The sequence below is a fragment of the Neoarius graeffei genome, chromosome 20, assembly GCF_027579695.1.
Source record: "Neoarius graeffei isolate fNeoGra1 chromosome 20, fNeoGra1.pri, whole genome shotgun sequence".
Lineage (NCBI taxonomy): Eukaryota > Metazoa > Chordata > Actinopteri > Siluriformes > Ariidae > Neoarius > Neoarius graeffei.
Genome location: NC_083588.1, coordinates 15,511,456 through 15,583,544, shown reverse-complemented (window position 1 = coordinate 15,583,544; position 72,089 = coordinate 15,511,456). Strand labels below are relative to the sequence as shown.

The window sequence follows — 72,089 nt, the reverse complement described above, 5'->3', positions numbered from 1 at the left end:
TAACTTTCAGCTTTCATTTTAAAAAACAAAATCACAGATTTATAACTAAATTTGTATATGGCGTAGTGATTTTAAGTTGCTACTTTTGGTGAGGTAGTGACCTTGACCCTGAGGCTTTCCGTTTAGATCAAAACCCACGATCGTATTGGTTTTGGGTGTGCGGAAAATGGAGTTACAACGGTGATCAAATATTTTGCATGATGTTTTATTACGGTTATGATTATTCTCTGAGCGCACCAATCCTTAGGTGTATAAAGTTACAACTTAAAATACAATTAGTGATAACTGTAGACTTTTCAGTGGACTACAACCTTTTTAAGGGAATGCGATGTAGTCGACCATTTATCATGTCCCGGATCAAGCCGCCATTTTTCCACAAATTGGCAGAATTTTTGCCAAATTCTGAATAGAGTATTCACATCAAAGATTTAGTTTTATCTGTATTATTTCTTTCATCATTTTATTTCAAATTAAAACCAACATCACCATTCAAAACCGTATAGTTTATTGACTGTGAGTATATTTAATGGGGTACCCCCACAGTACCCAGTTTCTGAGACACCCATAAGTCTAATGCGCTCCACTTGTGACATAGAAAGAGGAGCTGAATCTGAACGGTTTGTAACATGTTTTCTAAAATTGGTAGCGCAAAAGAAACTGACTGCCTTGCTTTATTTCAGTTTGGAGGCACTCCAGATACCCAAAAGTATGTGCCCAAGCACTGAAAAAGTATCCTATCGTCATATGTCCCCTTTAAAACAAATAAAATGTCAGCATGTGTACTTATTAATGGTAGGAGACGTTCCTTAAAATGATTTACGCTGTAAAAACTGTTTAAAACAACAAAACAAAAAACACCTATGTATATACAGTACTGTACGTTTTTGCAAAACACAGACCGAGAGGAGAAATCCATGAGTCTCCGAGTGCCACGCCTGCAAAGTTACACTTGATGGAACCTTTCTGAATGGCCTGGGGAGACAGACAGAAAGAAACAATGATGTTCTAATGCCTCTGAGCACACATTAACACACGCACACTTAGTTTTACAGGACGTAGACGAACCATATGAATTCGAACACTTGAAAGCATCAGATCAGTGCATGACTCAATATCAAAAACGTATGCAATGCATGTGAACAGCAAGAAATATGTCTGTGAAGATTCTCAGTCATCCAGGTCATAGTAACTGTGGGTGGTAAAAGAGAGCAACTGGACTTGCTTGAAGATTCTTGAAGACGTTTCACCTCTCATCCGAAAGGCTTCTTCAGTTCTGTCTGACTACTGTAGTAGGGAGTATCAGGTATTTATCCTCTCATGGATGAAAAGCTCATCTAAGGTGTCGTTGAGTCATCCTGTTGGTGTGGGTCACTGGGGGCTGGATGTGAACGGCCTCAAGAGTCGTTAGGGTGATCAGTGGATTGCCCGTTAAGGTGATCAATGGAATGCTGATTCTCTCTGTCCTCTTGTGAGTCACTGAAAACAGCTGGGTTTTGGTGTGCATTCAGTTGTCTGGGAAGTGTGCCAAGGACTGCATTGTAGGTGGCTGATAAATGATGTCTGAGGCTACGTTTACATTAGACCGTATCTGTCTCGTTTTCTTCGCGGATGCACTGTCCGTTTACATTAAAACGCCTGGAAACGCCGGGAAACGGGAATCCGCCAGCGTCCACGTATTCAATCCAGATCGTGTCAGCTCCGGTGCTGTGTAAACATTCAGAATACGCGGATACGCTGTGCTGAGCTCTAGCTGGCGTCTCATTGGACAACGTCACTGTGACATCCACCTTCCTGATTCGCTGGCGTTGGTCATGTGACGCGACTGCTGAAAAACAGCGCGGACTTCCGCCTTGTATCACCTTTCATTAAAGAGTATAAAAGTCTGAAAATACTGCAAATACTGATGCAAATACTGCCCATTGTGTAGTTATGATTGTCTTTAGGCTTGCCATCCTTCCACTTGCAAGTGGTAAGTGATATGCGCTGGGATCTCACACACAGCAGCTCAGTCCCGAATCACAGCTTGTTCACTTCACTCGCGCGCTCTGTGAGCTGCGCAAGGCCGGAGTGCGCACCCTCCAGAGGGCACTCGCTGTTCAGGGCGGAGTGATTTGGAGCGCAGGATGCCTGCAGAGCCGAGCGTATCCGTGTATTGGTGTTGTTGTGTGCACGCAAATCGTGTATTGGTGTTGCTGTGTGCACACTAATCGTTTTAAAAACGTTAATCTGATGATCCGCTGATACGGTCTAATGTAAACATGGGCTTAGACCCCCACCTCTGTTCAGTGATGGCCGTTCCAGGTTGACAAAAATGGCTTCTTTAACTCCTCGCTCATACCAACGATCCTCTCTGGCTAAAATGCGTACGTTGCAATCCTGAAATGAGTGTCCTTTGTTGTTAAGATGAAGGTAGACAGCAGAGTCCTGGCCTGAGGAACTGGCTCGCCTGTGCTGAGCCATACGCCTGTGGAGCGGTTGTTTAGTTTCTCCTATAGATAGTTTTCACTGACGTCACGGCATTCCGGGGAACGCCCCCCAGCCGCCATCTTGGAGGGCAAACAAAACGGACCATCGCCATTACCGGCTACGTTATCTCGGGCGAATTTATGAAGTTATACAGTCAGTGTTCTAAAATAAAGATCAATGTCGGCAAAATCAAGCAAACAGAAGTATATAGATACACATCTCACGGTATGCAGCCAAACTGGCCTTGATTGGGGGAATTGACCCCTACGAAGTGGACAAAGATGCATTTTCAAGTGACTATGCAGGGCTGCCGAAGCCTGAAACTGCCAAAGCCTGCTCCAAAGCCTGAAACTGACTTCATCAAACTTTAAAGGCTGTCTGATGTATACAACTTTTATATATTCACAGCGCGCCTTTTGGCGGATGCCGCCTGAATCGTGCAGATCCGATTTTTTTTTTTAGGGGGGGCGTTGGAGTGTCTGATTATAATTTCAAAGTAAATTCTGTATTAAAATTACTAAATAAGCAAATCCGTTACAGTCCATGAAACAGGAAGTATAAGGATGAGGAAAAAAACAGTTTAAATCGGGAAGCTGCGCACATTTGCGCAGTCCTGCACACCACTCAGGACTACAGAATAGACCTAAAATGTTTTTCAAAAATGACCCTTGCATGAGTGAAGTGACAAGTTTCAAATAGAAACGTGACAAACGAGCGATATTAAGTGTACATTACAATGTAAACGTACACTCAGCGGTTCCAGTTAGGCATTCTCCAGAGATTGTTCACATGATGTTTTGGTTTCCAAAAACAAACTTAAACACAATTGATTGTTTATTTAAACAATCTTTGCTGTGTTTGGAAGGCTGATAATCCTTGCGGTTGATTCTCGCAAGCCATAGATTTCTCCTTTGTATGCTGAGTTTCTTTGTTTGCTCGCCTTCGTGCTCCCGTACAGTGGGAATTCCATAAAAGCTCCGCTTGACTTCATCATCTGACCTATTACGACAGCCGTGAATACAACAAGTTTGCACCATTGCTAGCTTTAAATAAATGTAAATAATAGATAAATGAATGTAACTCGCGCGCTACAATGTGTGCTCAGTGACCCGTACGGTAAGCTTGCCCTCCAAGATGGCCGCCACCAGGGAATCCCCGACTCTGTGACGTCACGTGAAAACTATCTATATACGAGTCCGTGCATTCCTCACTGCACTGAATAGCATACACTACGTTGTCCTGTTTGTGTCTGGGTATTCTGTCCTTAGGGTGGACCAGTTTCTGCTGCAGGGTGTTACTGGGTCTGAAATGTACCGGAATGTTGTGCTTGTAGAAGATCCTCCTGAGTTTCTCAGATACCGTAGACCAGAAATGTAGGGAATGACAATGTTCTTGCGTTTGTTCCTGTTATCCTCCTTGTCCGTTATGTTCCTTTTTCTGCTCTTGAAGAAAGACCAGTTGGGATACCAGCAGTTCTGAAGTGCTTTCTTGATGTGATTCTGCTCCTTCTCTTTTCCCTCTACCGTTGTAGGGATGTTCTGAGCCCTGTGTTGCAAGGTCCTAATGACCCCCAATTTGTGTTCCAGTGGGTGGTGAGAGTTGAAGAGTAGGTACTGGTCTGTGTGTGTGGGTTTCCGGTAGACCTCGATGCTAAGGCCCTGTCCACACGGCAACGGATTCAGGTGAATCTGATACAATTGTTTATCGTTTCGGCCTGGCATCCACACAGCACCGGCGTTTTGGGTGCCCCAAAACAAAATCTTTTGAGAACGGGTTCCAGAGTGGAAAAATCTGGCAACGGCACGGTTGCGAAGTCGTCTGGATGAGTAGAACGGATTTGTTTACGATGACATCACAACCACATGACTGTCAGTGCTTCATGCCGGGTAGAAGTGTAACGAACTCGATGCGAGTTGTCAACAAATCCTATAACTTGGTTCATGAAATGCGCTTACAAAATATTTTCACTGCTTTCCAAAAACAAAAACAATCCCGCCAGCAAAAATAGGGAAAAAAAAGGCGCGATCTCACCTCTTCAAATGTTGATTTAAGTCCGACAATACATTCCTCAAAAAGGGCGTAGAAGAACAAAGTAATCCATCAATGTGTAGCATTCAATTTATTCCGGACCATTAAAGAATTCTGGAGGATATCAGTATGCTGGCGTACCGGCTTCCATCTACCCCCATTCATTCCTCTTTCCGCGTCTTTCGTTTTACGCTACTGATTAATAATCAAAACTTTATGTGGCTAATGCTACAGAAGAAGGGGTTTATGCGCATGCGTCTACTTCTATTGTTCTGGTGTCTCCGATGGGACCGTCTTACAGCGCACGTAGTGGTGTGGCATGTGTATTGCATCGTTTTCAGCAAGCGTTGCGTTGCCATATGTACCTGATATTTTACTGATCCGTTGCCCATGTGGATGCGATTATTTAAAAAAAAAAAATCTCGTTGCCGTTGTCGTGTGGATGTAGCCTAAGGGCCTCTGCATGCTCTTGCGACAAGGCTTTCGCAGATAGCTTTTCGCAGACAGTTGTAATTTATCGTTGAGCGGGGAGTACAACCCCGATTCCAAAAAAGTTGGGACAAAGTACAAATTGTAAATAAAAACGGAATGCAATGATGCGGAAGTTTCAAAATTCCATATTTTATTCAGAATAGAACATAGATGACATATCAAATGTTTAAACTGAGAAAATGTATCATTTAAAGAGAAAAATTAGGTGATTTTAAATTTCATGACAACAATACATCTCAAAAAAGTTGGGACAAGGCCATGTTTACCACTGTCAGACATCCCCTTTTCTCTTTACAACAGTCTGTAAACGTCTGGGGACTGAGGAGACAAGTTGCTCAAGTTTAGGGATAGGAATGTTAACCCATTCTTGTCTAATGTAGGATTCTAGTTGCTCAACTGTCTTAGGTCTTTTTTGTCGTATCTTCCGTTTTATGATGCGCCAAATGTTTTCTATGGGTGAAAGATCTGGACTGCAGGCTGGCACACCAAAGTACCCGGACCCTTCTTCTACGCAGCCATGATGCTGTAATTGATGCAGTATGTGGTTTGGCATTGTCATGTTGGAAAATGCAAGGTCTTCCCTGAAAGAGACGTCGTCTGGACGGGAGCATATGTTGCTCTAGAACCTGGATATACCTTTCAGCATTGATGGTGTCTTTCCAGATGTGTAAGCTGCCCATGCCACACGCACTAATGCAACCCCATACCATCAGAGATGCAGACTTCTGAACTGAGCGCTGATAACAACTTGGGTCGTCCTTCTCCTCTTTAGTCCGAATGACACGGCGTCCCTGATTTCCATAAAGAACTTCACATTTTGATTCGTCTGACCACAGAACAGTTTTCCACTTTGCCACAGTCCATTTTAAATGAGCCTTGGCCCAGAGAAGACGTCTGCACTTCTGGATCATGTTTAGATACGGCTTCTTCTTTGAACTATAGAGTTTTAGCTGGCAACGGCGGATGGCACGGTGAATTGTGTTCACAGATAATGTTCTCTGGAAATATTCCTGAGCCCATTTTGTGATTTCCAATACAGAAGCATGCCTGTATGTGATGCAGTGCCGTCTAAGGGCCCGAAGATCACGGGCACCCAGTATGGTTTTCTGGCCTTGACCCTTACGCACAGAGATTCTTCCAGATTCTCTGAATCTTTTGATGATATTATGCACTGTAGATGATGATATGTTCAAACTCTTTGCAATTTTACACTGTCGAACTCCTTTCTGATATTGCTCCACTATTTGTCGGTGCAGAATTAGGGGGATTGGTGATCCTCTTCCCATCTTTACTTCTGAGAGCCGCTGCCACGCCAAGATGCTCTTTTTATACCCAGTTATGTTAATGACCTATTGCCAATTGACCTAATGATTTGCAATTTGGTCCTCCAGCTGTTCCTTTTTTGTACCTTTAACTTTTCCAGCTTCTTATTGCCCCTGTCCCAACTTTTTTGAGATGTGTTGCTGTCATGAAATTTCAAATGAGCCAATATTCTCATCTCATCTCATTATCTCTAGCCGCTTTATCCTGTTCTACAGGGTCGCAGGCAAGCTGGAGCCTATCCCAGCTGACTACGGGCGAAAGGCGGGGTACACCCTGGACAAGTCGCCAGGTCATCACAGGGCTGACACATAGACACAGACAACCATTCACACTCGCATTCACACCTACGGTCAATTTAGAGTCACCAGTTAACCTAACCTGCATGTCTTTGGACTGTGGGGGAAACCGGAGCACCCGGAGGAAACCCACGCGGACACGGGGAGAACATGCAAACTCCGCACAGAAAGGCCCTCACCGGACACGGGCCTCGAACCCGGACCTTCTTGCTGTGAGGCGACAGCGCTAACCACTACACCACCGTGCCGCCCCTGAGCCAATATTTGGCATGAAATTTCAAAATGTCTCACTTTTGACATTTGATATGTTGTCTATGTTCTATTGTGAATACAATATCAGTTTTTGAGATTTGTAAATTATTGCATTCCGTTTTTATTTACAATTTGTACTTTGTCCCAACTTTTTTGGAATCGGGGTTGTAAAAGGCGTGCGCGATGTTATTCACCGCCACAACGCAATGGGGCGTGAAGTCGCAAAATCGCTAGGAGTAGTTGGTGGGTGTGGTTAGTGGAGTGTTTATCCTCCGGTTACTTATAATGACTAGAACTGGAGTCGTATAGATGTACGTACTTCCTCACTTCCTCGATCAACCGCTCTTCGTGCTGCTCCATCTTCGCTCGTGTTTTTAAAAATGGAGGTCGTGAAAACAAACCAAACCGGGAAAGTAGGGAAGCGGAAGTGCATGTACAGTGGATGTAGAGTGGACCAATAAAAGCCCTCTTGTCTGCGAGGCTTCTGCGGTGGTCACAATTTTTGGGAGGTGCGCGCAGAGCGTCTGCGAAGGGGGGGCTACGCAGACGCCATCTGCGAGGACTGCGTTGTCAGCATAAATTGGCCTTAAGGCTTCTGTCTTCCCAGACAACTGAATGCACACCAAAACCCAGCTGTTTTCAGTGACTCACAAGAGGACAGAGAGAATCAGCATTCCATTGATCACCTTAACGGGCAATTCATTGATCACCCTAACGACTCTCGAGGCCGTTCACATCCAGCCTCCAGTGACCCACACCAACAGGATGACTCAACGACACCTTAGATGAGCTTTTCATCCATGAGAGGATAAATACCTGATACTCCCTACTAGTCAGACAGAACTGAAGAAGCCTTTCGGATGAGAGGTGAAATGTCTTCAAGAATCTTCAAGCAAGTCCAGTTGCTCTCTTTTACCACCCACAACAGCAAGAAATGTAGGTTTTGTTGATTAGATGGGAAAAAAAAAAAAGAGTATTTAGACCAGAAATATATATTTTCTTTCCTAATGTCACGTCTACTTTACTCATACGGGATTTAAACGTACATCTGGATTTATGCAAAGTTGCTTTGTGATAATGTTGGTTATTAATTAAGCTCCTTCACTGAATTTTTCCTGTGGCTGAATATCAAATGGCATACACCAGGGTGTACAAGGCAATACTAAAGTATTGTAATAATTTCCACATGAAATAATATTAGCACCTGTTTTAAACACTATCATCAGCCATGTGAGGTGTTGCAAGAATTTGGCCCGTTTCGAATTTAACTGATGACCCCTGTTAGACGTTCTGTATATTATTCAGGAACTTCTTGTTAGAACGGCGCTTTTTAGTCACAAACTGAAGGTGAGATTGTAAATCATAAGCACGTTCCTGTACCTTGGTGAGCTCCAGGGAAATAGCGGCTGCCATCTTTCCTCCGTAAGACTCAGAAAATATGTAGAAAGGGATACTCTGTACAAGAGAGGGGAGATAATAACATGCTAATCCTGACTAAAAGAATGTGATAACCTTATAATAGGATTTCAGTCACACTGTATGTACAGTAATTACCATACTCCTGTGTCTAATTGTGTGTTACCTGAAATTCAGGATTTTTGGAGAAGAAGTGCTGAAGGAGCACCATCATGTCCGACGCCACCATTGCCACATCTTTAGTGAGAGCACCGTATGAGTCTGTGTAGCTGTAACCAGTTCCAACTGGATTATCCACAAACAAAACACTCGCTGCGTTCACCTACACACACAGAGCAACAATACAAGATCATCCATCCATCCATCCATTATCCGTAACCGTTTATCCTGTGCAGGGTCACGGGCAAGCTGGAGCCTATACCAGCTGACTATGGGTGAAAGGCGGGGTACACCCTGGACAAGTCGCCAGGTCATCACAGGGCTGACACATAGACACAGACAACCATTCACACTCACATTCACACCTACGGTCAATTTAGAGTCACCAGTTAGCCTAACCTGCATGTCTTTGGACCGTGCCGGGCAACCCACGCAGACATGGGGAGAACATGCAGAAACCCACACAGAAAGGCCCCCGTTGGCCACTGGGCTTGAACCCGGAACCTTCTTGCTGTGAGGCGACAGTGCTAACCACTACATCACCCTCCTCAGATTATGGCAACAATATCCTAATATTGATAAAATCAAGCTTCTGAATGCTTTTAACCCTTTCTTACAGTACACCAGTGTTCCATTCTGCCAGCAGAATAGAAATCGACTTATTGGACATTTTTTATATACATGTTATTTACCAGCTGGGAGGTCCATATCGTGCAATACCATGACCGAGGTCTTGAAAGTACTGACTAAGGCCCTCTGGGCTGAGGTCACGGTATTTCACCATACGGACCAACCTTAAGCTGGTAAATCTTTTTTTTTTCTTTACCAAATTCTAACAGAAAACGAGAGCGCCCAAAAGGGAAAGCCGAGCCGAGCCGCCATTTTGAATCCTCATTCACGGCTGTAATGCAAATGGCTTCCTCCTCGATATACAAGTGCACTTCCATGGCAGGAAAAAAACTACATTCCGCCGCCTGTGTAGTCCCCTATTTATACAAATAGGAGTCATTCAGGATTCAGCCATCTTCTTGCTCGGCGTTAGCAACAGTTAGAGGTTTTTAGCTTTCTCCTGAAATGTTTTATGTCTTCTTCCTCAGGGTAGTAAAACTCGCTTTCGCTGTGAACACTGTCATTATCGCTATCCATGATGTAAAATTAATGCTGTTCTCCTGAGAAATGCTGGCAAAAATTTATAAGATTTTTGATAATCTTATAAATGTGGCAGCGGGGGCGTGGTCAAGCATCGGTCTGTGACAGGAGGGCGGAGTCAGGGAAGGTAAGTGGCAGAATCACTACACCTGTCGTTAATTCATGTGTTTGTGTGTCTTCCCAGTGACCGCACCCTATTTAAGGAGAGAGAGTGAGAGCAGAGGGGGCTCTCTCCCAACCAGGCGACTGATGTGTGTGCGTGTGTCTGAGCGTGTGTGAGAGTGTATATGAAAGCTGAATAAAAGAGAGTTTTGTGAACTCAGTTCTGGACTGCCGTCCTTCTGTGCTCCACCCACCTACATGAACTGTCACAGTGGTGCCGAAACCCAGGAGAGCACAGAAGAGAACAGCCCCATGGAGTCCTCCCCCTTCGCCGACCTGATCCACGCCCTCACCACGGCCCAACAGAGCCAGCACCAGGCGCTGCTCGCCCTCCGAAAGGAGCAGGAACAATGGTTCGAGGCCCTGGTGCTGGCGCAACAGGAAGATCGTCGGGCGTTCCGGCACCTCCTTGCGTCGGCGGGGTCCACCATCTCCACCGCCGCGGGCCCTTCCCCCCTCACCCTCACGAAGATGGGCCCACAGGACGACCCCGAGGCATTCCTCATGCTCTTTGAGCAGGTAGCAGAGACCTCGGGGTGGCCGGTGGAACAGCGCGCGGCGCGCCTCCTCCCCCTGCTAACGGGAGAGGCGCAGCTGGCCGCGCTACAGCTCCCCGCCGACCGCCGGCTGGCCTACGCGGACCTTCGCCGGGCCGTCCTCCAGCGGGTGGGACGCACCCCCGAGCAACAACGTCAGCACTTCCGCGCTTTGCGCTTGGAGGAAGTCGGCCAGCCGTTCGCGTTCAGCCAGCAACTCCGGGACGCCTGCTGGCAGTGGTTGAGGGCCGACAACCACAACGCCGAGGAACTCATCGACCAGGAGCAGTTCGTCGCGCGTTTACCAGCGGGAACCGCAGAGTGGGTCCAGTGCCACCGCCCGGCATCGCTGGATCAGGCAATCAAGCTGGCGGAGGACCATTTGGCGGCTGTCCCGACGGCAGGACAGCAGACGACCTCCTCTCTCTCTCTCTCCCCCCTCCTCCTGTGTCTCCTCCTCGCCCCATTCCCCCACCGCGGAGGCGGGGGCTGGCGCCACCTCAGCCGGCCCGCCGCACCCGCAGTGCCCTCCCGTGTCTCCCTTCTGTGTCTGTCTCTCCCCCCCCCCCTCAGGTGAGTGAGCCCCAGAGCACTAGTGCAGAGAGGAAGCCTGGGCCGGTTTGCTGGCGTTGCGGGGAGCCGGGCCACCTCCAACAGCAGTGCTCGGTAATGGAGGTGGGCGCGGTGGTTCGGATCCCTGACGCGCCAGGAGCCGCCCTCGATCGGGCCGGAGCGTATCGCATACCGGTGAGTATCCAAGGGGATACATATCAGGCGTGGGTGGATTCTGGCTGTAATCAGACCTCAATCCACCAAAGCCTTGTGCAAGACGAGGCATTGGGGGGAGCACAATTGTTGAAGGTGTTGTGTGTGCATGGGGATGTTCACAACTACCCTCTAGTGTCGGTCCACATTTTTTTTCGAGGGGAAAAATTTATAGTGAAGGCGGCGGTTAATCCTCACCTTACCAACTCGATAATTTTGGGGACTGATTGGCCGGGATTTCAGGATTTAATGACACATTTAGTGGAGAGTGGGTCCTGCCATAAGTTAACAGGGGGAGGTCCCGGTGTCACATTGGCGGGAGCAGCTGTCACAGAGCCGTCTACGTCAGCTCCGCGTCAGAGTGAGGAGCCGCCGGCTCCTCCTCTCTCTATTGGGGAATCCCTCACGGATTTTCCATTAGAGCAGTCGCTAGACGAGACTCTGCGGCATGCGTTTGACCAAGTGAGAGTAATCGATGGTCAAACGCTCCAGCCAAACGCCACCCCGTCGTTCCCCTACTTTGCGATTATGAAGGATAGATTATACCGAGTGACACAGAACACTCAGACTAAAGAGCGAGTCACGCAGCTTTTGATTCCGAAGAGCCGCCGGGAATTGGTATTCCAGGCGGCTCACTTTAATCCCATGGCTGGACACTTAGGGCAGGATAAAACACTAGCCCGAATAATGGCCCGGTTCTATTGGCCAGGGATTCGCGGCGATGTCCGTAGGTGGTGTACGGCGTGCCGCGAATGCCAGTTAGTAAATCCAGTGGCCATTCCAAAAGCACCTTTGCGCCCTCTACCGTTAATCGAGACCCTGTTCGAAAGAATTGGGATGGATCTCGTCGGGCCATTAGATCGGTCAACACGAGGGTACCACTTTATATTAGTTCTAGTGGACTATGCAACGCGATACCCGGAAGCAGTGCCTCTTCGCAATATCTCAGCACGCAGTATTGCGGAGGCACTCTTCCGCGTTATCTCCCGAGTTGGAATCCCGAAGGAGATTCTGACTGACCAAGGCACCTCGTTTATGTCACGTACACTAAACGAACTGTATGCGTTGTTGGGTATTAAGCCGATCCGCACCAGCGTGTATCACCCACAAACGGACGGTTTAGTTGAACGGTTCAATCGCACCCTCAAGAACATAATTAAAAAATTTGTGAGGACGCATGTAATTGGGATAAATGGCTCGAACCCTTGCTCTTTGCAGTGCGAGAGGTCCCCCAAGCCTCCACGAGGTTCTCCCCGTTTGAATTGTTATACGGGCGTAAGCCGCGTGGCATTCTAGATGTGCTGCAGGAAAATTGGGAGGAGGGACCTTCACCAAGTAAAAATGAAATCCAATACGTTATTGACCTGCGCGCAAAACTCCACACACTCACGCACCTAACTCAGGAGAATTTGCGGCAGGCCCAAGAACGACAGACCCGCCTGTACGACAAGGGTACGCGCCTTAGGGAGTTCGCACCGGGAGATAAAGTACTCGTACTGTTGCCCACATCGAGCTCCAAATTGGTCGCCAAGTGGCAAGGACCCTTTGAGGTCACACGGCGAGTCGGGGACGTTGACTATGAGGTGAGGCGAATGGATGGGGTGGGGCGCTACAGATTTACCACCTCAACCTGCTCAAACTCTGGAACGAGGAGGTCCCCGTGGTGTTGGTGTCGGTGGTTCCGGAGAAGGCGGAGCTGGGGCCGGAGGTTCAAAAGGGAACATTGGCATCGCGTACCTCTCCGGTCCCCTGTGGAGACCACCTCTCCCCGACCCAACTCATGGAGGTTGCCCAGTTGCAGACCGAGTTTTCGGACGTGTTCTCGCCCCTACCCGGCCGCACCAACCTCATAGAGCACCACATTGAGACGCCCCCGGGGGTGGTAGTGCGTAGCCGCCCTTACAGGTTACCCGAGCACAAGAAAAAAGTGGTTTGGGAAGAACTCGAGGCCATGCTCGAAATGGGCATCATCGAGGAGTCCCACAGTGACTGGAGTAGCCCGGTGGTCTTGGTACCCAAGGCCGACGGGTCGGTCCGGTTCTGTGTAGACTATAGAAAAGTCAACGCGGTGTCTAAATTCGATGCGTACCCAGTGCCTCGTATTGATGAGTTGCTTGATCGGCTAGGCATGGCTCGTTTTTACTCGACGCTGGATTTAACAAAGGGTTATTGGCAGATCCCTTTGACTCCATTATCCCGGGAAAAAACTGCCTTTTCCACACCGTTCGGCTTACACCAATTCGTCACACTTCCTTTTGGGCTGTTTGGTGCGCCCGCTACGTTTCAGTGGCTGATGGATAGGGTCCTCCGCCCCCACGCCACCTATGCGGCCGCCTACCTCGATGACATTATCATCTATAGTAATGACTGGCCGAGGCACCTCGAACATTTGAGGGCTGTCCTTAGGTCGCTGAGGCGAGCGGGTCTCACAGCCAACCCGAAGAAGTGTGCGATTGGGCAGGTGGAAGTACGGTATCTGGGCTTCCACTTGGGCAATGGGCAGGTGTGTCCCCAAATTAACAAGACAGCAGCAATTGCGGCCTGCCCGAGGCCCAAGACCAAAAAGGGGGTGAGACAGTTCCTGGGGCTGGCTGGCTATTATCGTAGGTTTATATCTAATTATTCGGACGTCACCAGCCCGCTGACTGATCTGACTAAAAAGGGGGCACCAGATCCGGTCCAGTGGACGGAGCAATGCCAGTGGGCTTTTTCTAAGGTAAAGGCTGCACTGTGTGGGGGGCCACTTTTACACTCCCCTGACTTTTCTCTCCCCTTTATGTTGCAGATGGATGCGTCAGACAGAGGCCTGGGGGCCGTTTTGTCCCAGGAGGTGGAGGGGGAGGATCGCCCAGTCTTATACATCAGTCACAAGCTGTCGGTGCGTGAGGGGCGCTACAGCACCATTGAGAAAGAGTGCCTGGTGATCAAGTGGGCGGTCCTCGCCCTCCGTTACTACCTGCTGGGACGCCCTTTCACCCTCTGTTTGGACCACACACCCCTCCAGTGGCTCCACCGCATGAAGGATGCCAACGCGCAGATCACCCGTTGGTATCTGGCACTCCAACCCTTTAACTTCAAGGTGATCCACAGGCCGGGGGCGCAGATGGTCGTGGCGGACTTCCTCTCCCAAGGGGGGGGGGGGGGGGGGAGAGTCGGCTGCAGGCTGGACGGCCGCCCGGCCTGAGTCGGGCGGTGGGGGTATGTGGCAGCGGGGGCGTGGTCAAGCATCGGCCTGTGACAGGAGGGCGGAGTCAGGGAAGGTAAGTGGCAGAATCACTACACCTGTCGTTAATTCATGTGTTTGTGTGTCTTCCCAGTGACCGCGCCCTATTTAAGGAGAGAGAGCGAGAGCAGAGGGGGCTCTCTCCCAACCAGGCGACTGATGTGTGTGCGTGTGTCTGAGCGTGTGAGAGTGTATATGAAAGCTGAAAAGCTGAATAAAAGAGAGTTTTGTGAACTCAAGTTCTGGACTGCCGTCCTTCTGTGCTCCACCCACCTACATGAACTGTCACAATAAATAAATCTTATAAAAAAAAAAGATAAGTGTTGACAAAAAAATTCTACTATGTTTGTTGTTGTTGTGAACGAGCGAGTCGCCAGAGGTCCGTAACCGGGTTCCGTACCGTAGGATACGGACCCGCTCGCCAGCCAGTCAGAGCACAGGATTTGATGGAAACCGCACCACGAAAAAAATAAACACATTATTTCGTTGCCATAAGTCTGTTCTCAGATTAGCCAGGACACTGTTGGGTTTCTGTGTGTAGAATATCGTGATGCTGTGTTTCACTCCTGGTGAGCAGGGCAATGGGAAAATGGAAGAGTGTGAGCTCCTTGCTGGGCAAATAACTCGCACCTTTCCGAAACAATATTGGGACAGAGATAAAACGGACAGTACAACTCAAGCTTTTATGAGACTAAAATACTGTATACTCCATATTTTGGGTGCAGAACACTAACATTTACACTGCGCAACAATCCAAATCCTGTTAACCTCATGAGGATTGATTAAACTGCAATGTTTTTACAAACCCCATTTCCAGAAAAGTTGGGATGTTTTCCAAACTGCAATAAAAACAAAAATCTATAATTTGTTAATTCATGTTAACCTTTATTGAATTGACTAAAGTACAAAGAAAAGATTTTCAATCGTTTTACTGACCAACTTCATTGTATTTTGTAAATATAAATGAAGTTAGAATTTGATGCTCAAAAAATACCTGGGACAGAGGCAAAATAAGGTGGAAAAGTTGATAGGATACTCGAGTGACGCCATTTTGGAAGATTCCACAAGTCAATTGGGAACATGATTGGGTCGAAAAGGAGCATGCACCAAAGGCTCAGACTTTGCAAGCAAGGATGGGTCATGGCTCACTCATTTGTGCCAAAATTTATGAGAGAGTTGTGAGTCAATTCACAAAGACGCATTTCTCAACGCAAGATTTTAGGTCTTTCAAAATCTACAGTACATAATATTATTGTAAAAATATTCAGGGAATTCGGAGACATCTCAATGCGTAAAGGGCGAGGTTGGAAACCACTGTTGGATGTGCGTGACCTTCAAGTCCTCAGGCGACACTGCCTGAGAAACAGTCATGCTAATGTAACAAACATAGCCATACGAGCTTGGGCGTACATCGGAAAACTGATGTTACTTAACACAGTCCGCTGCTGCATCCAGAAATGCAACCTGAAACTGAGATGAGTTACGCAAGGAGGAAGCCATTCATCAATTCTATACAGAAATGACACCGATTTCTCTAGGCCTGAACTCCTCTCAGATGGACCGAAAGACAGTGTGTTGTGGTCAGATGAGTCCACATTTCAGTTTGTTTTTTGGAAAACCGGACATCGAGTTCTCCGTGCCAAACGTGAACACGACCATCCAGTTTGTTATCAGAGAAAGCTGCATCCATGATGGTTTGGAGGTACATCAGTGCCCACGGTATGGCTAAGTTGCAAGCGTGTTAAGGTACCTTTGATGCAGAAGCGTATACTGAGACCGTAGAGAGACACATGTTACCATCAAGGTGACGTCTCTTCCTGGGAAGCCCGTGCTTATTTCAGTAGGACAATCCCAGGCATCTTTCTACACAGGCTACAACAGCATGGCTTTGTAGACACAGAGTGTGTGCACTTGACTGGCCTGCTGCCAGTCCAGATCTGTCTCCTACTGAGAATGTATGGCGCATCGTGAAGAGGAGAACCAGACAACGATGACCACGGACTGTTGAGCAGCTGAAGTCTTGTATCAAGCGAGAATGGACAAAAAATTCCAAATGCAAAACTGCAACAGTTAGTATCCTCAGTTCCCCAACGATTAAAAAGTGTTATTAAAAGGAAAGGTGATGTAATACCATGGTAATAATGCCTCTGTCCCGACTATTTTTTGAGTGTGTATTTTTTGAGCATCAACTTTTAACTTCGTTGATATTTATTTAAAAAATACAATTAAGTTGGTCAGTAAAACTATTGAAAATCTTTTCTTTGTACTTTTATCAGTTAAATAAAGGTTCGCGCGAATTAACAAATCACAGATTTTGTTTTTATTGCATTTTGGTAAATGTCTCAACTTCTCTGGAAATTGGGTTTGTTGTATGTAGTAATGTGCTGTATGCATGGTGTGTGTGTGTGTGTGTGTGTGTGCTTTTGTATTGTATTGACTTACCAAGTTAGATTTCTGTGCATTTAGATTGTGATTTTTGATTATTGATAATAAATATTTTCACTCACCCAGGAGGTTTCTCTCGGCTGAAGGTTGGTGTCAAGAGGTCCGATTTCCGCAAAGTTTCCAAAACCGCAGCTTGACCCTCCGGGACCCCCCTGATCCAAAACAACATAAGTAAATGATGTGATTTCTCTACGATGATCGATATAATCAAAATACCGAAGGACAAACCCTTTCTATTCTTCGAGAACCATTCAAATCACTTTTGACTCATCATGAAAATGACTTTTCTGAGAGTCACACCTGAAGCCACATGACCAGCGGCAGATCTTGAAAGCTGGCTGATGAGCTATTAGCGTAGTAAAGCCACCAGAACATATGAGCTCCATCTCGCACGTCCACGTAATCCCATGCCTCTTTACCTGAGACTGGAAAGAAATGAGCAGGTTGAAGGAAAAAGAGTATAATGTACATCATTCACACCCACAGTTATGAAATTATACTGAAAATAATTCATAGAATGTACCTGACTTAAATGTGTGCATTGGTTGTACGTGAATAAACTGAGTTGTGTTTACGGTTTGTGTTCGTACAGCCAGCATGATTTGTCCCGGAATAAAAGTGAAATAATTTTTATTATATGAACTGACGACTCAGCCTGAGCAGGAAGGCCTGCCCAAAGCCAGCTGATTGACAGCTTGGCCACTCAAGCAAATGGAAAAGCAATAGAGAATGAAGAAAAGCATTTATTTTCTTAACCTTTCATTTTTTATGAATTTATTTTCCTATTTTATTTTTATTCATTTTCTTATTCTTTTGTAGATTTATTCTTTTTTATAGCGCTTCTGTGATTCCAAGCAACACGGTACTAACACAAATTAAAGCTCAACGGACTTTTGATTTCATAATTGCACTGAGGAACTGTTAGGCTTGAACACCACTGACAAGGTCACCATCACCACAATGCTGCTAACCACTTGAACTCAAACTTGGAGCGTATTCACACCTACGTTGTTTGGTCCGGACCAAACGAACCAAATTTCCCTTGGTCCGGACCTTTTGGGTTGGTCTGAATACAAACCACCGAACTCTGGTCTGGACCAAACAAGCGGACCGAGACCGAGCTGCAAGGTCGGACTCGGTCCGGACCAAAGGAACCCTGGTGCGGACCTTTTGGAGGTGTGAAAACAGACCGGACCTAACTTGACAATTTTGCTTTTTTGTACCTTGGGAGCTTCCGTCGTTTGTCGAGCATTATGGGAAACAGAGTCTTGACACTCCACCGCAAAGTGCAAACACTGTTTCGGTTGTCAAGGGTCGTTCAGTCACCAGTGGTAGGCGAGTACAAAAAATGAGTAGGGGGCAAACGTGGGCCGAGGAAGAAACGCGTACCCTTGTGGATATATGGGCAGATGTCCACATATCTGAGCTTTTGGAGAGAACACACAAAAACGCCCACGTGTTTGCTGTATTCAGTGAGAAAATGAAGGAGAAGGGGTTCACGCGCTCCCCAGAACAATGTCGGCTAAAAGTGAAGAAACTCCGTCAGACCTACATTAAAATCAGGGACATTCTTTCAAAAAATGACGGTACTAGCGACGCAAAAAAGAAATTCATCTATTGCGTGAAGAGCCAGAACTGTCACATGATGTGCGCTCATCAGCGCTATCCTCCGTAGCCGCCTTGCCCTTTGTCGTCGTCGTTGATAAATTACTTGTACAACAGCATAGTAATCGCACAATTGTGAAAACAGTAAAAACTGGAAAAAACACATAGCTTTGATGACATTAAAAAGAATAACAGCATGGAAAGCCTCCGTGACTACTTTTGAACTTAACGCTTTGTGCGCGTGTTGTCTCTGACCAATAGCTGAACGGCCTCAGGGCGCGTGGCTTTGTTGACAGATTTTGGTCCGCTTACTAAAATGTACAGTGTGAAAGCGAACCGCACCAAAATGAAAAAATAAAAAAACCATTTGGTTCGGCCCAAAGCAAGTGAACTATCGAACTATCCTGGTCTGAATACACCCTTAGTCTCTCCTTGTCAGACTGTAAACTGTCATATTTGCACTGTAATGCCGCTTTTCCACTACCAACGCGGCTGAGTCGGGCTGAGCCGTGCCGTGCTGAGTTGGGCTGAGTCGAGCTGAGTGGGGCTGTTAGAGTTGCATTTCGACTACAACCGCACTGAACCGTGCTGGCTGGAAGTGGGTGGACACATTGGGTGGAGTTAGCGAAAGTGGGTGGACGTCAGGTGATGTCGTTATGCGGCGCAAACAGTGACATCAGTGACCTTTTAAGCGGTAGTCTCACAACCCGGAGAGTAAACAATAAACATGGAGGACGTGGAGTCAGTGTTGCTGGTCTTGGTGCTGTGGCTTGTTGTCACCGACAATGCCAACAGATACTGGCAAGAGCGTATAGATGAGGCGAGGCGCATAAGGCTTCATAATTCTCATAATTCGTAATTCTCCTTCTTCCGGGTTTACGGTGTTTACAGATCCCAGCGTGCTCGCGGGGCGTGTGTGGGCATGTGAGGACACTCCTCCTCACCAATCAGTGCACAGGGGAGTGTCTGCTCACGCCCCTAGCCTCACTCAGCTCGGTTTGGCTCGCTTCAGCCCCACTCCAAAACCGTGCGAGTTTTGGGGGCTGAGCAGGGCTGAAGCGAGCTGAGTCGTGCTGTTCTTAGATAGTCGAAACGCGAGCCGTGTCGGGCTGAAGTGAGCTGAAGCGAGCTGAAAAAGGGTAGTGGAAAAGGGCCATAAATGTCACAAGACTGTCATATTGCACTATCATATCAAGTCAGTTCATCTGTTCTTAGACATCCTCTTCCTGGTCATTTTAAGTACTGTAAACTGTCATATTTGCACTGTTAATATCATAGCTATCTGTAAACTGTCCTATTGCACCATCATACCAAGTCAGATCATCTGTTTTTTAGTTGCCTACATACTGAAAATAGGCGTCTGTACATGCCAATGCTACCTCTATCACTTGATGCAGCTAGTCACTTTATTCGCAACCCTGTTACTGCTATACACCTGTGTTCCTTCAGGGACTTGCACAAGTTTATACATAGTTTATGTATAGTTGTCAATAGTTTTTTTTTTAGTAGTAGTAGTTTTATATTAGTTTTATTGTACATATTTTCCTATGTTTTAGTATTTATGTGTGCACTTTATGGTGAAGCTTTAAATCTCATTGTACTTGTATAATGACAATAAAGGCTTTCTATTCTATTCTATAAAATCGGCGAAATTTAGTTCCCTCTGAAATTTGATCATTGTGATGTATGTTTATTTCTGTAATATCTCAAAATATCAGGCCATTCTGTGGCTGGGAAGTTATTTAATTTGAGGGGCAAATAACGTGCACAAAGTTGCTCACTTTGCACAGTCCGTGTGCACATGCGCAGATTTACCTTCTTCTTTTTCTTCATCTTTTGGGTTTTATGGCAGATGGCATCCACAGGTTTACCTTTGACCGTGCGCTGACAGTTCCATCATTCTGTTGCTAAACAAACAGCTGACCGACAATATTTATTACTTTGGTCCTGCGTTTCCTTTCCTTCGTATATAACATAACGTCTTTTCTTCCCGCTTCCCGTTACTGTAATCGGTCTTCTACGTTTCATCTGCGTCCTCCATTTTTCTCTCCTGTTTCAAATTTGGATCCCATAATGCCTTGTGTGAACAGGGAAAGCCCACCACGTCATGCATGATGTAGTATCTTGTATTGCATCATGGTGAAGCAGGAAAAAATAGCGGAGAATTTCGGGCCACGTGGCTCTAAATTTATTAATTCAAAGTCAAAGTCCGTTCCCACGCCATGTGGCGTATAGGGCGGCGCCAATCTCCGTTTCCGTAGGGGGGCTGGTCCTCTGGTAACCATGAGAGTTTGACTCCCCACTCACATCTGTATTGCAGCGTGCCTTGCCAGATGGCAGGTACCATTTTTATTTTATGACGGTCTTTGGTAAGACTCGACCGTGAGTAGAACTTGTGATCTCCTGATCGAGAGGCGGACACGCTAACTACGAGGCCAACTCGCGGTAAATTCATTAATTGTTTTTTTTTTTAAAGAATAAAATTGGAAGTCTGTGATTCGAATTCAGTCGTTGTCGGTCCACTAAACAAAAATAATTGGGTGTCAGGGGAAATTCTTGAAAAATCTGAAAGGCAGTCTAGCTTTAAAATCAGACACACTGAACTCCATCACAAATATTCAATATAAATTAAATTTATAGAAAATATAAAATAAAATATTAAATATTTCAATACAAACATATTTAATGTGTTTCAGGATGCATTTTCCCTTTAAGACTGGATACTTCTTCTTCTTCTTCTTTTGGCTGCTCCCGGTTAGGGGTCACCACAGCGAATCTTTCGTCTCCATTGCTCCGTCTTCCGCATCCTTCTCTACCACACCTGCCACTTTCATGTCCTCTCTCACCACATCCGTGTATCTCCTCTTTGGCCTTTCTCATTTTCATTTGCCTGGCAGCTCCATCCTCAACATTCTCCTTCCAACATGCTCTGCATCTCTTCTCAGGATGTGCCCAGACCATCTCAGTCTCATCTCACTTGGCTTAATTCCCAAGCTCTCCACATGTGCTGTCCGGGTACGGTCTCCAATCCATACATCACAGCTGGTCTCACTACTCTCTTATACATCTTACGTTTCACTTTTGCTGGGACTTTCCTATCACAAACCCTGCCTGCACTCTCTTTCTCACCTCACTATCGCAGCCCCCATTTTCCTGCACAGTCGACCCCAGGTACTTGAATTCACCAACTTTCTTTACGTCTACGTCTACTTGCATCTTCACTGCACTCTCATCCCCATTCTCATTGATGCATATGTATTCTGTTTTGCTTCTGCTCACCTTCATTCCTCTTCGTTCCAATGCATCCATCCGTCTCTCCAAACCCAACCTTCTACTTTCACCACATATCACAATATCATCCGCAAACATCATGTTCCATGGTGACTCTTGCCTCACTTCGTCCGTCAAGCTATCCATCACTATGGCAAACAAGAAAGCACTCCAAGCGGATCCTTGATGGAGTCCCACCTTCACCTTGAACCATTCAGTCGTTCCAACTGCACACCTCACTGCTGTTTCACTGTTCTCATACATATCTTGCACCACTCTGATATACTTCTCATTCACTCCAGTCTTTCTCATACAATATTCATGCGGAAAGACTGGACAGGGCGGCGCGGTGGTGTAGTGGTTAGCGCTGTCACCTCACAGCAAGAAGGTCCGGGTTCGAGCCCCGTGGCCGGCGAAGGCCTTTCTGTGTGGAGTTTACATGTTCTCCCCGTGGGTTTCCTCCGGGTGCTCCGGTTTCCCCCACAGTCCAAAGACATGCAGGTTAGGTTAACTGGTGACTCGAAATTGACCGTAGGTGCGAATGTGAAGATGTGTGAATGGTTGTGTGTGTCTATGTGTCAGCCCTGTGATGACCTGGCGACTTGTCCAGGGTGTACCCCGCCTTTCGCCCGTAGTCAGCTGGGATAGGCTCCAGCTTGCCTGCGACCCTGTAGAACAGGATAAAGCGGCTACAGATAATGAGATGAGATGAGATATGAGAAAGACTGGATTCTTATGGTGTCTTATTACAATACTGTAGTACTGATATTATATGACTAACACCAGATACAGATACACAAACAGGATTAAAACTGCTCCTCTTTCACTTTCACCAGAAAAAAATAGTGCACATAAACACGTGTGAGATAAAAGTATTACGGCTCTGAGAAGAAAGTGCAGCGCTGTTGTTCCAAAAAAGAAAGAAATATTTACCTCAGAAATACTAAAGAGCTTCAAATGAATCAAAACACATGATCCAGGAAACGGTTCGTTTCAAACCAAAATGACTCATTTCACGTTAGAAAAGAATTCCAGGACTTTAAATCTGCCTGAGATAAAGTGAGTTTCTTCGAAGGAAAGTTACGCTCATAGTGAATATCTTACCCATGTGAAAACAAGCTGGAAACAGCAGTGTTGCGACAAAAGCGACGATGCAGCACCGCGCCATCTTGACTCCCGTCTCGGGACGATTCTGCTCGATTCCCGGTACCGACTCTAAAACCCTTCAGCTCCACTGAGAGAAACCGCAAGAGAACATCATATGACTCGTGAGTCAGGTGACATAAGTTTTAAAAAGCGGAAGCGTTTCGAGGCGGGGGGTTTTCCTCTCAAAACAGAGTCGTTTAAAAGATCCGGACAGTCACTGTTGACTCAGTGCTTCGGAGTCGAATCGATGACTCTTTGGGTCACTGACCACATGGCATATGACTCACATGACAAAAACTGTTCAATTGTCACCTGACACTTTGTTCATAAATCTACCCTGGTGCTTGAAAGTTTATGAACCCTTTAGAATTTTCTATATTTCTGCATGAATATGACCGAAAACAACATCAGATTTCCTAAAAGTAGATAAAGAGAACCCGGTTAAACCATCCATCCAGCCGCTTATGGGCAATTCCATGTATATGTCAACCTCACCATGCAAAAATAAAGCAACAGGTAATACATCAAAACTACTCCCAGAGATATCACCTAGGCCTGTATTTTACAGATGTGAATACGTTGAACCAATTTGTAACCAACCTAATATGTCACTGTCAGTCTTTCTTTCTTATAATGTAAAACCCAAGCTAAAATCAACTTTGATCATGTACAATTCTATATTATTGCCACAAGCCACAGAAATGTATGCTAAAATCCACAAAACAGCAAAACAATAGCCATCCTAAATATTATTTAAGAACTTTGATAGTTTTAGCTGATATTTAGAGAGTTTTTCAAAGGGTTATGGTGGTTAAATTGCTGATTTTCTAAACATATGCCATGTCTATTTCAGACGCGTCACATCCATAACGGAATTTCGTCACATCCATAACGCTGACTTTTCCTTCCGAAACTCTGCATGAAATACAAAATATTTTAAACAAAGATTTTTTAATATTCACCTTGGACCCCTCTATCAAATGGATATCTCCATTTCGACATTAGGTTGACAATTTCACAGAGTTTGATAAAAATGTACAGTCACCCAAGAAAAGTGATACTTTTTCTGTCACGTCCATAACGCATCTTTTATTGGCATTTTCTGGCATGCCCTAGATGTACTATGGGAATTGTTCTTGTTCTATCACTTCTCCAGTATGGTACAGCCTTAAAATATGCAACACCTGTTTAAATACTGGGAGACAATAAAACATGCACTGGGTCATTTGTTGCCATTTTGAGTTCAAGTGTCATGTCCATAACGCTGGAATTGCTCTTATCCTGTTCTACAGGGCTGCAGGCAAGCTGGAGCCTATCCCAGCTGACTATGGGCGAGAGGCGGGGTACACCCTGGACAAGTCTTCTGCCCCTCGGACCTGCTTGATCCATCCTGGTGCCCTGTGTCTGGTCGGAGTTTTATCGCATCGCTCCTGTGGAGGACGGCCCTATGAGGACAGTTGAGGGTTACACCTGGAGGACGCTCTGGACTCTTACAGTAATGCTTTTATGGCTGAGGACTACAGTTGACTTGCTAACTTTAGGACCGCAGTTGTCATGAACAGTTTTGCACTCAAGTTTCCATCAATGAAGAGTTACAACATCAACGAAACTGTCTTCATGTTAAAACTGTTAATGTTATAGTCATGCTGTGTGTTGTTGCCCAAATGAGGATGGGTTCCCTTTTGAGTCTGGTTCCTCTCGAGGTTTCTTCCTCATGTCGTCTGAGGGAGTTTTTCCTTGCCACCGTCGGCACAGGCTTGCTCATTGGGGATAGATTAGGGACAAAATTAGCTCATGTTTTAAGTCGTTCAAATTCTGTAAAGCTGCTTTGCGACAATTTTTATTGTTAAAAGCGCTATACAAATAAACTTGACAAGTCGCCAGGTCATCGCAGGGTTGACACAGAGAGACAAACAACCATTCACACCTACAGTCCACAAATTAACCTAACCAGCAAGTCTTTGGACTGTAGGGGAAACCGGAGCACCCGGAGGAAACCCACACAGACACGGGCATGCAAACTCCATGCAGAAAGGCCCTCGCCGGCTGCTGGGCTCGAACCCAGGACCTTCTTACTGTGAGGCGACAGTGCTAACCACTACACCACCCCCAGTTAAACCAATGAGACAAAAATATTATACTTGGTCATTTATTTATTGAGGAAAATGATCCATGTGAACCTCTAGGATTAGCAGTTAATTTGAAGGTGAAATTCAAGTCGTCAATCAATGAGGGGTGTGAGTGGGCACTCTGTTTTATTTAAAGAACAGGGATCTATTAAAGTCTGAGCTTCACAACACATGTTTGTGGAAGTGTATCATGGTACGAACAAAAGAGATTTCTGAGGACCTCAGAAAAAGCGTTGTTGATGCTCATCAGGCTGGAAAAGGTTACAAAACCATCTCTAAAGAGTTTGGATTCCACCAATCCACAGTCAGACAGATTGTGTACAAATGGAGGAAATTCCCATTGTTACCCTCCCCAGGAGTGGTCAACCAACAAAGATCACTCCAAGAGCAAGGCGTGTAATAGTCGGCGAGGTCACAAAGGACCCCAGGGTAACTTCTAAGCAACTGAAGGCCTCTCTCACACACATCGGCTAATGTTAATGTTCATGAGTCCACCATCAGGAGAACACAATGGTGTGCGTGGCAGGGTTGCAAGGAGAAAGCCACTGTTCTCCAAAAAGAACATTGCTGCTCATCTGCAGTTTGCTAAAGATCACGTGGACAAGCCAGAAGGCTATTGGAAAAATGTTTTGTGGATGGCTGAGACCAAAATAGAACTTTTTGGTTTAAATGAGAAGCGTTATGTTTGGAGAAAGGAAAACACTGCATTCCAGCATAAGAACCTTATCCCATCTGTGAAACATGGTGGTGGTAGTATCATGGTTTGGGCCCGTTCTGCTGCATCTGGGCCAGGACGGCTTGCCATCGTTGATGGAACAATGAATTCTGAATTATACCAGTGGAAAGTATACTCAAGGAAAATGTCAGGACAACTGAATCTCAAGAGAAGGTGGGTCATGCAGCAAGACAATGACCCTAAGCACACAAGTTGTTCTACCAAAGAACGGTTAAAGAAGAATAATGTTTTGGAATAGCCAAGTCAAAGTCCTGACCTTAATCGAATGGAAATGTTGTGGAAGGACCTGAAGCGAGCAGTTCATGTGAGGAAACCCACCAACATCCCAGAGTTGAAGCTGTTCTGTACGAAGGAACGGGCTAAAATTCCTCCAAGCCGGTGTGCAGGACTGATCAACCGTTACCGGAAACCTTTAGTTGCAGTTATTGCTGCACAAGGGGGTCACACCAGATACTGAAAGCAAAGGCTCACATACTGTACTTCAACTCACAGATATGTAATATTGGATAATTTTCCTCAACAAATAAATGACCAAGTATAATATTTTTGTTTCGTTTGTTTAACTGGGTTCTCTTTATCTACTTTTAGGACGTGTGTGAAAATCTGATGTTGTTTTAGGTCACATTTATGCAGAAATATATAGAAAATTCTAAAGGGTTCACAAATTTTCAAGCAGCACTGTATACTGTTACACCACATGCCTACAATTTACATATGGGGGTACATACTTTTGCACATGACCATTTTCCTGCATGTAATATTTTTGCACATATTCCTTTGTACATTTTTTCCCTCCATTTATTAATTCATTCATCTTCATTAAGCACTTTGCCCTGATCTGGATGGGTCTGGAACCTGTCCCTGGAACGCAGGATATGATGCAGGAATACATCTTAGATGGGATACCAGTCCATTGCAGGAAACCATGCACACACATTCACACACGCATTTAGGCAGTGAAGGCTACATCAGGGGGCAGAGCCTTTTCTTACAAAGCCCCACAGTTATGGAACAGCCTTCCAAGTAGTGTTCGGGAATCAGACACAGTCTCAGTGTTTAAGTCTCGGCTGAAAACATATCTGTTTAGTCAAGCCTTTTGTTAATAGTGTTTATGAGGTAAAGGAGTAGATCTGGAGGGTCCTCAGACATAGTGTTTTGGTAAACTGGGATGTATGGATGCTGTCAGTCCCCCAGTCATTCACTCACTTGAGTTTGTTGACGGTGTAATGGCTGGCTGCTTTATGTCCCGGAGCTCCCTCATGCCTGTGTTACCTTCTGGATCTCCCCTTTTAGTTATGCTGTCATAGTTAGTTTTGCCGGAGTCCCTGCTTGCACTCAGTGCAAAATGTATACTGTTCTTACTCATTAGGTGACATTGGGCATACCTAACAACCTGTGTTTTCTCTCTCTCTCTCTCCCCACCCCCCACCTCCACTCTGTCTGTCCCTCTGAGATGTCAATCCTGAGATCGAGGTGCTGACCTCTTCTGCTCCTCGGACCTGCCTGATCCATCCTGGTGCCCTGTGTCTGGCTGGAGTCTCATCACATCGCCCCTGTGGAGGACGGCCCCATATGGACAGTTGAAAGTCACACTTGGAAGATGCTCTGGACACTTACATTAATACTTTTATGGCTGAGGATTACAGTTGTCATGAACAGTTTTGCACTCAAGTTTCCATCAATGAAGAGTTATAACATCAACGAAACAGACTTCATGTTAAAACTGTTAAAAAAGTTATAATCACGTTGTCTGTTATCACCGAAATGAGGATGGGTTCCCTTTTGAGTCTGGTTCCTCTCGAGGTTTCTTCCTCATGCCGTCTGAGGGAGTTTTTCCTTGCCACTGGCTTGCTCATTGGGGATAGATTAGGGATAAAATTAGCTCATGTTTAAAGTCATTAAAATTCTTCTTTGTGACAATGTCTATTATTAAAAGCGCAATAAAAATAAACTTGACTGGCTTTCATTCCACCTACTGGCATGGTTTTTGGGAGGTGAGAGGAAACTAGAGAACCCAGATAAAGCCCCGACATATACAACCCCGATTCGAAAAAAGTTGGGACAAAGTACTAATTGTAAATAGAAACGGAATGCAATAATTTACAAATCTCAAAAACTGATATTGTATTCACAATAGAACATAGACAACATATCAAATGTCGAAAGTGAGACATTTTGAAATTTCATGACAGCAACACATCTCAAAAAAGTTGGGACAGGGGCAATAAGAGGCTGGAAAAGTTAAAGGTACAAAAAAGGAACAGCTGGAGGACCAAATTGCAACTCATTAGGTCAATTGGCAATAGGTCATTAACATGACTGGGTATAAAAAGAGCATCTTGGAGTGGCAGCGGCCCTCAGAAGTAAAGATGGGAAGAGGATCACCAATCCCCCTAATTCTGCGCCAACAAATAGTGGAGCAATATCAGAAAGGAGTTCGACAGTGTAAAATTGCAAAGAGTTTGAACATATCATCATCTACAGTGCATAATATCATCAAAAGATTCAGAGAATCTGGAAGAATCTCTGTGCGTAAGGGTCAAGGCCGGAAAACCATACTGGGTGCCCGTGATCTTCGGGCCCTTAGACGGCACTGCATCACATACAGGCATGCTTCTGTATTGGAAATCACAAAATGGGCTCAGGAATATTTCCAGAGAACATTATCTGTGAACACAATTCACCGTGCCATCTGCCGTCGCCAGCTAAAACTCTATAGTTCAAAGAAGCCGTATCTAAACATGATCCAGAAGCGCAGACATCTTCTCTGGGCCAAGGCTCATTTAAAATGGACTGTGGCAAAGTGGAAAACTGTTCTGTGGTCAGACGAATCAAAATGTGAAGTTCTTTATGGAAATCAGGGACGCCGTGTCATTCGGACTAAAGAGGAGAAGGACGACCCAAGTTGTTATCGGCGCTCAGTTCAGAAGCCTGCATCTTTGATGGTATGGGGTTGCATTAGTGCATGTGGTATGGGCAGCTTACACATCTGGAAAGACACCATCAATGCTGAAAGGTATATCCAGGTTCTAGAGCAACATATGCTCCTGTCCAGACGACGTCTCTTTCAGGGAAGACCTTGCATTTTCCAACATGATAATGCCAAACTACATACTGCATCAATTACAGCATCATGGCTGCGTAGAAGAATGGTCCGGGTACTGAACTGGCCAGCCTGCAGTCCAGATCTTTCACCCATAGAAAACATTTGGCGCATCATAAAATGGAAGATATGACAAAAAAGACCTAAGACAGTTGAGCAACTAGAATCCTACATTAGACAAGAATGGGTTAACATTCCTATCCCTAAGCTTGAGCAACTTGTCTCCTCAGTCCCCAGACGTTTACAGACTGTTGTAAAGAGAAAAGGGGATGTCTCACAGTGGTAAACATGGCCTTGTCCCAACTTTTTTGAGATGTGGTGTTGTCATGAAATTTAAAATCACCCAATTTTTTCTCTTTAAATGATACATTTTCTCAGTTTAAACATTTGATATGTCATCTATGTTCTATTCTGAATAAAATATGGAATTTTGAAACTTCCACATCATTGCATTCCATTTTTATTTACAATTTGTACTTTGTCCCGACTTTTTTGGAATCGGGGTTGTATATTGTGTACTAATAGTATTATACAGCAGCTATTGTTCCTGTATCTGATACAATACTATTATTACTGCTGCCTAATAGTATCATTGCTAGTACCACAGTTAGCTTTATTAGCTTATCTGCCATGTTCAATTTATTTTACACATATATTGATTTTTATTACACATAGATGTATAAGATTTAAGATTACAGATATAAGATTATGATTACACATTAAGATGTAAGATTACACATCGATTCATAAGCTATATATTACACATATATTGTATACTAATAGTATTAATAGCTATTGTTCCTGTCTCTGATACAATACTATTATTACTGCTGCCTAATTGTATCATTGCTAGTAACACTGTTAGCTTTATTAGCTTATCTGCCACCAACTTAATACATTGAACAATATATTTATATACTCCTTTTACTCAAGAACGATAAAGATTTGGAATAATTTACCTTTATCCACAATTCCTGAGACTCTTGATAAATTTAAAGCCATTGCCCCAAGTATTTGTATGTAAATATCTCATATTTTATATTTAATTTTAAGTTATTGAATTATTATTCCAGTCTAACTGAATCAAATGTTACTCGATTATTTGTAATTATATGTATGTATATGTATGGATGTGTGTGTGTGTTTGTATATGTGCATCTATCTATCTATCTATCTATCTATCTATCTATCTATCTATCTATCTATCTATCTATCTATCTATCTATCTATCTATCTATCTATCCCTCAAGCTCGGGTCCTCCCCCAGAGGCCTGGGAGTTTGAGGGTCCTGTGCAGTATCTTAACTGTTCCTTGGATTGTGCTTTTCTGGACAGAGATCTCGGATGTTGTTCTTGGGATCTGTTGGAGCCACTCTCCTAGTTTGGGGGTCACTGCACCGAGGACTCGGATCACCACGAAGACCACTGTTGTCTTCATCTTTCACATCTTTTCTCGCTTTTCTTTCAGCCCCTTTATACTTCTCAAGTTCTTTTTGCCTGATGTTATTGTCACTTGGTATTGCCACAGCCTTGTTCTCCCGTTTGTCCACCACTACCATGGTTAGCCATTACCAGTTTGTCCGTCTGTATCTGGAATTCCCACAGGACCTTAGCTTGGTCATTCTCAACCACTTTCGGAGGTGTGTCCCACTTTGACCTTGGGACTTCCGGTCCATTCCCAGCACAGATGTTTGTGTGTGTGTGTGTGTGTGTGTGTGTGTGTGTGTGTGTGTGTGTGTACATATATATATATTTTAATTCTTTTCAACTCCTAGTATAGTCATACTGATTTAGGAGTATACTTATTAAAGATACAAAATGTTGCTCCCCAACACGTTGACCTCATTGTGATGTACAGTATTTACACAGCAACCTGGAAGTTCTTTCTCTAGTATTACGAAAAACATGAAGGGGGCTAGGGCGGCACGGTGGTGTAGTGGTTAGCACTATTGCCTCACAGCAAGAAGGTCCTGGGTTTGAGCCCAGCAGCCGGCGAGGGCCTTTCTGTGTGGAGTTTGCATGGTGTCTGCGTGAGTGTGCTCCGGTTTCCCCCAAAGGCATGCAGGTTAGGCTAATTGGTGGCTCTAAATCATGCGTTTCTCAACCTTTTTTCAGTCACGGCACCTTTCAGAAGTATGCAAATTCTCAAGGCACCCCCATATAAAATATACGCAGTCACGCTGACCCTGGCAGTGACGTTGTGACATGGGAAAGGGGGCCGTGAGACAAATTTTGATGATGCATGAGGCGGCGATGATCTGCATTAGTGTAACTATCATTTTTTGGAATTTTATTTCATTTTATTTATTTCAATGTTAGAATTTTTTGACGGCACCCCAGGGCACCCCGGTTGAGAAAAGCTGCTCTAAATTGACCGTAGGTGTGAGTGTGAATGGTTGTCTATGTGTTAGGCCTGCGGTGACCTGGCGGCTTGTCCATACCCGCTTCTCGCCCATAGGCTCCAGCTTGCCTGTGACCCTGTAGGACAGGATAAGTGGCTAACGGATGGATGGATGAAGGGGGCTGAGACCACTTTGTTTATAAGGTGGGGTTTACATTAGACCGTATCAGCGGATCATCAGATTAACGTTTTTAAAACGATTAGTGTGCACACAGCAACACCAATACACGATTCGCGTGCACACAGCAACACCAATACACGGATACGCTCGGCTCCGCAGGCATCCTGCGCTCCAAATCACTCCGCCCTGAACAGCGAGTGCCCTCTGGAGGGTGTGCACTCCAGCCCTGCGCAGCTCACAGAGCGCGCGAGTGAAGTGCACGAGCAGTGATTCGGGACTGAGCCGCTGTGTGTGTGATCCCAGTGCATATCACTTACCACTTGCAAGTGGAAGGATGGCAAGCCTAAAGACAATCATAACTACACAATGGGCAGTATTTGCATCAGTATTTGCAGTATTTTCATGCTTTTATACTCTTTAATGAAAGGTGATACAAGGCGGAAGTCCGCGCCATTTTTCAGCAGTCGCATCACATGACCAACGCCAGCGAATCAGGAAGGTGGATGTCACAGTGACGTTGTCCAATGACGACGCCAGCTAGAGCTCAGCACAGCGTATCCGCGTATTCTCAATGTTTACACAGCACCGGACCAGACACGATCTGGATTGAATACATGGACCCTGGCGGATTCCCGTTTCCCGGCGTTTTAATGTAAACGGACAGTGCATCCGCGAAGAAAACGAGACAGATACGGTCTAATGTAAACTTGGCCTAAATGGAGAACAAAATGAACCACAAACGTTTGCTTCCAAAAGGGGTCAGTTTAGACTTAGACTACGTTCAGACTGCACCCTGAAACGACCCATATCTGATTTTTTTGCCCATATGCGACCTGAATCCGATTTGTTATTGACAATCTGAACAACACAGATCCGATTTTTTTCACATGGACCCAGGCCGCTTGGATATGTGGTCCTAATTCCGATGCATATTAGGGCTGTGCGATGTCCCCTTAATTGGCATCGACGATGTTTACAGTGCAAACATCGTGATGGACGATCATATTGTGGGCGGGGGGGTTTAATACCACATTATTAAATATATTATTATTATTATTATTATTATTATTAAAAGTATTAGATACTCATCCGAGGCTTTGGCACGTAAAGAAAAAATGTGAAAGGTGATGTGGAATATTTGGCCTTGATAACGGATATGTGGTCCAGCTGCAACATGATGCCCTATATGTCAGCTACCGTACATTATGTAGACCGAGAGTGGGCAATGCAGTCCAAATGCCTGCAGACGAGTTTCATGCCAGAGACACATTCAGCGGACAATTTAGAAGACGCATTACGCGAGACACTTGCCGAATGGAAAATAGAGGAGAAAAAGATCGCCTGCATAACAACGGACAACGGGGCGAATATTGTCGCAGCCATCAGGCAATTGAAATGGCCGTGGTTAAGTTGTTTTGGGCACAATTTGAACCTGGCCATAACCAACTCGCTTGCGCAACAGAGGGCCAGTACAGCCCGAGCGTTTGGAGTTTGCCGAGCAGTCAACACTGCGTTTGCGCACAGCTGGCTTCGGAGAAATGAGCTGCGCAAAGCGCAGGTGGAAATGAACCTCCCAGAGCACTTACTGATCACGGCAAGATATTAATCTGCTCTAACAATGAAAGACTAGTATTCAAACTATGAGAAGAAACTACACTTAAGCTATTACTCATTGTTTATTTACACCATATCAATTGAAGATGCGTTTCGGCCTTTAGTGCGCACTTGAACGCGCTAATTTTTCCAATTTATTAGTGTTTGAATTATTGCACCAGCTTTTAAAATCATGATTTAATATTGTTTTTTTTTACTGTCTTTACATTTGTCAGAATCACCTTCATTCTTCCATTTGGTTTGACATTATGGCTTATAGTGGACCATTTTGTGTCTGAAAGTAGGCCTATTTACCAGATTAAAGTTATTTGACTTCTGCCGCAGTCTGCGCTTCACTGCCGTTTGATAAGGTGCAATATTTCCCGACTGAAGTCGTTAATAGTGGCTATTTGTTTGAACAACATGACAAATTTTACATTAAAAGTATAGTGTAGGCTAAAAAATGAAGTCAAAATTTATTATTAGTAGCATACTGTATTTGTGTAACCACATGTTATGTTCACTAGCACGTCCCTGCACCATAGCCTACGTGAACAACCGGTAACAGGATATTACTTTATAATGATTTATATAATTATGTATTTATATATAATTATATGTTATATAATATATTTATATATTAAACAAAACTAGGCGGCACGGTGGTGTAGTGGTTAGCGCTGTCGCCTCACAGCAAGAAGGTCCTGGGTTCGAGCCCCGGGGCCGGCGAGGGCCTTTCTGTGTGGAGTTTGCATGTTCTCCCCGTGTCCGCGTGGGTTTCCTCCGGGTGCTCCGGTTTCCCCCACAGTCCAAAGACATGCAGGTTAGGTTAACCGGTGACTCTAAATTGACCGTAGGTGTGAATGGTTGTCTGTGTCTATGTGTCTGCCCTGTGATGACCTGGCAACTTGTCCAGGGTGTACCCCGCCTTTCGCCCGTAGTCAGCTGGGATAGGCTCCAGCTTGCCTGCGACCCTGTAGAAGGATAAAGCGGCTAGAGATAATGAGATGAGATGAGATTAAACAAAACTAACTAACTAAACTAACAAAAAACTAACTTTATAGGCCCAGATGATACCGTATATGCATGTTTATGACAGGAGGGGGCGTGGTATCACGATGGTGGCTCTCCATCATGATGGATGACCACCATCGTCGATGGCATCGTCTATCGGCACAGCCCTAATGCATATCCGTTATTTTCACATGCGACTACAGTCTGACCAGACAGGTCGCATTCATGCGACCTACACGTCATCAACAAGAGACAAACGTCACTATTCTGTGTTGGCTAATCCCGCCTCTTTGGTGGAAAACAACAACATTTGTACAGTTTTCAGAATTTAAATAGACTTTTATAGAATTGATCAAGCTAATGGTGGATTTGGTAGGGACCTGGATGTTGATCTGTTAGCCTGATTAAATAAAACAGTTTCTATAACTGATTTATAACTTAAACCATCCTGTATTACAAGATTATAAGATTGTTCTGGAAATTTCCAGTAATTTGACACCTTCGGTCTCATTAGTCTGCTGCCCACATTAATCAGATTATTGTGCGACTTCCGCCACCGCCACAAAAACCACATCGCCAGGTCTCGCCTCATCTCCATGCTTTACTTGCAAACTTGAAGAGTGCGCTTTTTTTTTTGTTTACGTATTACGTAGATGTGCTTATTACGTGTCAAATTGCGCATGCGGGACACTTTTGGGTCGTTTTCCGTTCATATTGGAGATCGCATACAAGTCTCATATAATTGGTAATGTGAACGGCCTAACAAAAAAAATCGGATTTCACAACAAATCGGATATGGGTCGTTTCAGGTTGCAGTCTGAACGTAGTGCTACACTACCCAGACAATTTTGTGTTTTCCATGAAAAGTCACACTTTTATTTACCACCATAAGTTGTAAAATGAATAGAAAATATAGTCAAGACATTTTTCTGGCCATTTTGAGCATTTAATCGACCCCACAAATGTGATGCTCCAGAAACTCAATCTGCTCAAAGGAAGGTCAGTTTTATAGCTTCTCTAAAGAGCTCAACTGTTTTCAGCTGTGCTAACATGATTGTACAAGGGTTTTCTAATCATCCATTAGCCTTCTGAGGCAATGAGCAAACACATTGTACCATTAGAACACTGGAGTGAGAGTTGCTGGAAATGGGCCTCGATACACCTATGGAGATATTGCACCAAAAACCAGACATTTGCAGCTAGAATAGTCATTGACCACATTAGCAATGTATAGAGTGGATTTCTGATTAGTTTAAGGTGTTTTCACACTTGGTCCCTTTCAGCCATCTAACCGAACTCAGATCGATGACTCAGCATTTTTTGCGCATATGTGAACACTCCAACCGTACCCAGACCCCTTTAAAGCGAACCGAACTGAGACCACCTCAGGAGGTGGTCTCAGTACGGTTCGCTAAAAATCAACGGTACGGTTCGCCTAATCTGCGCACTGTGAACAAAAAGCGCACCGGGTTCACTTTGCCTTTTTCACTGTAGTTTAACCTTCTTCGTTTGCCATAGATGGTCACGTGACTGTAGCAGGGAAACTCAACTTCCTTTTGGAACTTACCACAGCCGCTTTACAGTTCTCTGAACTTACTGACTGACGAGTCGGCCACAATAATATAACTATATTATAAATAAAAATATATAATAAATTTATTTTCCTTAATCCGCACTATTTTGATCAAAGAATACAGCAGGGCAAGCATGGCAGCAGACATTTTGATTCAAGAGAAAATTACCCAGAATTCCTTGCACTGGGGGTCTGAGGGAGGACCTGGTGTGAACAGAAAGAGGACTGAGGCCCCATCAAAGCTTAACTGGACCAGGGAGAGAACCCAGTCCTCTTTGTAATACATTCACAGTGTGAACACAAAAAGAACCGAGTTCTTTTTCTGTTGGTCCGCTTTTTGGTCCACTTAAAGAGGACCGAGTCTGGTTCCTTTAAAGGGGACCAGGTGTGAAAACACCCTTAAAGTTATCTTCATTGAAAAGAACAGTGCTTTTCTTTCAAAAATAAGGACATTTCAAAGTGACCCCAAACTTTTGAACGGTAGTGTAGGGTTCATGTGCAGTCTGGACACAAAATGCTGAGTCATCTCTCTGAAGCCACTGAGCTCCCAAACCCAATGAGGAAAATTCACTTCCGCAGTCGTGGTGACGTCATCAGCAAGTTCCCGGATGTAAACGCGCTTCTTTCTGCGTTCGTACAGAAACATGGCGGCCTCCAGTCTCAATGCGGTTCGAGTCAGGCTGTATTTTGATTACCCTCCTCCCTCCATGCCTGACTGCCGTATGAGCTGGCTGCTGGTGGATCTGAATAAATGTCGTGTTGTTGCAGATTTGTGTAGCGTTATTCGAGAAAAGTTCGATTATAGCCGTAAAACAGACTTCGACTTGTTCATTGAGAACTGTTTCCTCCCCCCTGCAGAGAGCATCTATGTGGTTCGTGATAATGACAGTATAAGGTAACGATTCCTATCCGGTTTATTATTATTATTATTATTATTATTATTATTATTATTATTATCATCATCTCACTAGGCTTGTTTCAGCATAGATTTTATCCAAGTTATATTTCACACACCCCAAGCAATCCACTTTCTATATTGTGAAAGCCCTGAGATGTGTTGAGCTGACATTATTAGCTGAAACCTGGAGGAAGACTTCTACTCCTTTTTGACCAGTCTTGAATTGGTTCTGTTCAGGATTCTTTGAATCTTGGTGCCAGCTAGCAAACTGGCCCACATTTTCACCAGTTTTGAGTGGAACTGTTGTGAAGAAGACTGTTAGCACTGTTGCTTCACAGCAAGAAGGTTCTGGGTTCGAGCCCAGTGGCCTTTCTGTGTGTGGGTTTCCTCCAAAGACATGCAGTTAGGTTAAAGGGCATATAGGTCAAATAGGGCGGCACGGTGGCGTAGTGGTTAGTGCTGTCGCCTCACAGCAAGAAGGTCCGGGTTCGAGCCCCGTGGCCGGCGAGGGCCTTTCTGTGCGGAGCTTGCATGTTCTCCCCGTGTCCGTGTGGGTTTCCTCCGGGTGCTCCGGTTTCCCCCACAGTCCAAAGACATGCAGGTTAGGGTTCTCCACGGATTGAAAATATAGGGGGATGGGGGTCAATCGGATGACCTTGAAACAAATTTGCATAAATTTACATATGTCATTTGCATAAAATTTGCCAGGTTATATCCTCACGGTTTTATAGGCAATATCACGCTTGAGTGAACTTTTTATTTTTATCCTTTATTTCTCTGCCGACAATAACAATCAGTTATCTCGAACTTGGTGTCGATTCACACGTTATTATAAAGGCGTGTTATCTCCCGGCGCAAGAACAATGTGTCAAAAACGCCGAAGTGTGAAACGCTTTTCTTAGACTATAATTGTCATTTGTCAGACTGACCAAACTAATTGCTGGTAAATGAGTTTCACACTCGGGTGTTGTCGCGTTGTCGGTACTCCAACAGAGAAAGGCTATCTGTCACAAAGAAAACAAAGGGACGTCTCTTCCTTTTATAAAGGGGCGGCAGAAATTAAACGGGGGCGGGAATCACAGAAAGGGGGGCGGCCTGCACCTCTAAAACCCCTCGTGGAGAACCCTGAACTGGTGACTCTAAATTGACCGTAGGTGTGAATGTGAGTGTGAATGGTTGTGTGTCTATTGCCCCTTTTCTACCAAAGCAGTTCCAGGGCTGGTTCGGGGCCAGTGCTTAGTTTGGAACCAGGTTTTCTGTTTCCATTGACAAAGAACTGGCTCTGGGGCCAGAAAAACCAGTACCAGGCTACCACCAACTCTCTGCTGGGCCAGAGGAAAGAACCGCTTATGTCAGCGGGGGGGGTGTTGTTAAGACCAACAACAATAACAAGACCATGAAAGATCACCATTTTTAAGCGACGAGAAGCAGCAGCTGTACAAACGCGAAGTCAACCATTATTATTATTGTTGCTGCTGCTGCTTCCGTGTTGTTTTTGCTTCGATATTCGCGCTAAGGTTTATGCAAACATAACTGACGTGGCTTCCCTTAGCACCGCAACCTATGGAAAAGCAAACTGGTTCTCAGCTGGCTCGCAAGTTGAACGAGTTGTGAACCAGCACTGGCCCCAAACCAGTCCTGGAACTGATTTGGTGGAAAAGGGGTATATGTGTCAGCCCTATGATGACCTGGCGACTTGTCCAGGGTGTACACTGCCTTTCGCTCGTAGTCAGCTGGGATAGGCTCCAGCTTGCCTGCGACCCTGTAGAACAGGATAAAGCGGCTAGAGATGATATGAGATTTGGATTTCCTGGGAAACATTGATTTTCATGACGTCGCGTGCGGGAAGCCTCCTTCTGAATCCTACGTCAGCGCTGGTTTGTTTATGAGAAAACGACCTGGTGGTTTTCTGCAAATTTCTTTAACGTTATCGCGTAATTATTAAAATGGTTAACAGATGTATTATAGGAGGGTGTAGCAACACCAATCTTGATGGGATTAGTACTCATTGTTTTCCAAAAGACCGGACAATGAGAGAGAAATGGGAGCGCTTGGTCTATACAGGCTGTGCACTGAAACCGTGCAAAGCTCGCGCAGCCTGCTGGCGCTTCCTCAGGTAACGTCACGAATCTGGCTCCAGACTCCCTTGGGATTTTTCCAGATGCGTTTTGGTTTTTTTTGGTTTTTTCTGCTGTAGACAGATGGCCTTGTGCAAAATTACCCTTCTGGATGAGTTTGTAAAGGGACATACTTTCATATTAAAAAAAAACCCGAAATTGGTCCAAAATATGCACTTTAACATGGAGCGGCCTTAGGCTGAGGTGCCCTTGAGCAAGGCTCCTAACCCCCAACTGCTCCCTGGGCCCTGTTAGCATGGCTGCCCACTGCTCTGGGTATGTGTATGTGCGCTCATTGCTAACGTGTATGTTCACTGCTTCAGATGGGTTAAATGCAGAGAGGAATTTCACAAGTGTACGTGTGATGGAAAAAAAAAGTAGTTCTTCTTAAAAACTAGCTATATTTTGGTTCCAGCTGGGAACCAAATTATTTTTGGTTGAAATGCTCTGAATGGGGTCGGCACGGTAGTGTAGTGGTTAGCGCTGTTGCCTCGCAGCAAGAAGGTCCGGGTTCGAGCCCCGTGGCCGGCGAGGGCCTTTCTGTGCGAAGTTTGCATGTTCTCCCCGTGTCTGTGTGGGTTTCCTCCGGGTGCTCCGGTTTCCCCCACAGTCCAAAGACATGCAGGTTAGGTTAACTGGTGACTCTAAATTGACCGTAGGTGTGAATGTGAGTGTGAATGGTTGTCTGTGTCTATGCGTCAGCCCTGTGATGACCTGGCGACTTGTCCAGGGTGTACCCCGCCTTTCGCCCGTAGTCAGCTGGGATAGGCTCCAGCTTGCCTGCGACCCTGTAGAAGGATAAAGCGGCTAGAGATAATGAGATGAGAATGAGATGCTCTGAATGGGACAAAATGGTACAAAAAAAAGGGGCGGCACGGTGGTGTAGTGGTTAGCATTGTCGTCTCACAACAAGAAGGTTCTGGGTTCGAGCCCAGCAGTCTGCGGGGGCCTTTCTGTATGGAGTTTGCATGTTCTCCCCGTGTCTGCGTGGGTTTCCCCCACAGTTCAGAGACATGCAATTGGGTTAACGTGGGGCAGCCTTGGGCTGAAGTGCCCTTGAGCAAGGTACTTAACCCCTGACTGCTCCCTGGGCGCTGTAGTGTGGCTGCCCACTGCTCTGGCTGTGTGTGTGTGTTCACTGCTTCAGATAGGTTAAATGCAGAGGATGAATCTCACTCTGCTTGAAGTGTGCATGTGACAAAGGTTTCTTCTTCTTAAAATTTGGTGCGTGAACAAGAACTAAACCTGTTCCTTGTTGGTCGAAAAGAGGTTTTTGAGGATTAGGGCACTATGTTCTCAGGTCCAATTAAACCATGATTTAACTGAAACACTTATAGTATCAACAGTCTGAGAAAAACAGACATAAAGATTTAAATGTTAAGTTGGTGAATACTTAATAATGAGAGTACTGATGGTTTTATTAGCAAAAGATGTACGCATGTTCATTCATGCAATTATTCAGATCATGTGGCGGCAGCACAATGCATGAAATCGTACAGAAAGACCTTAAGAGCATGGTTGTTGGAGCCTGAAATGTTGGTTACAGTCAATGACTGTATAAAAAAGAAAAACATGTGGCTCTATTCCCTTCTGTTCTATAAATGTTGCCAAATTTGGAGCCAGGGACATTTGACTGATAGTCTGCTCAGTAGAGATGAGGTACACCTACTCGTTTGGTCGGCCTGCCCCTTTCTCCCAATACCAAGATCCAGTGCATCGTCAAGGCTGTCAATCACTTAATTCCCAAGTGTATCCATACCTTCTTATGGTGGGATAATGTTTACAAACTAATTATTTGGGGAAAAAAAAAAAAAAAAATGTGCAGCATGGGGAAAACTAACAGTTCCAATGAGACACTGTTGATGGAAAGGCACTTTAGATGAGAAAAGTGACATGGAAAATAAGCTATTTTGTCATTTAAACACACCTGGGGATTAGTGGTGCTACACCCAGCCAGCAGGGACGCCAGACCTGTGGTTACTTCACTTTTTAAGAGATGTTCCACTGGCAATGTTTTGTCATTTTTTGAGTATTTCAGAAATGGAAAGAGTTTACACAGAATGGTAAGGAAAAAAACAAAAATGAACCACCATCCACCGAGTGACCATTCTACCGTTGGAAACTCCTCGTTGATAAGAGGGGTCAAAGGAGAATGGCTGGAATAGCTCATGTAGACCAAAAAGTTATGGGAACTCAATCACTCTTTACAGTTGTGGTGAGCAGAAAAGTCTCTCAGGCCCTGTCCACACTGCAACGGATTCAGGTGAATCTGATAAAATTGTTTACCACACGGCACCGGCGTTTTGGGTGCCCCAAAACGAAATCTTTTGAGAACAGGTTCCAGAGTGGAAAAATCTGGCAACGGCGCCGTTGCGAAGTCGTCTGGATGAGTAGAACGGATTTGTTTACGATGACGTCACAACCACATGACTGTCAGTGCTTCACGCCGGGTAGAAGTGTAACGAACTCGATGCGAGTTGTCAACAAATCCTATAACTTGGTTCATGAAACGCGCTTACAAAATATTTTCACTGCTTTCCAAAAACAAAAACAATCCCGCCAGCAAAAATAGGGGAAAAAAAGGCGCGATCTCACCTCTTCAGATGTTGGTTTAAGTCCGACAATACATTCCTCAAAAAGGGCGTAGAAGAACAAAGTAATCCATCAATGTGGAGCATTCAATTTATTCCAGACCATTAAAGAATTCCGGAGGATATCAGAATGTTGGCGTACCGGCTTCCATCTACCCCCATTCATTCCTCTTTCCGCGTCTTTCGTTTTACGCTACTGATTAATAATCAAAACTTTATGTGGCTGATGCTACAGAAGAAGGGGTTTATGCGCATGCGTCTACTTCTATTGTTCTGGTGTCTCCGATGGGACCGTCTTACAGCGCACGTAGAGGTGTGGCATGTATATTGCATCGTTTTCAGCAAGCGTTGCGTTGCCGTATGTACCTGATATTTTACTGATCCATTGCCCATGTGGACGCGATATTTAAAAAAAAAAATCTCGTTGCCGTTGTCGTGTGGATGTAGCCTCAGAATGCACAATACATTGAATCTTGAGGTAACGGCTCCAATAGTAGAAGACCACTCTTGTCAACTAACAACAGCAGTCTGAGGCGACAGTGGGCACTATGTTTTTTGCTCGATAATTCGGTTTACAAAATGTGTTCAGTGGTTTTTAAACGACAGTAAGAATTTCAGTGACTTTTAACATTTTCATATTTTTGTCTCTTTTGCTTCCATAAAACATACACTACCGTTCAAAAGTTTGGGGTCACCCAGCCAATTTTGTGTTTTCCATGAAAAGTCACACTTTTATTTACCACCATAAGTTGTAAAATGAATAGAAAATCTAGTCAAGACATTTTTCTGGCCATTTTGAGCATTTAATCGACCCCACAAATGTGATGCTCCAGAAACTCAATCTGCTCAAAGGCAGGTCAGTTTTATAGCTTCTCTAAAGAGCTAAACTGTTTTCAGCTGTGCTAACATGATTGTACAAGGGTTTTCTAATCATCCATTAGCCTTCTGAGGCAATGAGCAAACACATTGTACCATTAGAACACTGGAGTGAGAGTTGCTGGAAATGGGCCTCTATACACCTATGGAGATATTGCACCAAAAACCAGACATTTGCAGCTAGAATAGTCATTTACCACATTAGCAATGTATAGAGTGGATTTCTGATTAGTTTAAAGTGATCTTCATTGAAAAGAACAGTGCTTTTCTTTCAAAAATAAGGACATTTCAAAGTGACCCCAAACTTTTGAACGGTAGTGTATGACTTAACAATCTAAATGACTGACTATATACAGTACTTGGTGTGTGGGGTTTTTTTTCATATTTTGTCATTCAAATACTGACTTGGTTTTGCAAATATGATTAAAAACCACAAAAATGATCATATTAAATGCAATTGCTATAAACCACTGGGCCGTGAATTTTTTTTCCAAGTTTGAAGCCAAATACTAAACAGTTCAGGATGTTGTAGTGTCCCAAATCCGGTAGCTTGTTCGACGTACACGTTTCAAGTGGAATAAATACATTTGTGGGTAAATTAATGGCCCGGTCACACCGCCCGAACTTTGCTGGAGCGTTCCTTGAACGGTGGGGGGGGCCGAATTTCGACAACGCTCGTCACCGCGCACAAAATGGGAAAAAAATCGAAAACACGGGCATTGGCTTAGCGGTGCACCGCTGAAGCCGGCGTTGCTTTAGCGTTGGTTTAGCGGTAGCGAGCGTTGGTTTAGCGGTGACGCGAGCGTTGGTATAGCGGCGTTCTGCGCATGCGGGCTTTGGCTCGGCGGGGGTATAAAGTTGGTTTAGCACCAATCATAGCAAGTCTCTCAGCATCCATGGTGATACAGTTTTACTGTAACTTTGAGCAAATTCGATATAGATGAGGTCTGAACTCAACGGCAGCTCGATTCCAAATGAGCTCCTGGTCCATTTCTCCCCGTATTTATAGCCAAATTCTGGTCCCGCTCCGACACCTCTATACCAACGCCAAACCAAAGTTCATCGCCGCCATGGATAGCTGCTTCAACGCCCGACACCGTTCCAGCAACCCCGTGTCCGCTCGTAAAACGCTTACAACCGCTCCACCGAAGTTTGTGCAACGTTTAATCGCCGCCCGGGCAACGCTGGCGAAGCAGCGGTGGTCCAGCGTTCAAGATTTCTGCGTTGGCCTAGCGGACCCAAGCGTCCACGAACTTGCGTCTAGCGGTGCCAAACTTTGACTGGGCGTTGGTGGAGCGGGGGTGAACTTTGTCGGGGCGGAAAATTGCCCCCTCCTCACCGCTCGCAATATTTTGTGCAGCTCAAAACTTTCGGAGCGGTAGGAGGGCCCCTCGAGAAACATCAGCGGTGGCCGAGCGTATACGGCGTTGCTTTAACGGGGGCCAACTTTTGTTAAAGCGGTGATGAATTTTTTTCACCGCTCCAGGAACGCTCCATTAAAGTTCGAGCGGTGTGACCGGGCCATAAGAAGAACAAGGCTTTATTATTGTCACATTCCTCCTTTGCATTTAACTTTGTGTGCGCACACACAGTGGGCAGAATAAATAAATACGTTTGTGGGTAAATTATATGGATCTGCTGGAAGAGAAGAGCCAGGAGGATTGAGAATCAAACAGCTGTGGTTTGTTTACACCTGATACTAAAAGTTCTAGCGTCCTAGCAACCATCGCAAAGACACGTACAAAACCCAGGAATTTCTCCTTACCCGAGAATAAACGATACAGGATTTATCTTGTAGTGTTTTGATCCCCAGATCTTTAACCCAGCCATGTATAAAAAGTTGTTCTCCTCCATGCTCTTCCAGGTTTTCATCTGTGTCCCCATGTAGAATGATGTCTGCAGCACCAGGTAGTTTGAGATGTCAGGGAACTCAACAGATTGGATAATTTTCCAACTCGAATGAATGAATGAATTACTTAAACACGATAAGTTGATCAGCAGAGCTGATGGGGTCCTGCATGTACAGATACAAAGAATTACAAATACAAAAGACTAAAAATAAACACAATCTTAAAAAAAACCTTAAAAATCTGTTGATTATTTGTTAATTATCTTCATATTAAGTTAATGAATAAGATGCATAACTATTATCTTTGTATTTAGTTACGGCTACAATAGGATCAAAATTTATTCAGCTCGTAAATTTTTCATAGGAAAAATCCTTCTTTGTTAGCGTGTAAGGATCTAATCCCATTGAGTGGTTTCTATACCCACTTCTTTAGATTATTAGATTCTAATAGAATAGATGAGCCAAAATAATTGTCGATCTTTTTTTAATGGGCCCCGACTCGTTACAAGTAGGGCTGTGCTCGTTTGCCATCAGTTGCTCACGATATCGTACCATATATATCGCGATATATCGAGTTAAATGATGTCTTTAATGTATTGTAAGCAGAGGGCGCGAATACGTTTGGCGCCAAAATTATTCAATCAATGAGTCTCGAGACGAGGCCATGGAGACATGGGGGACGTAATTAGCGGCTTGCAGCGTCTGTAGCAGAGCACATTGAAGCAGAGCGCCTAATTTCTAGTGCGCATGCCCTGAGTAACTGGAACCGCCAGTAAATAAAAACGTTTTTGGTTGGAACAGGTTGCAAGCATGAATTTCCGTCGATTTCTGGCATGAAACATGCTTTAAATCAAGTGAAAATTGATGACAACCTGCTACAGAACCGGGAGATATGCATGAAATATGTCATATATGGGATTTTCGATTTTCAAGTGAGTAAACGATATCGTATCGTACCCCCGAAAATCGTGCATGATCGAGTATCGCAAGCTGTGAGCACAGCCCTAGTTACAAGTATGAATAGGTGGGCCTTAACCCTTTGGCGACTGACCCCTTGAAAATCGTTCCTCCAGGAACGATGACGTTTCCGTTGTCAAGACAACGGAAAAACTAAAATACAAAACAGAAAGATACGTCACAATGCTCTTGTGCACAAAACAAAATGCTCTTGTATTTTAGTTTTTCCGTTGTCTTGACAACTGAAACGTCATCGTTCCTGGAGGAACGATTTTCAAGGGGTCAGTCACCAAAGGGTTAAGGTAGAAAAGGTTGAGAACCCCTGCTTAAACTATATTAGCCAAATGCCCAACTTTTCACGATATTGAGACACAATTTAATTTGGCCAATAGCACCATCTTTTAGTTACAATTGTACCTGAGCTGCTTCTTATTTCCTCATCATTAACAGGGTGAAGGTTTCCAGTGTTTCTTGTGAGCACGGAAGGAAAAAAAGGCATAGAGAGGAAGAAGGCTTGTTTCAAGCACCAATGAAGAAGAAAAAACACAAACCAAGCGAGGTGAATGGTCTCACCCAACCAACAGGTGCAACAAAGAAAAAACACAAAGCAAAGAAAAACAAGAGGGAAGAGCAGCAGGTTGAGTCTGGAGATGCCTTAAAAGCAGCCGTCCCTGCTAAAGAACCTTCATCATCTTCAAAGTCCCAGACAAACAAGAGCAGCAAGAAAGCTTCAGCATCTTCTGTCCTTACTAATGGAAAAGTGGTTTCATCACGTACGCATAATAAAAGCTCAGAATCTTCAGACAGCAGTGAGGAGGTTACTAAAAAACCTCCTCCACCCAAATCCAAACCTGCACAGATCGTGGCAACCAAACGGCCTTCATTGAGAAAAACCTCTTCCTCAGATTCATCTTCGGATGACGAAGATGAAAAAGTTCCTGTGAAAAAACCTCCGAAAACAATTACCAGTACAAAGACGCCTAAAGAGCAGACGTCTTCTGTTACACCAAAATCCACGACGAACTCTACAACAGTGAAGAGAAAACAAGCGCAGTCCTCTTCAGATTCGTCCTCGTCAGAAGATGACGATTCCAGAAAAGGGAGCGTTCTGGTTCTGAAAAAATCTATGACCAACTCTAAAACGGCGTCTTTACTGCAAACGCAGCCACCTTCGTCCAGTCACCAAGGTGAAGCCAGGAAAACCTCTGCGTCCAAAAAACCTTCCGGAGACTCCAAAATGACCAAAACACAAACTTCTTCAGATTCCTCCTCATCCTCTGAAGACGAGGCCTGTAAAGCAAACGGTCCTGCAACACCCAAACCTGTTAAAACGGCACAAGCACAAACGCAGCCGTGCTCAGAATTGTGCGCTGTGGTGGAGAACGACGCAACTCAGACTCCGGCCACTCCGGTAGGAACGATGCTTCAGGAGAACAAGGACAAAATGGAGAGTTCTGACTCGTCCGGCAGCAGCAGTGACACGGAGCTGATGATAAAGAAGCCGAACCTTCAGCTCATGGCTGGTTTAGCTCCTCGGGGGAGGGGCCGGGGATTCCCGGACAGAGTCAGAGGTCGAGGAGTGGTCAGGGGCGGCTTGGGCAGGGCCAGAGGAACGCCTTGGAAGCAGAACTTTCATTTTCACTATGACGACAAAGAGGAGAGTAAGCGGAGCGAGATCCAAACTAATAAAAGTTTGGTGCTGCAGGTGAGTTAGAGCTGAGAAACGTTTACAGTCAGGGCCAAATGTCTGAAACCATGTCTACAGACCTTTTTTTTAAAGTGTAACATGGCTACATATAGACCCCTTTCACTGACGTCACCCGAAACCGGAAGTAAACAGACCCTGCGCCATTTTGGAAGACCAACAAACTCGTGATTAGGGGGAAATAACGGCAGCGGTATGTGAACCCATGAGAATAAAGTGGAGTGGCAAACGACTTAAACAAACAAATCTGAGCTGTTTTATTTATGATTTATTGGCCCAACAGTAGACTTGAAAGAAACCTGTGTGAGACTTGGCAAAAAACTGTGGATATAATGGATAAGTCTGTGCACGATCTGCGGACACTTTGAGGTAAGCAAACGCAAGAAATTCAGATTTAAAACATGCTAAATTGGCCCCAAGTTGATAACTGTATGAGGAGCAAGCCTCCCAGACTTCTACAATTTAATAATAATAATAATTTAGGATGGTTTGGGGCTTGCTCGCTGCTGCCAGGTTGGTTGTTGAGTAGCCTGACTGTTTTTTTTTTTTTCTTGCGTGTGGTATCATTGTTGACGCAAGGTTGTTTTTTGAACATGCCAATGTGGACACGATTTCCCCTGATGAGTTATGACTTCAGACGCGATGCGTGTGTGGAGGTGTGGAGTCCGCGTGATATGTGCGTAAGATAGGCTTCTCATGTGTTTGGAGATCCGCGCTCCGAGACGAGCGCTAGCACACACCCCCAAGGGAAAAAAAAGGGGCCCCCCGAAAATATCGGCATAGCTCGAACACTGAGTGTAGGCACTGGGTGTAAACAACAAATAGTTTACAATGTCTGGGTAGCAAACAGATGGCAGAATTGGTGTCCGGTCCTCCTTATGTTTCCATTCTCCCTTGCCGCGAGTCTTATCATATGGGTCAAACCCATCAATCACAGCCAGTTTCTCCACATACCGTGCCCTTTCTGCAGCTGGTAATGTACTCACATAACCCGAATTATCATCCATCGTGTCACTTTACTCTCGCTCGTACTTTGTTTTATATTGTGAGTGCATGTACTTGGTCTTCCAATATGGCGCCTAACAAAATCTCGCGGCGCGGTGACGTCATGTGAAAGGGGTCTATAGTAAGTCGCCACCAGGAAGTCATAACGCTAATGTAGCAGTTTTATTTGTTTCATGGTTTAAAATGTTACTATCTGCACACGTATAAAGGGTCTTTTATTGACACTTCTTCATGTCTTAAAATAATGATGGATGTCGTTTCTCTTTACTTAGTTGAGCGGTTCTTGACATAATATGGATTAGTACAGTTGTGGAATAGGGCTATTTACTGTATTTTTATTATTTACTCTCAAATGCATTAAGAAGGCAAGAAATTGCACTAATTAATGTTTGACGAGGCACTGGTTAATTGAAAAGCGTTCCAGGTGACTACCTCATGAAGCTGGTTACAGGGATGAGAGTTTTCCACTTTTCGGCGGATTTCCGCTTTTTCTGAGTAAAAAACGACCTTTTTATATTATGCTATGGAAGCTGCGAGAGGCCCTTCATATAATCTTTTTTTTTATTCACCTTGTTATCCCGAGATAACGACATAATTAATTCAGGATCTCGAGAAAACAACACAACTAATTCGAGATCTCAAGAAAACAAAACAATTATTCCGTGATCTCGAGAAAACAGCTGAGATTTCTAGCAGAGCTGCGCCCCCTGTGGGTCAGACAACGAAGACTTAGAAATTGCCGCGGACTAATTTTGAAATGATCCCTTATTAAAAGACTTAATGCAATCTCTCCCTGTGTCAACCCCTGATCAAAATATTGCCTTATTAGCTGATCGATTATTCCAGACATTCTAATGACCAAAGTTGCGTCTATACAGAATGAGAAATAGCCCCAAAGTCAGCATATCACAAGTCTCTTGGCGCACCTGAATGAACCATTTCTCAGCTGTTTACTCGAGATCATGAAATAATTGTTTTGTTTTCTCGAGATCTCGAATTAGTTGTGTTGTTTTCTCGAGATCCTGAATTAATTATGTCGTTATCTCGGGATAACAAGGTGAATAAAAAAAAAAAGGATTATATGAAGGGCCTCTCTCGGCTTCCGTATTTTGCCAAATCTGTTGAAATTTTTTTTTTAATTAATTTCGGGGGGTTGGGGTATGTTCCTTCATGCTGTTCAAACTTTATTAACTCCAACGATGTTTACACATTATTTGTAAGTCGCCATCTTTAGTCTCGTTTAATCTCATTGAATGTGATGTAAAATTCGTGTTATCTACATTGTTATTGGTCAAAACATCGATGTCGAGACCATAATAGCCAGTCAAAGCAGTTTTTACAAAGACACCCACATCCGCTTTCTTTTATCAAAACTGACACATGTTCGTGAGCTGCATATCAAAAATACGCTCCTCTAATTGGCGTTTTTTTTCTCAAGATGCCGAATGCTATTGACAAGCGAGATGAAGCGAAGGTACGTGAAATTGATGCTGGTATAAAAGCAAGAGAGGAGTGTGAGAGAGAGCAGAAGAGAGCCAGGTTAGAGCATGTAAAAACACAGGAGGCGCTGGCTAATGAAAGAAAAAGGAAAAAAGAGAGGACCGATAAGCTTTTGGCTTTGGCCAAGAAGCTGAAGTCTAAATGATCTAATGAAAATTTATTTCAAAAATAACTGGGAACTGTAAATAACTTTTAACTGTAAAAAGTGTAAATAGACATTTTCCTTTTGAAGAAAACATACAAGTGATGCGGACAATAAGACAAAGACAGTCCCCATAAAATATGCATTTGTTTGATTCAATACATTGAATATATGATGATTTGAATTATAGCTGACAGTGTTAACTGTATAACTTTAAAGTTTAAATGGACATTGTGAAGAAATCATATACAAGTAATGTGGACATTTGGAAAAGGTCAGTTTCCATAAGATATGAATGTTTTTATTTAATTTAGTATATTGAATATTTGAAAATTTGAATGATTAATGGAACTGTAAATAACTATGAATTTTAATCGACAATTTTTAGAAAAACAAGTGATGTTGACAATGAGTAATAACCAGTCCCTATAAAATGTAGATATTATTTAGAATTAATGCAATACACGTATTGATTTTGATACATATTCAGTGTTTCCCACAGACCAGGTAGCAATTTGTGGTGCTCCACTGTGCCGATGAGGGAATCGTGCGCGGTGGTGTCGTGGCGGTAGGTGGAGTCGGTCATTGGGGTGTATGCAAAGTGTTTACAGCAGGCGGTGTTCAAACACACACAGTATTTTTCTTCAGAGTCACCTGCTGGGACTATTTTAAAGCTACAAGAAGCATTTGAGATTATTCAGTTCAACCTAAATTCTTTTAAGTTCTTTAAGAGAAGACAGCTAAAACAGTTTTTTACCAGAACCCTGCCTGGTTTCATTCCTCGACCCAACTTTACATTACAGGGCAGGCCATTAGTTTGCTGGGCTTGATGTTGGTGGAAAACCTGTCCTTTTAAATTTATGAAAATTATTCACCAAAATTGAAGTTAAAGTTTAGTTTTTACTAGAGATGCACCGATTGCAATTTTTTGGGCCGATTCCGATTTTCCATGGAGTGTGACCTGCCGATACGGATTTTGGCCGATTCCGATTTAATTTTTTCAAACCACTTCACAGCGCACACACAGACTATTTTCTTTTTATCTTTTCTTTAATAGAACATTCTGCCAGATTTTCAGTAATAAATTTTCAACACCTCAAAGGTTGAAAACAAACAAAAAGACATTGTTCTTTGTAAAATCTTTCTTCATGTTTGATATTAACATATTAATTCCTGAAATTGGAAATTCACACAAACATTTTTTTCTTTTCCCATCCAATATCTGGCACAAAAACAACCTCCCCCTCATATATTATTTGCCTACTGCGATGGAACACACTTTCATAAGCCTATTTAGATCTGAAAACTTGTGCCTTATAGGACAACCCATTTCTTCATTCAGTATCAAAATACAAAAATAATTTCCAGTCATACTTATACCATAGCCATTCTATCATCTTTGTCAAATGTGTATTTGTAGAGTAATTTCCAATGGAATCAAGTGCAACCAAGGTCGTAAAACAAACAAAAAGACTTTTTTTTTTCTTTCTCTCTTTGTACAAATCTAACTAGATGTTTGGTAATAGGCTAACGTATTAATTCCTGTAATGGGAAATTCACACAACCACAAACGTTTTCATCTTTTCACATCCAATATCTGGCACACAAAAAAATTCACTATATTTGCATATCCAAATATAGTGAATATTTTTTTTGTTAACGGCGCGCGCGTCGGAGCTCGTTAGGCGCGCAGGACAGACACTGTTCTGCGCAAGCGCAACACAATTGCACTAGAAAGCATGTTCAAGCTGCCAGTGTAGCTGCAGTCTTTTTAGTTGCGAATTACGAGTATTCCCACTTTCATCTCTATGTGATACACAAGTTTTGATCGGCAGAAAATCGGCATATTTTAATTTTGACTGGCCAGTCGCCGGTCATGGCCGATCACGTGAAAATCGGCCGATTCCGATCGGCAGCCGGTCAATCGGTGCATCTCTGGTTTTTACCTTAGTTTTTTGCCTTTTTGGTGGCAATCTTTCAATCATTCTTTAGTTGACATTCAAGGAATAAATTGCAAAAAACAAGCTGGAGGTTTTTATTTTAAATATTGAACTCAACACGGGCGGCATGGTGGTGTAGTGGTTAGCGCTGTCGCCAGCGCTCGAAACTAACGGTGTCCCGGGGACCATAAAAAATGTCATCGGGACACAAAATTATCATATCTGGGACAATCCCGGGACAATGGAAAAAAATAGATCTAGAAAAAAAGTTCTACATTAATATTATTTACAAAGCCGTAACCCATACGTAGACATTCACCTAATTTGTCAATTTTAATTTTAAAACGTTAACAGCGAAAAATACATAGTAGCTACACTTTCGATGCACCTGCATCCGTAGGCTACAGAGCAGCGCATTCTGTTCTAGAATCTTCGGCCGGAGTCCGCATTATATGGACTTGGAATGGAATTGCTAGCGCACACGCTGCGCCGACTCTTGCCAGAACAAAAATGCTGAAGTGGTTGAAGCGGACCGACCGCGGGGAAGAAACTGAAAGCCCAGACATAACGTCTCCGGGACCTTCAGGATCCAAAGTGTCATCGCCTGGTCTGCAGGCAACGCTAGCAACTGAATGAACTTAATGAACACTGTTAGACACGTTATAAAATACAACAGGAATGATGTGGAGGATATTGACGGAAGATACCGTTCAACAGAATAAGTGAGTTTTCTTGGTGTCTTTCGAGTTCAGAAAGTTTAGTCAGTCAGCAGCACAACTAGGCTCGGACCTGGCACCATGCTGATGGTGCTAACATTTGCACCCGGCAGCGAAAGTTCATAAAATGGATAACGGAAAGTTCATAAAAATGGATAACGGTAATGGATAACGGAAAGTTCATAAAAATGGATAACGGTAATGGATAACGGAAAGTTCATAAAAATGGATAACGGTAATGGTGAAAATGATAAGTTGGCTTTATAAGTGCCAACAGATATTCAAGGTATAAGTAGATGAAATTAACATAAAAGGGGTCTTATTTTCAACTAAAGTGTACTGCAGATGTAGGGAGTTGAAACATTTTCTGAATGAGCTAGTTGGCCCCTTTAAATAAACGGGTATCTATTCATACAGTGAGATCGCCAAAGTTTAATAAACTGAAAATGCAATAACTGTAATTTTGAAGTAGATGATGTATAGGACATGTGTCGCTTGTGTCTTGTGACTTATTGTAAAAATGATATAAAGGGTTCAAAATCGCATAGTTACAAATATAATAGTAACTTCATATGATAATATTAACCACTGGTTATTTCAGAGAGGAAAAAAATGGGGACACTATTGCTTCCATTCGGGACAATACAACACAGAATTCGGGACCACTGGGGGACACAAAGAAAAAAAGTTAATTTCAAGCCCTGGCTGTCGCCTCACAGCAAGAAGGTCCGGGTTCGAGCCCTGTGGCCGGCGAGGGCCTTTCTGTGCGGAGTTTGCATGTTCTCCCCGTGTCCGCGTGGGTTTCCTTCGGGTGCTCCGGTTTCCCCCACAGTCCAAAGACATGCAGGTTAGGTTAACTGGTGACTCTAAATTGACCGTCGGTGTGAATGTGAGTGTGAATGGTTGTCTGTGTCTATGTGTCAGCCCTGTGATGACCTGGCGACTTGTCCAGGGTGTACCCTGCCTTTCGCCTGTAGTCAGCTGGAATAGACAGTCAAAGACAAAGACATGCAGGTTAGGTTAACTGGTGACTGTAATGCCGCTTTTCCACTACCAACGTGGCCGAGTTGGGCTGAGCCGTGCCGTGCTGAGTTGGGCTGAGTGGAGCTGAGTGGCGCTGTTGGAGTTGCATTTCGACTACAACCGCGCTGAACCGTGCTGGCTGGAAGTGGGTGGACACATTGGGTGGAGTTAGCGAAAATGGGTGGACGTCACGTGATGTTGTTAGGCGGCGCAAACAGTGACATCAGTGACCTTTTAAGCGGTAGTCTCACGACCCGGATAGTAAACAATAAACATGGAGGACATGGAGTCGTTAGTGTTGCTGGTTTTGGTGCTGTGGCTTGTTGTCGGTGACAACGCCAACAGATACTGGCAAGAGCGTGTAGATGAGGCGAGGCGCATAAGGCTTCAGAAATTCTTGTAATTCGTAATTCTTCTTCTTCCGGGTTTACGGTGTTTACAGATCCCAGCGTGCTTGCGGGGCGTGTGTGGGCATGTGAGGACACTCCTCCTCACCAATCAGTGCACAGGGGAGTGTCTCCTCACGCCCCTAGCCCCACTCGGCTCAGTTTGGCTCGCTTCAGCCCCACTCCAAAACCGTGCGAGTTTTGGGTGCTGAGTAAGGCTGAAGCGAGCTGAGTCGTGCTGCTCTAAGGTAGTCGAAACGCGAGCCGTGTCGGGCTGAAGTGAGCTGAAAAAGGGTAGTGGAAAAGGGCCATAAATTGACCGTAGGTGTAAGTGTGAATGGTTGTCTGTGTCTATGTGTCAGCCCTGTGATGACCTGGCGACTTGTCCAGGGTGTACCCTGCCTTTCGCCCGTAGTCAGCTGGGATAGGCTCCAGCTTGCCTGCGACCCTGTAGAACAGGATAAAGCGGCTACAGATAATGAGATGAGATGAACTCAACACTTACCTCAACCAATACTAAAATGAAATAAATAGTATAATGTAACAAAATAAAATAATAATAAAATATTGTAATTAGATGTAAGAAACCACTTAAGGTAACACCAAGGCAACTAACAATAATGAAAAGCATTACCCTAATTGGTGCAAAGCCTGCATGCCCTATCAGAACATTTAATTCTGCGTGGCTTCCTGGAAAAAAAAAAAAACTCAAGTGCCCTATCATAAGGGAAGTCATTGCTGAAGCGGGATAAATGGGATAATGCAATAAGGCCGGTTCCTCGCGTCAAGCTGCTACTATCTGCATCAGAATTGGCTTATAGTCTGACTCAGGCATGTCCGTTTCCTGTAAGCCAAGAAGGCTATGATAAAGCTCATCACGAGCACGACGTAGGCTACCTTTTAAAATAAGGGGTCGGAAGGCGAACCGGGAAGGCTGCGTTATTTTTCATTAGCCTAACAGGCCTACTTGCAGTCTGGGTATATGCGCACCGGCAGGCCTGTGGACACGCCTCTCTGTCTCTGGGTGTGCGTGTGCGCGAACGAGAAGAAAGAGCACTATGAATGAACGGAACAATACGCAACGGAATTTTTTTATTTTCAAAATCGCGAGTCTGATTGTGTGGCGATAGGAATCCATTGTGTGGTCCTGCGCCACACAATGGTCTATGTATGGGAAACCCTGATATTGTTCTGTATAATAGTATTTTTATTTCAATAAGTATTAAAATAGGCATCAGGTGTTTTAATTAACTACAGCTCAGATTGCAGGAAATAGGGTGTGTAAGGTCTCATTTTGAAAAAAAATTCCCGGGGGGTGTCCCCCTGGACCCCCCTTATTACAGATTTTCTGCTTTTTTCATCAGGACCCACTCTCATCCCTGTGGTTAAGATAATGCCAATAGTGTACAAAGCGTCATGGCTACTTTGAATAATCGAAAATATGGAGCAGATTTTTTTTAACACCTTTTCTTCTTTACCACATATACACATATATATGTTATGTTATTTACCGGGCGGCACGGTGGTGTAGTGGTTAGCGCTGTCACCTCACAGCAAGAAGGTCCTGGGTTCGAGCCCCGGGGCCGGCGAGGGCCTTTCTGTGCGGAGTTTGCATGTTCTCCCCGTGTCCGCGTGGGTTTCCTCCGGGTGCTCCGGTTTCCCCCACAGTCCAAAGACATGCAGGTTAGGTTAACTGGTGACTCTAAATTGACCGTAGGTGTGAATGTGAGTGTGAATGGTTGTCTGTGTCTATGTGTCAGCCCTGTGATGACCTGGCGACTTGTCCAGGGTGTACCCCGCCTTTCGCCCGTAGTCAGCTGGGATAGGCTCCAGCTTGCCTGCGACCCTGTAGAAGGATAAAGCGGCTAGAGATAATGAGATGAGATGAGATGTTATTTACCAGCTGGGAGGTCCGTATCGTGAAATACCGTGACCGAGGTCTTGAAAGTACTGACCGAGGTCACTGTATTTCACGATACGGACCGACCTTAAGCTGGTAAATAGTATATTTTATTTTTTCTTTACCAAATTCTAACAGAAAACGAGAGCGCCCGAAAGGGAAAACCGAGCCGAGCCGCCATTTTGAATCCTCATTCACGGCTGTAAGGCAAATGGCTTCCTCCTCGGTATACAAGTGCACTTCCATGGCAGGAAAAAAACTACATTTTGCCGCCTATGTAGTCCCCTGTTTATACAAATAGGAGTCATTCAGGATTCAGCCATGTTTTTGCTCAGCGTTAGCAAGTTACAGGTTTTTAGCTTTCTCCTGAAATGTTTTCTTTTATTTCTTCTTCTTCAGGGCAGTAAAACTCGCTTTCGCTGTGTGAACACTGTCGTTATCGCTATCCATGCTGTAAAATTAATGCTATTCTCCTGAGAAATGCTGGCAAAAATGTCTAAGATTTTTGATAATCTTATAAATAAATATTATAAAAAAGATAAATGTTGACAAACAAATGCTCCTATGTTTGTTGTTGTGAATGAGCGAGTCGCCAGAGGTCCGTAACTGGGGTCCGTACTGTAGGATACGGACCCACTCGCCAGCCAATCAGAGCGCAGGATTTGGACCGTGAAAAAAATAAATGGAATTATTTCATAGTTTTGATATCTCGAGTATTGTTTAATAATGTAGAAAATAGTCAAAATGCAGAAAAACCTACGAATGAGTAGGTGTGTCCAAACTTTTGACTGCTACTGTTTGTAAAATTCTTTGACAGTTATGTCCAACTCTGTGATTTGCATGAAGAATGAACCTCAGATTGGTTCTGTGAGGCTGTTACAGATTTGATTACGTTTGTTTGTGTGCGTGTGTTGGTTGCAGAATCCTCCAGAGCCGAGTCCCAAGCAGGATTATAGCACTCTGCCTCTTCTCGCTGCTCCTCCTGCAGTAGGTCAGAAGATCGTTTTTAAGGTAAGAGGTGTGTTGAGTGTGTGTGTGTGTTTTTTTTTTTTTTTAAAACACTGTCCTTAACTTTCAACATCGTTTCGTTTTCATTGTACTTATTGTGCATGTAGCCCAATACACACTTGGCTAACAGGGGGCAATCACTCAGTCATTTAGAAGTAGTCGTAGAAGCCTTTATTTGTCACATGCGCACACAAGCACAGTGAAATTCGTCCTCTGCATTTAACCCGTCTGAAGCAGTGAACACACACTCGCGTACCCAGAGCAGTGGGCAGCTATAGACCCTTTTCAGTCATGTGACCTTCGTAAACGTGACCGCCATTTTGGACATGTAGTGGACTTCGGCTCGAATCAGTTTGAATGCGAGGAAGGCGACAAACGAAAAACATAAAAGAAAAAGGAGCGAGATGCAGAAAACACCTTCACTATCCAGCGACGTAGGGCATTTACAGGGCGAGCAGAGGGAGAGGTATTTGCAAAAATTGAGGTTAGCAGGCTTAGAGAACGACGTTTACCTGCTTCCACCAGGATTGTTCACTGACGTACAGAAGTACACGAAGCCCTCATCTTTACCTGACTTCGGCCCACATGATCTGTATACCTATGTCGTTAAAAACCCATCGCCATACATATACACGCCAACGTCCAAGGTTCCGGAGCGCGCTCCGGCTTGCTCCAGGAGTGTTCCGGCCGAGGTTCCGGAGCGTGCTCCGGCTTGCTCCAGGAGTGCTCCGGCCGAGGTTCTGGAGCGCGCTGCTTAATTTGAGGGGGAGCAAGCCGGAGCGCGCTGCTTAATTTGAGGGGGAGCAAGCCGGAGCGCGCTGCTTAATTTGAGGGAGAGCAAGCCGGAGCGCGCTGCTTAATTTGAGGGGGAGCAAGCCGGAGCGCGCTGCTTAATTTGAGGGGGAGCAAGCCGGAGCGCGCTGCTTAATTTGAGGGGGAGCAAGCCGGAGCGCGCTGCTTAATTTGAGGGGGAGCAAGCCGGAGCGCGCTGCTTAATTTGAGGGGGAGCAAGCCGGAGCGCGCTGCTTAATTTGAGGGGGAGCAAGCCGGAGCGCACTCTGGAACCTCGGCCGGAGCACTCCGGGAGCAAGCCGGAGCGCGCTGCTTAATTTGAGGGGGAGCAAGCCGGAGCGCGCTCCGGAACCTCAGCCGGAGCACTCCGGGAGCAAGCCGGAGCACGCTGCTTAATTTGAGGGGGAGCAAGCCAGAGCACGCTGCTTAATTTGAGGGGGAGCAAGCCAGAGCACGCTGCTTAATTTGAGGGGGAGCAAGCCGGAGCGCGCTCCGGAACCACGGACGTTGGCTCCGGCAGCTATTTACACTGGATCCGGTGTAAATAGCTGCCGGATCATAATTACAGTAAACTAGTAAATACAGTAAAGGAAAAACTTGAGACTGAAAGGTTTTAACAGTCATCCAAATGACTGAACGTAAACATTGCTACAGTAACATACTAGTTACTATGTTGTTGACATTAGCTAGTCAACAATAGCTACTACAGAAGAACAAAGAGGTTACAATGGGTTATTTTAACCTATTTGGTTACACACTCGCCGCCACAGAATGTTAACAGCAATGTAATGCCTTTTCTGGCTAATTTTATTCGTCTTACCTCCAACAAAGTGGTCACTACACAAGCGTTGGTATGCCGAGGGCTGCCAATCTTTCCTGTTAATGGCCGCTATCCATCTTCTCCGTCGGGATCCGATAAAATGATAACCCTTGCCTTGTTTGTTGATGGTTACTACATCCAGGTGCACAATAATATAGTGGCATGATGGAAGTCTTGCTGAAAGTAAAAACTTTCTTTGCTTCCGGTCCTCAATGTTGGCTGTGGTAAACTACTGGTAGTACATGTCCAAAATGGCGGCCGTGTTTGTCGTGACGTCACGTGAAAAGGGTCCATACTACAGTGCCCAGGGAGCAGTTGGGGGTTGGGCGCCTTGCTCAAGGGCACTTCAGCCCAAGTCCACCCCCATGTTAACCTAACCGCACGTCTTTGGACTGTAGGGGAAACCGGAGCACGACACCACTACATTAGAGCAGTGGATGTGCAGTTTCAAGTTCACTGAAAATCTTCTACGGTGATAACACTTTTATATATTTTAATGTGAAATGGTTATTTATAAATGTCTGTGAAGGTTCTCAGTCATCCAGGTCATAGTAAACCGTTGGTGCTAAAGAAGGTGACCGGACTTGCTTGAAATCCTTGAAGACGTTTCATCTCTCATCCAGAAGGCTTCTTCAGTTCTGTCTGACTAGTGGGGAGCTCCAGGTATTTATCCACTTATGCCCCTTTTCCACCAAAGCAGTTCCAGGGCTGGTTCGGGGCCAGTGCTTAGTTTGGAACCGGGTTTTCTGTTTCCACTGACAAAGAACTGGCTCTGGGGCCAGAAAAACCGGTTCCAGGCTAGCACCAACTCTCTGCTGGGCCAGAGGAAAGAACCGCTTACGTCAGCGGGGGGGCGGAGTTGTTAAGACCAACAACAAGACCGCGAAAGATCGCCATTTTTAAGCAACGAGAAGCAGCAGCTGTACAAACGCGAAGTCATCCATTATTATTGTTGTTGTTGCTGCTGCTTCTTCCATGTTGTTTTTGCTTCCATATTCGCGCCAAGGTTTATGCAAACGTAGCGACGTAACTGACGTATATAGCGACGTAATGACGTGGCTTCCCTTAGCACCACGAGCTATGGAAAAGCAAACTGGTTCTCAGCTGACTCGCAAGTTGAACGAGTTGTGAACCAGCACCAGCCCTGGCCCCGAACCAGCCCTGGAACTGATTTGGTAGAAAAGGGGTATTATGCCACTTTTCCACTACAAACGCGGCTGAGTTGGGCCGAGTCGAGCTGAGCGGGGCTGTTGGAGTTGCATTTCGACTACAACCGCGCTGAACCGTGCTGGCTGGAAGTGGGTGGACACATTGGGTGGAGTTGGCGAAAGTGGGTGGACGTCACGTGATGTCGTTAGGTGGCGCAAACAGTGACATCAGTGACCTTTTAAGCGGTAGTCTCACAACCCGGATAGTAAACAATAAACATGGAGGACATGGAGTCGTTAGTGTTGCTGGTCTTGGTGCTGTGGCTTGTTGTCACCGACAACGCGAACAGATACTGGCAAGAGCGTATAGATGAGGCGAGGCGCATAAGGCTTCAGAAATTCTCGTAATTCGTAATTCTTCTTCTTCCGGGTTTACGGTGTTTACGGATCCCAGCGTGCTCGCGGGGCGTGTGGGCATGTGAGGACACGCCTCCTCACCAATCAGTGCACAGGGGAGTGTCTCCTCACGCCCCTCGCCCCACTCGGCTCGGTTGGGCTCGCTTCAGCCCCACTCCAAAACGGTGCGAGTTTTGGGTGCTAAGCAGGGCTGAAACGAGCCGAGTCATGCTGCTCTGAGGCTACGTTTACACTAGACCGTATCTGTCTCGTTTTCTTCGCGGATGCACTGTCCGTTTACATTAACCCCCCTGAAAAAGCGGGGAAACGGGAATCCGCCAGCGTCCACGTATTCAATCTAGATCGTATCAGCTCCGGTGCTGTGTAAACATTGAGAATACGCTGTGCTGAGCTCTAGCTGGCGTCTCATTGGACAACGTCACTGTGACATCCACCTTCCTGATTCGCTGGCGTTGGTCATGTGACGCGACTGCTGAAAAACGGCGCAGACTTCCGCCTTGTATCACCTTTCATTAAAGAGTATAAAAGTATGAAAATACTGCAAATACTGATGCAAATACTGCCCATTGTGTAGTTATGATTGTCTTTAGGCTTGCCATCCTTCCACTTGCAAGTAATAAGTGATATGCGCTGGGATCTCACACACAGCGGCTCAGTCCCGAATCGTGGCTTGTTCACTTCACTCGCGCGCTCTGTGAGCTGCGCAGGGCCGGAGTGCACACCCTCCAGAGGGCACTCGCTGTTCAGGGCGGAGTGATTTGGAGCGCAGGATGCCTGCGGAGCCGAGCGTATCCGCGTATTGGTGTTGCTGTGTGCACGGCTAACGGTTTTAGTGTAAACGCGAATCATTTTAAGAACATTAATCTGATGATCCGCTGATTCGACGTAATGTAAACGTAGCCTGAGATAGTCGAAACGCGAGCCGTGTCGGGCTGAAGCGAGCTGAAGTGAGCTGAAAAAGGGTAGTGGAAAAGGGCCATTAGTGGGCCAAAAGCAACCCGAAGGAGAGTCTTTGAGTCATCCTGTAGGTAGTTAGGGTCACTGGAGGCCGGATGTGAATGGTGTTGGCAGCGTAGAGAGTCGTTAAGGTGATCTGTGGGTCGTTGGTGCTCTCTACCATCATGTGAGTCATTGAAGTCAGCTGAGTTTTAGTGTGGATGTGTATTCAGTTTTCTGGGAAGTGTACCAAGGACTGCATTGGTCCACCCTCAGGACAGAATGCCCAGACACGAACAGGACAACGTAGTGTACGCAATTCAGTGCAGTGAGGAATGCACCAGACCTGTACATTGGGGAAAACGAAACAACCGCTTCACAGGTGCATGGCTCAACACAGGAGAGCCAGTTCTTCAGGCCAGGACTCTGCAGTCCATCTTCATCTTAATAACAAAGGACACACGTTTCAGGACTGCAATGTATGCGTTTTAGCCAGAGAAGACTGGTGGTTTGAAAGCAGAGTAAGGTGGTGTTTACATTAGACCATATCCGTCTCGTTTTCGTCGCGGATGCACTGTCCGTGCACATTAAAACGCCGGGAAACGACTCCACAGGCGGAACAACTTGAATCCGCCAGGGCCCACGTATTCAACCCAGTTCGTATCTGATCCGGTGCTGTGTAAACATTGAGGAACGAGGAAACGCAGTGCTGAGCTCTAGCTGACGTTGTCATTGGACAACGTCACTGTGACATCCACCTTCCTGATTCGCTGGCGTTGGAATCTCACACACAGCGGCTCAGTCCCGAATCACTGCTCGTGCGCTTCACTCGCGCGCTCTGTGAGCTGCGCAGGGCCGGAGTGCGCACCCTCCAGAGGGCACTCGCTGTTCAGGGCGGAGTGATTTGGAGCGCAGGAGGAAGCGCTGAGCCGCACTGAGGTTTATTTACACATTTCAACTTATTTACCTCCTTCAGGCGCTTAAACTCAGTGAGAACATGAACATCACAGCCAGGTGTGTTTATCTGCTGGAGAAGGTGTTCGCATGCCATCCTTCCACTTGCAAGTGGTGAGTGACTTGCGCATGCCCGATATGCACTGGGATCATGTGACATGCCGTCTAATTAGTCATGTGATTAGCGTATCCGTGTATTGGTGTTGCTGTGTGCACGCGAATCGTGTATTGGCGTTGCTGTGTGCACGCGAATCGTTTTAAAAACGTTAATCTGATGATCCGCTGATACTGTCTAATGTAAACACCACCTAAAAGAAGCCATCTTCATCAACCTGGAATGACCATCGCTGAACAGACGAGGTGGTCCAAGACGCCACTTATCAGCCACCTACAATGCAGTCCTTGGCACACTTCCCAGAAAACTGAATACACATCCACACCAAGTCTCAGCTGATTTCAGTGACTCACAGGATGACCGAGAGAACCAACAACCCACAGAACACCCTAATGACTCTCTAGGCTGCTAACACCGTTCACACCTGGTGACCCTAACTACCTACAGGATGACTCAACGACCCAAGTGACCTCAACCACTCTCCTTAGGATTGCTTTTGGTCCACTAATGCCCCTTTTCCACCAAAGCAGTTCCAGGGCTGGTTCGGGGCCAGTGCTTAGTTTGGAACCGGGTTTTCTGTTTCCACTGACAAAGAACTGGCTCTGGGGCCAGAAAAACCGGTTCCAGGCGAGCACCAACTCTCTGCTGGGCCAGAGGAAAGAACCGCTTACGTCAGCGGGGGGGCGGAGTTGTTAAGACCAACAACAATAACAAGACCGCGAAAGATCGCCATTTTTAAGCGACGAGAAGCAGCAGCTGTACAAACGTGAAGTCATCCATTATTATTATTGTTGTTGCTGCTGCTGCGGCTTCTTCCATGTTGTTTTTGCTTCGATATTCGCGCCAAGGTTTATGCAAACGTAGCGACGTAACTGAAGTATACAGCGACGTAATGACGTGGCTTCCCTTAGCACCGCGAGCTATGGAAAAGCAAACTGGTTCTCAGCTGGCTTGCAAGTTGAATGAGTTGTGAACCAGCACTGGCCCCGAACCAGCCCTGGAACTGATTTGGTGGAAAAGGGGTATAAGAGGATAAATACCTGGAGCTCCCCACTAGTCAGACAGAACTGAAGAAGCCTTTCGGATGAAGGGTGAAACGTCTTCAAGAAGTTATTTATAAATGTGTTTTGTTTTTTTAATTTGCTACGTTAAGACTCCAGTAATGATCGAAACTGAAACTAACGTATGCTTAATTTTTCATCACTTAAGATTTTACGCTATTATAAATTGTTCATATTTATCCATGTTTAGGAATGCTAGTTCAGTGACACTCTTTTCTAAATCGAGATTAAAACCCTGTCTGTTTAAACTTGACCAATTTGTTAAATTAAGTTTTTATAACAATTTCATAGTAATTCTTGTAGATTTACAATTTATTTGTGATATTAAATTTGTCCTTTAGCAAGTTTTCTAATAATAAATACCTTGATTTCAGCCAAGGACCTGTCCCCTTCAGTGTATGTTTCTGAGATTTCAGTCACTGCAGTGAAGTAAACAATTTTTGGGTTACGCTGTTAATGTTTTATTTATTACACTGTGTTCCTTATTGATGAAACTGTTCCATTTTTTCCCCCCCATACAGCTTTTAGAGCTCACGGAGAACTACACACCAGAAGTATCGGATTATAAAGTAGGTTTTTGTATTCTGCTGGTGCTTTCACCCAATTAACATTTGTATGGATAAACGTATCAAGTTTCGAGAAATTGTTTTTTAACCTCGGACAAACCTGATGCATGATGGTTCTAACCTGTGTATCAATACAGAGGAGGGGAATTGCGTATAAGGATGAAGTACGTTTGAGAGGCCATTATACCGAGTTACCTTTCATCATTTGGACTGCTGTTATCACAACCGCAGCAATTTCCAGTCTTCTCGTGAAGAAATAATAAAAAGAAAAAATAAACGCGCACAGGGTGCTGTTTATACGCAAAAGAGTTTTGTTGTAATTTTTTTGAGACCACAGCAATTTACCAACAATTAGTATTTTGAACTGATGAATAAATGCTTTTTATCCCTTTATGGTTGCATTTAATGTTGTGGCGCATCTGTGAAGTAAAATGGTTCCTATGAACAGTTAACCTCAATTAATTAACTTCACGAGCCTCTCTCTTGAAGTTCAGTTAATCATGTTACCGAGAGCGCACAAAATCATCTTTGGTTTGTCATGGCAGAAAATTTTTTATTTTTTTTTTAAAGATTTTTTGGGGGGGGCTTTTTCCACCTTTATTGGATAGGACAGTGTAGAGACAGGAAATGAGCGGGAGAGAGACGGGAAGGGATCGGGAAACGACCTCGGGTCAGAATCGAACCCAGGTCCCTGGATTTATGGTATGGCGCCTTATCCACCTGAGCCACAACGCCCCATGGCAGAAAATTTCTGACAAAGCGCCGACGCTGAAGTATGGAACCCCGTTTCCTCCACTTGGGGAAAAAAAAAAGTCGTCACAGAGTATGTCCTAATGATGATGATATATCTCATGCTTGTATGTAAATCAAAAAGATACCTAGTCATAATTATGATAGTCATAATTAAGAGATGACTTGGTATCTCTATTAATTTCCAAGGGTGCCAATATCAGGCTTGTCGTACTCAAGTCCAGCTTGTGCCCTCATTTTAAGGACTCGTGACTCGGACTTGAGCACTCATGACTCGGACTCGTGCGTTAACTGCATTTGGACTCGTAAATTGGAGATGAGGACTTGGTTTTTTTCTTTTTTTTTGTCACATGCCATAATAATTTGGCCTAAGATATTTATATCTACATTAACTTTTATACTAATTTCATACAAGAGTGTCACACCTGCACGCCTTGGTGCGTGCATCAGATCAACTCTCGGGTGCGCTCCAGACAGTGCACGCGCCAAGCGGACTCTCGTGTGCGCCGCAGACGACTCGCATCTTCACAGGATTAAGGCGCAATCGGCGCGCCTATATTAAAAACTGTGAAAACACACTTACTTTGCGAAGTATTGAGTTGCGTTGCTGACACATTACCGAGCCTTATTTCCTTGTTTGGTTTCCTGATCCCTGATTTCCTGTTTCTCGTCTTTGATTCTGCCGAGTCTACGCTAGCCTGTGATTTTGCCTGCCGTTCTGGAACGTTTACCTGTTTTCACTTGTATCAATAAACACACCTTCTGCACTTACATCCATCTCCGACAGAATACTTCACACTCCCTGACAAAGAGAAGCACGTTCACCTGTTCATACGTCATGTTCAGGAACAAACTAATGTTCATGGTGCTAAAACAGCCACCGTCAAATGGTGCGGTTGGAGAGTTTTTCTCGGACTCGACTCGAATTATGATGATTTTTTTTTTTTTTTTTAGGTGATTTGGACTTGACTAGGACTCGGGACTGGACTTGGACTCAAGGTTTGGTGACTTGAATACAACACTGGAAATTATAGTGAACACAATGTGACGACTGAGACATGTTTACCATTTAATATGTACGTTTTTGAGTTGATTGGAGTCTGCAGGAACATTCAAGCTGTAATCCGTGACTCCCTGATGAACTGGGTACAAATATGAGGCGACACAGAGGCCAGTTTCCTTGAGTCATCCATCAACATGGGGAAAGATAAAAGAACACACAGACCAAATGACAGAAAAGTGTGTTGACCTTCATAAGACAGAGAACGGTTATTAAAATAATACGTAGCTACTTGCCTGAAAATGTCCATTTCTACCATTCAAGGCAAAAATAAAAACGTGGACACTAACTGGAACTGTTACAAACTTGCCTGGAAGAGGACAATTTTATTTTGCCCCCACAGTGAGGAGGAGGCGAAGTGAGGCAAAAAAAAAAAATTCCCAAGGATCAAGTGTTCATGAATTTCTGGTTCGTTTCTTTCTAAACCTTTTCACTAACCTCTACATGGGATGCGAGGGATGCCAATAATTGTGGATGGCACACTGTTCTCATGATTATGATGTACTATGTGACCCCCCCCCCCCCCCCCCAAAAAAAAAAAAGAAGAAATGGGCTTCCATATTGGGAGACTCATCTCATTATCTCTAGCCGCTTCATCCTGTTCTACAGGCAAGCTGGAGCCTATCCCAGCTGACTACGGGCGAAAGGCGGGGTACACCCTGGACAAGTCGCCAGGTCATCACAGGGCTAACACATAGGTGGGGTTTACATTAGACCGTATCAGCGGATCATCAGATTAACATTTTTAAAACGATTAGTGTGCACACAGCAACACCAATACACGATTCGCGTGCACACAGCAACACCAATACACGGATACGCTCGGCTCCGCAGGCATCCTGCGCTCCAAATCACTCCGCCCTGAACAGCGAGTGCCTTCTGGAGGGTGCGCACTCCGGCCCTGCGCAGCTCACAGAGCACGCGAGTATAGCGCACGAGCAGTGATTCGGGACTGAGCCGCTGTGTGTGTGATCCCAGCGCATATCACTTACCACTTGCAAGCGGAAGGATGGCAAGCCTAAAGACAATCATAACTACACAATGGGCAGTATTTGCATCAGTATTTGGAGTATTTTCATACTTTTATACTCTTTAATGAAAGGTGATACAAGGCGGAAGTCCACGCCGTTTTTCAGCAGTCACGTCACATGACCAACGCCAGCGAATCAGGAAGGTGGATGTCACAGTGACGTTGTCCAATGACGACGCCAGCTAGAGCTCAGCACAGCGTATCCGCGTATTCTCAATGTTTACACAGCACCGGACCAGACACGATCTAGATTGAATACGTGGACCCTTGCGGATTCCCGTTTCCCGGCGTTTCCAGGCGTTTTAATGTAAACGGACAGTGCATCCGCGAAGAAAACGAGACAGATACGGTCTAATGTAAACTTGGCCATAGACACAGACAACCATTCACACTCACATTCACACCTACGGTCAATTTAGAGTCACCAGTTAACCTAACCTGCATGTCTTTGGACTGTGGGGGAAACTGGAGCACCCGGAGGAAACCCATGCGGACACGGGGAGAACATGCAAACTCCGCACAGAAAGGGATTTTTTTTTTTTTTTAAATAGCACATGTATAGAAATTTATTGTTGGTCTTATATGTGGAGCATCTCAAGTCCTTGTGAAATGGCTGTTAGGGTAAAAACAATAGAATAACTTTCTACCAAGCGCGTTAATACTGTATAAACCTGTGATTTGAATTAAAGCTGGCAAAACCATTCAAGTTGCTGTTGAGAAAATTATTCAGCACTGCACTTTAAATAAGATCAGACTTGCATGGACTGTCAGTCCCAGTGAAGAAGGTATGGGCTTTGTGCCTGTCACTTTGAGTATCGCATCAAAACGTGAAAATTATTATTTTTTTAAATTGAATCCTTTGCAGCTTTAAATGTATTGAGATGATTTTCTAAATGTCTCCAGAGGAGACCGGTATTTTCCCAAAAAACTCATCTTCCAACTGCGATGTTTGTATCTCTGGTTGTGTTTCAGCTTTTTTATGTATCTGTTCATTTCAGGAAGGGAAGATCATTGGTTTTAATCACAACACGAACATGATTGAGCTGGAGCTTCTAACACGGAGTCAAGGTAACTCATACAGTAAGTATTAGGCACGTAACGATTCACAGCGTGTTTGGAAAAAATGTTAAATGAAGAATTTTTGTTCCCAAAAAAATGCAACACTTATTTTTCTATTCTTTATCAACTTAAATGTTCCTTTTGTGAAATAAAAAAAAAAAAAACTTTCATTTTCTTTTCTTAATAACCAACAATAATTTACCCACATTTGTAAAGGTTGGAGTAAAATATAAGTCTGTTAACTAAAATACAGCGGTACCTCGGGTTACGAACTTAATTCGTTCTTTGACTCCGTTTGCGAACCGAATTAATTTTTCCCATTGAAATTAATGTAAATCCAATTAATCCGTTCACCGGCCCCAGAAAGTTTTTTTTGTAACTTTTTATGGGTTTGTGTGTGGAAAAAATACAGAAAGGAATTAAAGATTAACCTTAATTATAGAAAAATACAGTAATACTAAAATAAAACATAATTGTACAGTACACTTGACCTTTGTGGTTGATGATTGCTGGCACACGTGGATGGAGGAGGAGCACCATCATTAGCACTTTTCACTTTCTTGCGAGCCATAATGAGGGTTAATTTAATGCAAAAAACAAAAAAGAAATCCTGTCAACACAACGCAATGACGAACAAATGTTCACAGCGCGCCACCTTGAGTACAACTGATGCTGCCGCACGCCTCACGTGGTGCGTAAGCCCGCCAGTTTGTGTGTTCGTGAATCAAAGCAAAATTTGTTCGGAAATGGTGTTCATAGCCCGATTTGTTCGTGAATAGGGACGTTCGTGACCCGAGGTTTGACTGTGTTCCTTTTATTAAAAATTAAAACGTTAATAGCAAATGGGTTTTAACATTTGTATCACTCACATTTTTTTTTTCTTTCAGCAGTCTGTAAAGAGAGCTCTGATTTCTTGTTAAATCTATTTGTACAGTTCATCACACAACAGCTGTTTCCTATTTTAGATGTTAGTTAGTTAGTTAGTTAGTTAGTTAGTTAGTTAGTGTCTGTTTTCATGGCATTAGAGCTGTGTTACTTCCGCCTCTGGTGAATTCTCGCTATTGTGTGTCAGTCTGCCTTCTGCTGTCAAAACAGCACCTTTACAACTTGGAAAAACTAAGCTTACACAGCCTGGTAATAATCGCGATTCAGTCTCCCCCCAAATCAATTTTAATCATAAATTTGTGTCACAGTTTATCATTACATGCCGTGTGTGTGAATTATTTATTTATTTTTTTGTAAATTTGATAAATAAAAATTTAATACAAAACATCCGACAAAATCATTTACGCTTTGAATATAAACAAACTTGTGAAGTGACGGTAGCAATTCATGAAAAATACTATAGTAATTCTTTGAAAAATTAAAAAGAGAGATGCTCTTACCATCAAATACTTTTATTCCATTTTTTTTTTTTTTTGGAGGGGGTGGTTGTTTTCGAGTAGAGTTCTTTTAAATTTTGAACTCTGTTGGTTCAGCAACTCTCTGCCATTTTGTTTTTCTCTGCTCACGGTATATGAGCTGATAGCCTAGTAGTAGAGCAGCCAATCAGAGCACGCGATTGCTCATATCCAGTAAATGTGGATAGAATAAACAGTATTTATATATTTATTTATTATTAATGCTTGTTAACTTTTATAGTAACCACTTAGAGGGACCTACTTCATATAAATAGGTTTTAAAAATTGTATTATTGATTTGATATGGTGGCGTTTTCTGTGAGGAGACGCTGAGCATTTTTTGGAAGGAGTCTCCAGAGTCAGCACTTGAAGGTAAAGTTCTTGCCTTGTTTCTGAACATGGGAGGGAAGGTATGCAGGAATAAGCTGCATTATTGTTTTCAGAGAGTGAAAACACGAAAGGCTTTTGAAGGAGTTGTTTCTAACTGCTTTAATGTAGGTGAACCCGACATTATTGATTATTTTCCTGTAACAGAACATATCGTAGTCTATTCCTAAAGTAATGTAGCTCGCAGCCATCACATGTCGATACAAGTTGAACTTGAATGTTGGAGTGAAGAGTTAACATAACACCTGAGCCTGTTCAAATACACCATAACCGGGATTTTGGGTTCGAATACATGAACAACTGGCTGATGTTTCTGACCGGTGTTTCTTCATCTATTTCAGAGTCGGTTTGGGTTTTCATTCATCCTGTCAGGGTTGCATTTCTTCAAAGTATCCTCTCGCCATGTCATCGTAACATAATGCGTCATCACGAATAACATAGGCAGGGCTCGAAATTAACTTTTTTTCTTTGTGTCCCCCAGTGGTCCCGAATTCTGTGTTGTATTGTCCTGAATGGAAGCAATAGTGTCCCCATTTTTTTTCCTCTCTGAAATAACCAGTGGTTAATATTATCATATGAAGTTATTATTATATTTGTAACTATGCGATTTTGAACCCTTTATATCATTTTTACAATAAGTCACAAAACACAAGTGACACACGTCCTATACATCATCTACTTCAAAATTACAGTTATTGCATTTTCAGTTTATTAAACTTCGCCGATCCCACTGTATGAATAGATACCCGTTTATTTAAAGGGGCCAACTAGCTCATTCAGAAAATGTTTCAACTCCCTACATCTGCAGTACACTTTAGTTGAAAATAAGACCCCTTTTATGTTCATTTCATCTACTTATACCTTGAATATCTGTTGGCATTTATAAGGCCAACTTATCATTTTCACCATTACCGTTATGCATTTTTATGAACTTTCCGTTATCCATTTTATGAACTTTCGCTGCCGAAACGTGGGTGCAAATGTTAGCAACATCAGCATAGTGCCAGGTCCGAGTCTAGTTGTGCTGCTGACTGACTAAACTTTCTGAACTAGAAAGACGCCAAGAAAACTCACTTATTCTGTTGAACGGTATCTTCCGTCAATATCATCCACATCATTCCTGTTGTATTTTATAACGTGTCTAACAGTGTTCATTAAGTTCATTCAGTTGCTAGCGTTGCCTGCAGACCAGGCGATGACACTTTGGATCCTGAAGGTCCCGGAGACGTTATGTCTGGGCTTTCAGTTTCTTCCCCGCGGTCGGTCCGCTTCAACCACTTAAGCATTTTTGTTCTGGCAAGAGTCGGCGCAGCGTGTGCGGTAGCAATTCCATTCCAAGTCCATATAATGCGGACTCCGGCCGAAGATTCTAGAACAGAATGCGCTGCTCTGTAGCCTACGGATGCAGGTGCATCGAAAGTGTAGCTACTATGTATTTTTCGCTGTTAACGTTTTAAAATTAAAATTGACAAATTAGGTGAATGTCTACGTATGTGTTACGGCTTTGTAAATAATATTAATGTAGAACTTTTTTTCTAGATCTATTTTTTTCCATTGTCCCGGGATTGTCCCAGATATGATAATTTTGTGTCCCGATGACATTTTTTATGGTCCCCGGGATGTCGGGACACCGTTAGTTTCGAGCGCTGAACATAGGCTTGCATTCTTTAGAAAAATATATGTGTAAATATACACAACAAAAGCAAAGAATTTTTTTTTTTTTTTAAACCCACGTTTAAGTTTTGTATCTTTTCAATAGAAATGTGCATAGAGCTCTGTAGTTATTTATTTTAATTGAAGAAGGGGTTTGGAATCTCTTTTTGTATCTCTTCTTCCCAGTTATTCCTTGATAGTGTGGGATTTTCAGTTGAAATAAATCCCTTATTTACCTTGGCTCTTCACCAGAACTAAGCTTTTAACCTGTAATTTGATGTGCATTTGTGTTTAACAGGCTTGATCTCAGCCTGGTCTGAGTTATGTTGTGTTTGTGTCTTGTAGCCCGAACTGAACCTGGGAAGTTCGATCTGGTGTATCAGAACCCAGACGGCTCTGAAAGGGTGGAGTATGCAGTCACTCACGGTTCTCAGGTAACACACACGCATATTCCCCCAAAATACACATTGGGGGGGGTGTTTCGTTGTTTTTTTTTCTTCTTTCTCTCCCCCCTTCTTCTTCTTTTGGGGGGCCCTTTGGATGCATTTTCCAGAGCCATCTCCCAAGCTTGTCTTGGCTGATGTACGTTTGATGTAATGAGGACATTATGTACTGTACACTTCATTCTTTTCCAAACCTTTCTTTTCAAAATATCACAAGCATGACTAACAGGAAGAGCACTTGAAGGTTATGCAGGCACATCTTTGTGAAATGACAATGTGTGAATGTGAGCGTGTGATAACAGTTCTATCTTTGATGTGTTTTTGTAGCTGACAGAGCGTTGGGAGTCGCTGCTCGAGCCCAGGCTTATTGTGCAGAACCCAGGCTGAGAATTTTTATTTTACTTCCAGATTTTTTTTTTTTTTTAATGAGCGCACTTGTTTTGTGAAGCCTTTTTAAGTCAGTGTGAATATTACCTGAATAAATATCTTTTTTAAATATACAAACTTGTGGCATTTTCTTATTTTCTGAAATGCATGTGCAGACGGGAAGTAAAATATGAACGACTGTGTTGCTCCTGGTTACACTTAGAAAACATCGAGACTGCATAAATTACTCATCTCACCTCATCTCATCATCTCTAGCCGCTTTATCCTGTTCTACAGGGTCGCAGGCAAGCTGGAGCCTATCCCAGCTGACTACGGGCGAAAGGCGGGGTACACCCTGGACAAGTCGCCAGGTCATCACAAGGCTGACACATAGGCCCTGTTTACATTATTTCGAATCAGCGGATCATCAGATTAACGTTTTTAAAACGATTCGCGTACACACACACAATTTCTGTGCCCGCAACAAAACCGTTCCCCGTGCACACAGCAACGCCAATACACGGATACGCTAATCACATGACTAATTAGACGGCACGTCACATGATCCCAGTGCATATCGGGCATGCGCAAGTCACTCACCACTTGCAAGTGGAAGGATGTCGTTGTAAAAAATGAAGTATGCCAGTCTGTTATCGGCGGTACTGGTACTACAATGACGCCTTTTTTACACCGTGTATGGCCTTCGTGTTTATGCTAGAAGGATCTAACAGTGTTCGGTACACTCTTCACCTCGCAGAACGGCCGTTTTTTGCGATTACAACAAGACTATTTAGTGCTACGGTAACCAACACACTTCCTGTATTGCTCATTCACTTAATGACTTCCTCAACACACTTCCTGTATTGGACCAACGTGGCGTGACCAACGCCAGCGAATCAGGAAGGTGGATGTCACAGTGACGTTGTCCAATGACGATGTCAGCTAGAGCTCAGCACTGCGTATCCTCGTTCCTCAATGTTTACACAGCACCGGATCAGATACGTACTGGGTTGAATACGTGGGCCCTGGCGGATTCAAACTGTTCCGCCTGTGGAGTCGTTTTCCGGCGTTTTAATGTGCACGGACAGTGCATCTGCAACGAAAACGATACGGTCTA

The 72,089-nt window shown here is 44.3% G+C and overlaps 2 protein-coding genes across 5 annotated transcripts in view; one reads left to right on the top strand and one right to left on the bottom strand.

Annotated features, from left to right (window-relative positions):
* scpep1 (serine carboxypeptidase 1) overlaps positions 1–22,971 on the bottom strand; it is a 39,225-nt gene extending 16,254 nt beyond the window's left edge. Inside the window, exons 1-6 of the mRNA XM_060901315.1 lie at positions 22,692–22,971; positions 17,013–17,137; positions 16,775–16,864; positions 8,440–8,595; positions 8,238–8,312; positions 900–972 (exon numbers count right to left, since the gene is read on the bottom strand). Coding sequence (XP_060757298.1) covers positions 900–972; positions 8,238–8,312; positions 8,440–8,595; positions 16,775–16,864; positions 17,013–17,137; positions 22,692–22,755 — 583 coding nt within the window. The 5' untranslated portion in view covers positions 22,756–22,971. The remainder of the gene's footprint in view (positions 1–899; positions 973–8,237; positions 8,313–8,439; positions 8,596–16,774; positions 16,865–17,012; positions 17,138–22,691) is intronic.
* A 13,042-nt stretch (positions 22,972–36,013) lies between these two features.
* coil (coilin p80) lies at positions 36,014–71,110 on the top strand. 4 transcript variants are annotated; one of them, XM_060901311.1, is made up of 8 exons: positions 36,014–36,297; positions 45,141–46,395; positions 48,839–48,874; positions 55,929–56,018; positions 62,780–62,827; positions 66,663–66,732; positions 70,509–70,597; positions 70,934–71,110. In XM_060901311.1, exons 1-8 carry the CDS (start codon positions 36,047–36,049, stop codon positions 70,991–70,993), a joined length of 1,899 nt encoding a protein of 632 aa, XP_060757294.1. In that variant the 5' UTR covers positions 36,014–36,046; the 3' UTR covers positions 70,994–71,110. The 4 variants fall into 4 exon arrangements, with proteins under 4 accessions (XP_060757294.1, XP_060757293.1, XP_060757296.1 ...); XM_060901310.1 differs by having other exon boundaries at positions 66,663–66,744; XM_060901313.1 differs by lacking the exon at positions 48,839–48,874.
* The last annotated feature ends 979 nt before the right edge of the window (positions 71,111–72,089 follow it).

Bases quoted from the DNA above. Each gene is read 5' to 3' on its own strand.
- coil (XM_060901310.1), top strand. From the start codon at position 36,047: ATGGCGGCCTCCAGTCTCAATGCGGTTCGAGTCAGGCTGTATTTTGAT. The intron at 46,396-48,838 runs GTGAGTTAGAGC...TTTTTTCTCAAG, and splicing joins ATAAAAGTTTGGTGCTGCAG to ATGCCGAATGCTATTGACAA. The intron at 70,598-70,933 runs GTAACACACACG...GTGTTTTTGTAG, and splicing joins CAGTCACTCACGGTTCTCAG to CTGACAGAGCGTTGGGAGTC.